Source organism: Amblyomma mixtum, chromosome 8 (assembly GCF_055824585.1).
Source record: "Amblyomma mixtum isolate Tamu chromosome 8, ASM5582458v1, whole genome shotgun sequence".
Lineage (NCBI taxonomy): Eukaryota > Metazoa > Arthropoda > Arachnida > Ixodida > Ixodidae > Amblyomma > Amblyomma mixtum.
Genome location: NC_143019.1, coordinates 101,129,620 through 101,190,567, shown reverse-complemented (window position 1 = coordinate 101,190,567; position 60,948 = coordinate 101,129,620). Strand labels below are relative to the sequence as shown.

Below are 60,948 nucleotides of genomic sequence, written 5' to 3'. Positions count from 1 at the left end.
CAGCACGCGCATTGCTTCATTTGTTTTTTGTTATTATGATCAATAATATAAAGTGGCTGTTTGTTTGGTGAGTTAACTTTCAAGTCCAGTGCTGCACATGTGTTATCATAGCCACCGTAGAGAGAGATTTGGATTCCAATACCCCGGGAGGTTCGTTAACGTATTTTGACACGCCCGCGAGCGCATTCTTAAAGGTGCACTGAAGAGGATTCTGAACATGTCTTTTTGCCGCGGGAACTTGATGTACACGTTCCCAGCATTCTTAGGAGCTGCGACTTATTGCCCTGTGTGGCCGATTTCCTCAATTAAATCTAATTAACGTCCGGCTCCCGCCTTTTTTTTTTGAATTCGGCCTCATACGATGGGCGGAGTCTACTAACGCGTCGAGTGCCTTTCAGCCAGTTCCGTGGAGGCTTGCCGCTCCGTGATCGGCGGAGTAATACGTAGTAATACGCGGAGTGACTTTTTGAAAATGCGCACGTTGTTGGCCGAACTACGTTCAGCCATTTGTGTTTTTGTAAGCCGATGAGATGGACATCGACGATCTCACAGAGCTTGAAAGAGAGATTCTTCGGCGGACGGCAGATTTAGGCGCCATCTCTTACGATAGTACGCCTTTGCGCGATACGGCCGAAGATAGCAGCAGTGGCCATCCGTCCGGCCGTACCACGGACGAAGACTCGGACGCCGATGGCTCCGAGGACGGCTGGCAACGAGTGGGAAACGTGGACTGGTGAGTGATATGAACTCTATTATGCTCGTGGCACGCATCGCTGACATCCGTTTTCTGCGAAGGTGCCAGTGCGACGGCTGCGCTGCCATGCCGACAGCCATCGAGAACGTCTGCTGCCGGGAATGCCCGGCCGCCGTTAAAAAGCAGCCGGGACACAACTGCATCACAGCGCACCCCGAGTTCGGGTATCTTTGCCTGGACGAGGGTGTGCTGCAGCTTGCATATTTAAACATGCGGCATTACCGGCAGCCAGGCATGGGCGACACCGCGAACGAGTAAGTACAACTGCAACCTTCACGGATTGCGTAATAACGCTACCGGTGCTAGCTCTTGCAACTACGTTTATTGACCACAGTGCGATCTAAAGCGCATACGCATGCGGTGCTGTTCTATTTAAAAAAAAACGACAGAGAATGCCTAAAACTTCGTATACAGTGCGGAATCACGGTGTGCTATGGCCATAACCACTGCAAAAGACTGCAGCTGTCCACTGCGCAAACAAATGGGATCAGGATAGTTTGCACTGACAAAGCCCATTACTGTGCAGGAGACAGACTCATTCTCCTTTCAGGAATTAGATTACGAGCTATATAGCATAAGAAGCATGGAACCTTTTTTTACCTTACATGCTGTCATTTTCAGAAAAAGGAACCTTATTTACAGTTTCAGGAACGGCTGAAAATAAGGCAGACCTTATTGACTGCTAGTCTAATACATGTCCGGGTTCAGGTACGTCGGGATTTTGGCTGGTTTAAATTTATCTTTATTGCAGTTGGCAGCAACTGCTGAGCCAATTCGAAATTTCAAAGGAGATTGTCCTATCAGAAGTGGGCTTCTGGCACCTATATATATAAATTTCCTTAGTTGCAGTGATAACATAAATACTAGTAAGTGTGATGAAAAGTGTGCTTTTGGAGCATTTAGCAGAGTTGTAGAACTTGGTTCCCATATATGGAATTGTACATAGTGTATATTGCCGCCCAACACCTATCCTTTCTTACTATCCTCCCCCCTTTCTTTTCCTCTCCCTGTCCTTTTATTCTCGCTAGCCGCAGCTCAGGTTTGGATGGCAGATGCCGCGGCTAGCAACATCGTTAGCTTCCATTGTTATTTTTTTTATTATCAATAAAGAGCCACTAGCAACAACAAGGGAGGTCAGCTTGAGACATCTAGAAAAGAGTGAACATTGGGCCTCAACCTTGGTGTGCATGCTTACTCAAGTCACCATTGTTTAGTGTAGTTACAGGAATGATTGTTTTTGGTTCAAATGAGTAAATATGCAGAACAGGCACTCTTCTGGCTGAATTTAAAAAATTAGGAGGCGGCTAGGGGTCAGAACATTCTGTCCCCTCCCGACTTGGATGCGCATCTGATCAACTTCATCCTGTGTACTGCTTGCTACATCTAATCATTGGCATTGTTTCAGGCACTACCGGTTTGCTGCCTACAGGCAGTGTGTGCTCTGGCTGTGGGGGCGGCTTGGGCGCCACAACAGAAGGCCCCTGCCCGCCTGCATGGTGAAGGCAATAAGGGCAAAATATCCTGGTGAAAACCATGTAGGTTTTCAGCTTGCAACTCCTTAAAGCGGGTAGACGACGACGACGACCAAGAGCGTGGGAAGAGTAGAAGACGACAACGAAGTTCGGACTGTGTTCTCGGTGCCGCTAGCAGCTGTTCTTTCCTATTTGTAAATATATTCTTTCCCGCAACATATTTGGTGGAGGTGCGGCTTTCCCCTACGTCTACCAACGGCGGAGCTCCGCAGCGGCCGCCAGTTGCCTTCCCTCATCATGACCCAAGACGCCTCCCAGCAAACCTCAGCCCCGGCCATGACATCACTCGTTCTTTCTCCCCCTTGTGACCCTGGGACATTTTCTGGTACCGACAACACTGACGTCGACGACTGGATCAACATGTACGAGCGAGTGAGTACCTACAACCGCTGGGATCCGACCCTTATGCTCGCAAATGTAATATTCTACCTAAAAGACACTGCCCGGGTCTGGTATGAGACCCACGAAGACCATCTAACCAGCTGGGACGTGTGCAAAGAGAAACTCCGCGAATTGTTTGGACCGCCGCTCGGCCGAACACTTGCTGCTAAGAAGGACCTCGCCTCCCGAGCTCAAACATCTACGGAGTCCTATGTGTCGTACATTCAAGATGTGCTGGCCCTCTGTCACAAAGTTGACGCCAACATGCCCGAGTCTGACAAAGTCGGCCACGTGTTGAAGGGAATCGCCGACGATGCCTTCAACTTGCTCGTATACAAGAACTGCACTACAGTCGACGGAATTATTAAGGAATGTCGACGCTTCGAGGAAGCCAAAAGCAGGCGTATTAGCCAGCCGTACACACGCCTCCCCAACACGGCTGCGACTTCTTCATGTGAAGACGTGCGACACAGGGAAACTTCAGCGCCCCCAGAAAATGTGACCCGCATCATCCGACGCGAGCTCGAAGCTATGTCCCCTGCCCCCCTGCATCTACATGATGGCGACAACCGCTTGCCTACCATCTCTCTGGTACAAGCTGTCGTCCGCCAAGAGTTTGCAAACCTTGGTTTCCAGCCCGTCAGCCCTGTACGGTCTTCACCACCACCCGAAATCACTGCGATTGCTCCTGGACGACCTTCGTACTTCACTCCACGTCGCCGAAACCCTAACGACTGGCGGACAACCGACGACAGGCCCATTTGTTTCCATTGCCACCGCATTGGCCACATCTCCCGCCACTGTCGAAATTATTGGTCCCGTCGCAGCACATACCGTCCTCTCAGCTCCCATCGCGACGACGAACAGCCCAGCCACTACACGCCCCCTCAAGCCCAGCACGGTGCTACAGTCGACGGCCAGATTCCCCGCTCCAGCCGCTCCCCGTCCCCCCTGCGTCGACAGTCTCGTTCGCCCCAATGCCGTCGCTCCTCTCCTGGCCCCTACGGACGCTCGCAAGCGGAAAACTAGACGCTGCAGTGTCTGGAGGTTATGCTGCAGTACAGCCCCAGTCCCAAAATCCTCGATTAGCCCTTCGTGCACACCATAATTTGCTCGCCATTCATGTCGATGGAGTGCCTGTGAGAGCCCTGATCGATACAGGCGCGCACGTATCCGTCATGAGTTCAGCCCTACGACGCCGCCTCCGAAAAGTACTGACCCCTGCACCCAAAGCCGTTCTCCGCGTTGCCGACGGCGGAACGCCTCATGTTGTTGGACTATGCACAGCCCGTGTGACCATATCCGGCCGTCATACATCCATTCTGTTCTCTGTTCTAGACCAGTGCCCTCATGAAGTCATTCTTGGCCTCGACTTCCTGTCTGAGCATTCAGCCCTCATTGACTGCGCCACTAATGTTGTTCAGCTTGACCTTCCTCTTTCTGCTGAGTCGCCGTCCCCAGTTATACAGTCTTTGTGCTGTCGACTTTGTTCGTCTACCGCCTCAAGCCGCAACTTACATTTCTTTCTCATCTGTTCCCCTGTACCTGATGGTCACTACGTAGTCACTGCGGAACTTGACGTCGCCCTGACGCGCAGCATTGCGCTTCCACACATTGTATTTACATTGTCGGCCAACCGCGCGTACCTTCCTGTCCTGAACTTTGGTTCATCCATCCAACCGCTCCCGCAAGGCATCTCACTCGCCACGCTGTGCCCTGCTGCCGAATGTGTGATATCAGTGGTGCACAGCTGCTTACCTTCCACTCAGCAATGCCGGTTGCCTGCGGCCCCATCAACAGTGAACCCAACGGACGACTACCCTGACATGATCGCTTCTGACCTACCGCCGATGCAAGCTCGCGATATTAGGTGCCTCTTATCATCTTTCCGCGACATCTTCGACTTTGATAGCCGTGTTTTGGCTCGGACCTCTGTGGTGACGCATCACATAAACACCGGTGATTCCGCTCCTCTCCGCAGACGTACGTACCGAGTGTCCAGCGCCGAACGCACCGTCATAAATCAAGAGGTGGACAAGATGCTCGCAAAAGACATCATCGAGCCCTCGTCAAGTCCTTGGGCTTCACCAGTCGTCCTGGTGAAAAAGGACGGCAGCTGGCGCTTCTGCGTTGATTATCGGCACCTCAACCGCATCACAAAAAAAGACGTATATCCACTCCCAAGGATCGATGAAGCCTTAGATTGCCTCCACGGCGCCAAATATTTCTCTTCAATTGATCTTCGATCGGGGTACTGGCAAATTGCCGTTGATGAAAAGGACCGCGAGAAGACCGCCTTCGTGATGCCTGATGGCTTATACCAGTTTAAAGTCATGCCGCTCGGCCTCTGTAACGCCCCGGCTACCTTCGAACGAATGATGGACTCCCTTCTTCATGGCTTTAAATGGTCCACCTGCCTCTGTTACCTAGACGATGTTGTGGTTTTCTCGCCTACTTTTTCCACGCACCTCGAGCGCCTCTCCAATATTCTGACAGTGTTTCGTAACGCCAGACTTCAGCTGAACTCATCGAAATGCAAGTTCGGTTGTCGCCAACTCTCTATTCTCGGACACCTCGTTGACGCTTCTGGTGTACGCCCAGATCCCATCAAAATTCAAGCTGTGAAGGACTTTCCTCTTCCAAGGTCGTCGAAAGATGTGCGCAGCTTTGTCGGCTTGTGCTCGTATTTTCACCATTTTATCAAAGATTTCGCCGGCATCGCTCGTCCCCTCACCGATCTTCTGAAGAACGACACCCCCTTTACCTGGGGCCCTGCTCAAGAGAACTCATTTTCATCCCTCGTCCATTTGCTGACCACTCCGCCAGTGATGTGATAGCTGCGCCAATTGCGCCGATGTGCGCCAAAAGGCAAAACCTGCTACATCCTGCTACATTTTTGTTATTGTGCGCCAAAGCTGCGCCAAACGCGTATTTTCACTTTGATGTTACGCCTGATGTTGGTAGAGCAGTGCGAGGGGCAAGCAAAAAGTACAGAGAACGTTTGGCAGCTGAAGAAGAGCAGGCTGCCAAACGGCAGCGTGCCAATGTGCCGAAGATGACACCAAGTGATGCTGACAAAACCCTCAAGCTGGAAGTAGAAACAGCAAAGAAAATGCTGGTGAATGCAGAGCTGCTCATCAACAATGGCATAAAGATGAAGAATTTTGGTGATATGGAAAGTGGGCAGGCCTTGCTTGCTGAAGGAAAAACAAGGCTTTCAGCTGCTGTTGACAAAATGTCGCCTAAGGCAGCCAACTGGGCAGTATTTTGCAGTTAAAGACTGAATGATGTTGCTCACAGAAAAAAGGCACAGAATAGGTCCACTGCTTTTTGATAGGCCAAGAAGCCGAAAAGTTGTGCTGTCGTGTACATAATTATTATTCAGTTCGAAACGTTGATAGTGTTATTTCATTGTTTTTCTGTAAGCTTGTGATCTGCATTCTAGTCATTTTTAAATAAAAGTTCCAGTGAATTCCTTGTTGTCCATTTATAACTGCTGTCCTATAGGTGCTTGGCGGCTATAACACAGGGCTGATCTATACTTGGTCGCATAAAAATTTACATGACACTGAAGTTCTAAAATTAGTTATTTGGGCCAACATATGATGTTTCACAATTGCCTCTAATTTAATTAAATTATTGCCAAAACCACGATCTGATTATGAGGCACGCCGTAGTGGGGGACTCCAGAATTGGACCACCTGGGGTTCTTTAATATGCACCTAAATCTTAGTACACGGGTGTTTTTGCATTTTGCTCGCATCGAAATGCCCCTAACATCTTATTGAACAGCACCTTTTTGTTCCCAAAGGTTTCCTCCTTATTTTACTATTTTACTTCTCGCAAAGTCAATTTTTTCACTTGCAATGAGCCTTGAGCTGCTCCAAAAGCTTGTTTCCCTGCTCCAAAATTCCCATTTGGCTGCTCCAAAAAGCTGCTCCAAAATGGCTTCAGCCAATCACATCACTGCTCCGCCCATCTTAGCACATTTTGACCCGTCGTCTCCCACAGAGGTTCGCACCGACGCCTCCGGATATGGCATCGGCGCCGTCCTAGCCCAACGTCAACAGGGTCAAGATCGAGTCATCGCTTATGCCAGCCGCCTACTTTCAGCCGCAGAGCAAAATTACACCATTACTGAGCGTGAGTGTCTTGCCCTTGTCTGGGCAGTAGCTAAATTCAGACCCTACCTGTTCGGCCCTTCATTCGCTGTTGTCACTGATCGCCATGCTCTCTGTTGGCTGTCTTCACTAAAAGATCCCACCGGTCGCCTTGGTCGCTGGGCATTGCGCCTCCAAGAATACTCATACTCCGTCGTGTACAAGTCAGGGCGCCATCACCAGGACGCTGAGTGTTTATCCCGATACCCTGTGGAACCACCTGACCTAGAGGACGCAGAGACCCTGCCCTGCCTCTTAGCTATCTCTGATCTTGCCGATATTGCCAACGAACAGCGCCACGACTCATCTTTACGACCTATCTTTGATGGCATCCGTTCTGCAAACCGATCTCCGTCTCTGAACCTTTATGTGCTCCAGAACGGCATTTTGTATCGCCGAAACCTACGCTCCGATGGCCCTCCGCTCCTGCTCGTGATACCCCAACGTCTACGCTCTTCTGTCCTGGAAGAACTGCACGATCTGCCGACAGCCGGTCACCTTGGCGTGTCCCACACGTACGCTCGGGTGCGGCATCGCTTCTTTTGGCCTGCTCTCTATCGTTCCGTCAAGCGTTACGTGGCCACTTGCGACCTGTGTCAACGTCGGAAAAGGCCCTCCACTTTGCCTGCCGGTCTTCTTCAACCCATCGACATACCTCCGGAACCTTTTCACCGTGTTGGCCTCGACCTTCTTGGCCCTTTTCCAACACGTCCCTCTCCGGCAACAAGTGGATCGCTGTCGCAACTGATTATACGACTCGGTACTCCATCACGCGTGCTTTGCCGTCCAGCTGCGCTACCGATGTCACCGATTTTCTTCTGCAGGACGTCACCCTTCACCACGGCGCCCCTCGTCAACTGCTCACCGACCGCGGTCATTTTCTATCCAGAGTAGTACACGACATTCTTCGTTCGTGTGACACGCAGCACCAGCTCGCGACAGCTTACCAATGGGCTTACGGAAAGGTTCAACCGCACGCTCACCGACATGTTAGCCATGTACATATCGCCAGACCACCGAGATTGGGACGCAGCCTTGCCTTATGTGACATTTGCATATAACTCTTCCCTTCATGACAGAACAGGCTATTCTCCTTTCTACCTTTTGTTTGGTAGGCATCCCACCTTGCCTTTGGACACACTCATGCCGCCTTCTTCAGCCCCCACCACTGCTTACGCTCGGGACGCCATCTCCCAGGCCACGCTGGCGCGCCAAATAGCACGTAGTAGGCTCCAAGCCTCTCAAGTTTCCCAGAAGTCAGCCTACGACCGCCGTCACCAGGCCGTCGAATTTACCCCAGGATCACTCGTCCTTCTCTGGACGCCCTCTCGCAGCGTCGGTCTCTCCGAGAAGCTCCTTTCGCACTACCGTGGCCCTTACCGTGTCGTGTGCCGTGTTACCGACGTGAAATATGAAATTGCTCCCCTTGAAACCTCGCCATCGTCCTCTGGCGCCACCACCGACATCGTCCACGTCTGTCGCCTTAAACCTTATCACGACGCTCACACGTCGCCGCCCTAACGCCGAGACGGCGTTTCAGCAGCCGGGGGTCCTGAAGTGGGTAGACGACGACCAAGAGCGTGGGAAGAGTAGAAGACGACAACGAAGTTCGGACTGTGTTCTCGGTGCCGCTCGCAGCTGTTCTTCCCTATTTGTAAATATATTGAACCATTGAAATATATTAAAAAATAGTGAACCATTTCGCACCTCATTTTTGCTTCCAATGCGTCACAGCATTTACAGATTGCATGCAGACCATTTTTGGGAATGTGCTTAGTTTATTCAGTGTCTGTGTAGTAGTATAGACAAAGTCTCTGCCTGACAGGCAAGGACAAGCTCGTCCTTGTCATACCTCAGCACCATGAGAGGTTGCTCAACTACACTCACACTCACGGCCACTTGCACTCACTTACACTCATGTCCACTCGCATTCACAAGCACTCATTCACGTCCTCTCACACACTCGCACTAATGTTCACTCACATTCACAACCCGTCACCCAAACTCATGACCACTCACTCAACCGCACAAGCTTCGCTTGTGTGGTTGAAGAGCTAGGCCAAGTAGATCAGGCTCATTGCATGGGTCTGGCCCAATAAAAAAATTATGGCCCGAGCAGAGCTCTACAGTGCACACGGCCGGCCATAGAAAAAAAAAAAACGAAGCGTCCACTGCAGTACTCGAGATCCCACCTTACGCTAGTTATTGCTGAGAAGTTGACAGTCGTGGTTTCAGCAGCAAGCATTGGAACTCTGTGTACAGAGCTCGAGCCGTGTAGGAGGCATGTCAACAGACATCTGCCTTTCTAGCTGTGGTAATGCGAAATTCGATAAAAGGATCGGACACAACTCGTATCGGTTCACTGCACCCGCGAACCTGCGCCCATGCCAACGGTGAACTAGTAAGGTGAACAACAACGAAATATTTCCATTCTCGCGCCAGCGTAATCCTCTGCGTCATTCGTAAATAGACACCGGTATGGTGCCTTATGCTACCTCGAGCGCCTTCGGCAGTGAATATGTAATTCCCTCAGCTATCAACAGAAAAAAAATAAGCACATGCAACAAACTTCACTGTCACGCGGCATTTGCCTCCAATCATGACCACTCATGCTCACAGACGCGAGTGAGGTGATAAGAGTGCACTCACGAGTGAGTGTGCCGACCCACAGTCCTTGTAAATCGTCCAAAGATAGGCATCCTACGCACCCGAACATGGGATTTCAGCTTTCCACTGGCAGGATAAAGAACTGGATCACCTCATACCACATTTTTGCTTGCAGTGCATCAGAGCTTTTGCACATTGTAATTCATCCAGACCACTTTTTTTTGGAATGTACTAAGCTTATTCAGTCTCCGTGTAGCAAAGACTTATTTGTAATTCAACTGCTCTATAAGAGTTGGTTTAAAAGGCTTACAGAACTGTGGTGGTGGACCAAAACTTTCAGACTTCAACTAACCTGCTGATACATGAACCAACAAGGTGTGAACCTTCCACATCTTCACAAAATTTTGTTCTGCAGCTCATCAAACTGCCATACACAACTGAATCGCAGGAAATGTATTTGCCTAGCAGCGTTTCAAAATCAGTAAGTTAGGTGGCTCCATTGCTCTTTTGCAGCATAATGTATAGCTCTGTATTTCAGCCATGCGGTAAAGTACGAAAAGATGCACAAAGCCACTCAGAATAGCAGTTGTAAAATAGTTTATTGACTTGCTTAGATGTATCTGCAGAATCCTTCCGGCACTTGGTAGGTGGCCGGGATCCTGCTCAAATCTGAATGCCTGTTGGTCCGCGGGTGCAAGCACCACTCTTATCACACTTGCCTCAATTGCTCCTCTGCCAGTCAAGGGGAATGTAACTGCAGGTGCACTGAATCAAAGTTTATTCCTGCTAACAGTGTCTTGCAAGTGACTGCACAAATTGCAGAGGAGAACGGCCAGACTGTGATAAGAGCATCCCTATCCGCCAACTGGGATACGCGCTCTCTAGCAGGCAGGTTCTGCCGAGAGAAAAATCTGTGTGATCTGGCTGAACCAGTCATTTTTCTGCAAAAGATGTTGGTTGCCAAGGTGACCATTCAACAAAGGATACGTGTCTTGGCATGTCCATACAATCTGGGGCCGGGTAGACAGGAACCTGGGAATCTGTAGCTGGTTGGACCTGCATGCAAGAAACTTGTAAAAGTATGTGCTGACAAGACGTTCATGTCGACCTCCGTTACAGTAAAGGGGAAACGCACATCTTGCTGCTCGTCAGACAGTTCAGACTTTCAAACACGCTGGATGTTGTCCCCCTCACCTTGGCGAAAGCCGATCGTTGGTGCTGGGAAAGCACTTATGCTGGCTTCTGATGCATCAGAGAAGGATCGCTGACTCTTGGCGCTGCTCATAACTTCCTTGTCAAACTTTCAGGTGTGCTCTGGAAAGGAAATTGGCGCATGATATTGTTCGAAAATACGCCCCGAATGTCATTCATGCAGAAGTTACACCTGTTACTCACTGAAAGTTGGAAGTGTTTGCATGGGACACAGTGTGAGTGATGTCATTGGCAGCCATTGGTCCTCATTACACTTGCAAAGTAGGATTCCGAGCCCTGCCACGAAGATGCTATGTCGGCCTCTGGTGCAGCAGAAGGGGGAACACGCATCTTGCAGCTCATCAGACAGTTCAGACTTTCAAACACGCTGGATGTTGTCACCCTCACCTTGGCGAAAGCCGATCTTTGGTGCTGGGAAAGCACTTATGCTGGCTTATGATGCATCAGAGAAGGATCGCTGACTCTTGGCGCTGCTCATAACTTCCTTCTCAAACTTTCAGGTGCGCTCTGGAAGGGAAATTGGAGCATGATATTGTTCGAAAATACGCCCCGAATGTCATTCATGCAGAAGTTACACATGTTACTCACTGAAACTTGGAAGTGTTTGCATGGGACACAGTGTGAGTGATGTCATTGGCAGCCATTGGTCCTCATTACACTTGCAAAGTAGGATTCCGAGCCCTGCCACGAAGATGCTATGTCGGCCTCTGGTGCAGCAGAAGGGGGAACACGCATCTTGCAGCTCATCAGACAGTTCAGACTTTCAAACACGCTGGATGTTGTCACCCTCACCTTGGCGAAAGCCGATCTTTGGTGCTGGGAAAGCACTTATGCTGGCTTATGATGCATCAGAGAAGGATCGCTGACTCTTGGCGCTGCTCATAACTTCCTTCTCAAACTTTCAGGTGCGCTCTGGAAGGGAAATTGGAGCATGATATTGTTCGAAAATACGCCCCGAATGTCATTCATGCAGAAGTTACACATGTTACTCACTGAAACTTGGAAGTGTTTGCATGGGACACAGTGTGAGTGATGTCATTGGCAGCCATTGGTCCTCATTACACTTGCAAAGTAGGATTCCGAGCCCTGCCACGAAGATGCTATGTCGGCCTCTGGTGCAGCAGAAGGGGGAACACGCATCTTGCAGCTCATCAGACAGTTCAGACTTTCAAACACGCTGGATGTTGTCACCCTCACCTTGGCGAAAGCCGATCGTTGGTGCTGGGAAAGCACTTATGCTGGCTTCTGATGCATCAGAGAAGGATCGCTGACTCTTGGCGCTGCTCATAACTTCCTTCTCAAACTTTCAGGTGCGCTCTGGAAAGGAAATTGGCGTATGATATTGTTCGAAAATACGCCCCGAATGTCATTCATGCAGAAGTTACACATGTTACTCACTGAAAGTTGGAAGTGTTTGCATGGGACACAGTGTGAGTGATGTCATTGGCAGCCATTGGTCCTCATTACACTTGCAAAGTAGGATTCCGAGCCCTGCCACGAAGATGCTATGTCGGCCTCTGGTGCAGCAGAAGGGGGAACACACATCTTGCAGCTCGTCTGACAGTTCAGACTTTCAAACACGCTGGATGTTGTCGCCCTCACCTTGTTTGGTCTAGCCTCACTGGGGACCCAGGCTGAAGCGGGACCTCCTTGCTTCCACAAGGTCCTGAAGAGAAGGCCTTGTGAAGGCCGAGGTCATTGGTGCTGGGAAAGTACTTGTGTTGGCCTCTGATGCATCAGAGAGAGATTGCCAGAGCTCGCTGCTGCTGATAACTTCTTTTACAAGCTTTCCGACATACTCTGGAAATGAAATCTTCACATTACTTCATTCCAAAAGGCTCCCCTCAAGTCACTCATTTGGGATGAAGCATAATACTTACTGTAAGTGGTAGCTGTTTTGATGGGGCACACTGTGTGATGGCCTTTTCGCGCCTTGGTAGTCTTCATCATCCAGCGTGAATTGCCTTCCTTTGTCTTCGCCTGGGACCGGTCTGCATTTTCATTGAAGTGGAGGATGGCAAGCTGCGTCCTGTAAGTTGAGGATATCGCATCGGATGGCAATGCTGCCTAATGATCTGGAGTACGTGGATGTGGTTACGTGCTGACTCTTGGAATAAACCAACTGCCTCTAGACAGAGGACAGAACTACAATATAATATTACCTTGCGAGCATCCCTGCTGGAGAAAATGCCATAGACTTTGGCGCGAAGTCAATCAAGATGCTGTGGAATGCCTCCAGAGCAAACGTTTGGCCATGGGGGGACATCTGTGTGATATCCTTGAGGAGACGCTTGTCCTCAGTGATGTGCTTGAATTGCTCGTATGCCTGGGACTCTTGAGGAAAAGGTATGCTTTAAAACAAGTTCTTTAGACAAGGGCAAAAACAACTCACTGGGGTCCATCCAAACTCTTGTCTCCTCTGGCATGTCGCTGTGGAGACACCTTGGGTACAGTCCACCATGTCCAGAGTGCTGGTTGATGACGTGATTTTTCATACTCCGCCAGACGTCGACGACCAGCTCTGCATTGCCCCCTCCAGCGCGGGCTGCCCAGTACATGTGGTTGGTAGTTGACTGAATCCAGAGGTCCAGCTCCTTGCATCCAGCCCGCTTGCTTGCCGCAGCTAGCTTTTTCTTGACACCTTAATTTTAAAAAGGCATATCAGGGAAGCCTGCAGCACATTCTGTGCAAGCAAGCATCTTTTCAATCATGCTCTCAACTTTCTTACCTTTTGAGATGTGCCAAATGTCAAAGTAGTGCTTGATCTTGGGTTCACGGGTCTGCATGTGCTTTCGTATGGCAGGGTGACGGTCAGTTGTGAGAGACCGGATCTTGATACCTGTGTTATGCATTGTCGGTGGGATAACGATAAATTGTCTACCATATAAACCTTTGTGGCATGCCATACATTTCTCCTTGAAGAATTCCAGCTGCTTGATTAGGCCTTCCTTCTCCATGTTCACGCTGGCCATTGCCTGCTCCGACTGCATGAAGACGGGTTTCAAACATTACATTCCTGTATTTCCACTCTACTTACCAACGGCTTACATAAATATTTATCACTGAATTACTGCAACAACTTTCCACAGACGTGTCTACTGACCTCCCCCAGCTGGACCTGGACCGAGTGAAGAATTCTGTTGATCTGCTCAACATGCGTGGTGTATGTCAGGAACTTGGCAGAAAACCCAGGGGAGTCAAATCGTCCATCACCGGTGACATCAACCTCTTGGTTGTTCAACTGGTCCATGAGTTCAGCTTGTTCTTGTAGCCAGATCTGTTCAAATGTTATTCCATTTCTTGACTAGCCCAGTGTAAAATTACAACTTAGTTTGATTGTGCACTACTGCAGCGGTAGTTACTACAAAACAACAAAAAAGTGATGTCAGGAGAAGTGTGTTCGTTTAATCTGAACTTCATTTCTGCCTTCTGGCTAACGAGAATTGAACTTTTTTGAAAACATCTGGTCAAGCTGGGGTAAATATATCAGTATGGTTTGTTGGTCACCTTTTCTATCGCAGGAAAAAGGAGGGCATCCTGATAGTTGTAGAAGGTCCGGTCACTTGGGACCTGCACATTCATGTGGCGCAGCATCCTCAGTGTGGAAGCTACATTTGCTCCTGAAAAGAGGAGGTGGCTGGACAGCAGAAGGTTTCCTGCTGCCCTTCCATTGATGACAGGCTGGCTGTTCCACGTCCGGACATGCTCCAGAGGACAGATGCTGATGACATTGATGAGGCTGCCTTTGGTGGTAATGGTGGTTTCACAAGGCCTCGAGCACTCTGGGCATGTCTGGAACAGCTCCCTCAGACAGCTCTCAAAGACCAAGAACTGCCGTTCTTCTTCTGGGGGGGCCGGTGTACTCTCTGCGGATGACTCACTGGAATCAGAATAGTGCCAACTGTTAGGCCCAAAACCCATGCAGCTGTGAAGAGCCCACCTTTCGGTATCGTCATGGTAGGTTGGAGAGTAGCTGGAGTCAGAGTCTAGCCTGTCACCCTGTGGAGATGTGCAGTCAAGTGGATCACTGCTGCATGTGGCCGGGACGAAGGGTGGAAGCAGCAAGGGCTCCTCTGTGACACGGCCAGGAGAAGTCGCAGCTGGCGTCACTGTAGGGAAACAAATATTCATCCACACAGAATGGACGAAATGCAATAAGGACTTACAGACAGCTTCAGATCTAGTGCTGTGTTCGACAGAACCATTGTCCTGGTACGGACCACTGCTGGCTGCAGCTGTTGAAAGCCTTGCCTCAGAGGGATCTGGTTGAAGATCCTTGCTCTGAAAGATGGTTGTACAAAGGCCGATCAGTCACTTCGGTTTACAAAGCTGGAGGTGGTGCAACATAGCATTTCAGGACTGCTCTACATTCCATGCCTTCACTATAAATACACCGATTTGGGAACTTGATTAGTTTCTATCGGGTGCACGGCATCGTGAATCACAGCATTTACAACCAAACGCCATGTCTGCGCGAAATTTGAGCGCGAACAATGCACCGTTTTAGCCGGCGGAAGCATTGTACGGCGCGCGTAAAATTGCCGAACAAGCTGTATATCAAAGTTTCTAAGCTTATTTAGCCGACCCCACACTTACGAACGCGAAGCACGGAACACTGTTACTTCTTTCGCTTCTGCAAATGATGACCATTCGCGTCATGATACAGCCACGTAACTTTTAGAACAAACTATATCTTCGGCCTGACGCATGTTCGAGTCAGCGATCCTACAGAACGACACTGTCGAGCCATGCTAAGAAAATTAATTCATAGAAATACTTACCAGTACTCTTTGGCGCTTCGGGGCTTGTTGCTCGGTTCCATCGACGACGGGAAGTCGAAGCGTGGGCATAGCGTTCCAACGCAGGCGAGAGTGACTCACGTCCGGCCGATGGAAAGCGCTTATCTCGAAGTGTTCAGAGCAGAAGCGGACACACTTTGGTAGCGTCTCGGTGTTATCGAGCCCCGCGCAACGTAGCCATGCACTACGTCGCGGTTCGTCCTTCGGCAAGGCGAACAAACGTAGGCCCTTGTGCCAATTTTTCTTAGTCCGATGAGGGCACAACCTCACCGCACAAACGTCCGGCATCGCGAAAATATCACTCGCGAACCGAACAACACTCGCAACAAAACGCGATGGCGTCCCACAGATCACACGAAAAAGTGTAGATCCAAGGATGTCGCAGGATAGCAAAAGTAGGAAGTGGGGCACACAGGACCTTCTGGGAGTAAGGACCGCGTGCACCAACAACCGACAAGTAAAAGAAGCGAGGCGAGCGCTTCCTCGGAGCAGGCCGAAGCCACCGCGGTAGGGCGCATCACTCCTATGGCAGCAGACGAGGAGAAAACATAGTCCGGCTGCTTCGGGCTTGTTTTTTTTTAGTGATACGCTCTATGAACCACAACTATGTCGCGGATTTATCAAATTATTGTATCCTGCGTGTCCAGAAAGAGTAATAGAAATTAGTTCGATTATTTTCGCGGTTTTCATTTCACTTCAGTCAAGTCATTGGCGAAAGCAAATAGTCCGCGCGTAATTTTATTTCTGTTGGCTTATTTTGCGGCTATATTATCTACGAATGCAACTACTTATTCACGGAAACTTAAAAAACAAAATAAAGCCAAAGCAAAGCCTCCACAGAGCTGACTGAAAGGCACTCGACGCGTTGGTAGACTCCGCCCATCGTATGAGGCTGAATTCAAAAAAAAAAGGCGGGAGCCGGACGTTAATTAGATTTAATTGAGGAAATCGGCCACACAGGGCAATAAGTCGCAGCTCCTAAGAATGCTGGGAACGTGTACATCAAGTTCCCGCGGCAAAAAGACATGTTCAGAATCCTCTTCAGTGCACCTTTAACATTTCCCATTTATTGCAGCGCTGTTCCCCAATGCATACCAAGTTGGCCAGAGTTCAGATTTACTCAGTGGGTTCCTATTTCGCGATAATCGCGACGAGGTCGACGCAGCCGCTACTGAATATCACCATCCTGTTCTCAGCAGTCGCATTCAATTGCGGTAAAACGGTACCAATTAGACAGGGATAAGTTCCACATTTGCATCCGAATCATGCATTAATGGAGAGCTCTCAATACAGTTATCGACATCGGCTCTCTGCCATAATATGACGTAGGTGACAAGATGCACCTTCTTCACCGATCCTCTTCACTTAGACTTTTCCAGAGCTAACGCGTGGCGATCTTATTCTCGGTAACAGTACCGTGAGACGTAGTGAATATTTTGACAAAATACGAACGAGCGAGTAGGAGGCTCCTTCACCCGCGTAGCGATTATTTTCATAAAGAGGCAACGCGTATCATTCACAGATTAAATTGTCCATTCGTGTCACATGGTTGCATGCTTCTCGCGCTCTTCTGATTCTTCCACTCCTTGATCCCTGTTCATTCTCTTTGAGTTACTTGGCAGTCACAGGAGCGCCAAGTGGAATACTGCTTTTGGCAACCTATATGTGTTAACACTTCTTCAGCTCTAAGACCCCTTATTCTCGTGAGGAGCAAAACCGCAAAACAGGGCGCGGCAGAGGCAGGCGCAACACAGGGTGGTACTGACAGTTGAACATTCATTGAAGAACAGCAGCGCTTACATGGATCAGTCGCGTGACTAATAAGGCAAACAACCGTAAAATGAAGATGAAGCACGAAAAAACAATTCAGTGGCAACCATGACAAAAACAACCAGTACGTCGAAGGCAAGGAACCGAGCAAAGGTGACAAAAGCTGCCTGCGCAAAACCAAACAAAATGAGCCTAGATATTGGTTTGGTTTATTGCTGTTTAGCGGCCCAAAGCGACACACGCTATGAGGGACGCCGTAGTGAAGGGCTCCGGAAGCGCTGATTCTTTCTGAAAAATGGACGCAGAAGGTGTACTTACACATTTATCTGGCTCCGATTTCAAGATGAGAACCGCCTCGACAGTTTCCCTTTCAAGCTGTCCCTTTATTCGCCTCATATTATGTGTGCAGTTCAGTTTAGGGTAGCAGTCTTTAAAACTTCGATAGTGAACGGGCAGGCAAGGTCCTCCGGGCCTTCTCAAGAAACGCGCATGCTCTTGAGAGCAAATGCTTAAACATCTATCAGCTCGGCCGACATATCTCACACATCAACTCGGTTGCGCATGAAGGACTCTTTTTTTCGAATGCCTCCTGCAACAGTTTGCAATGTTTTAAGTCTGCTTGCCCACAAAATTAGTACTTAGAAAGCTTACAGGGCGCTGACATGGCCACAACAACGTCATATCTGTCTTAAAAAGTACGGTAAGACTACATACTTAATTCGGATAGTTAGCTCATTGGAAAAGCTGTCTTTTTTCACAGTCTTGAGGAAATTTTTAAGCAGAGAATCGGCCACAGACCTTAACAGCGAGCTCGGAAAGCCTGCGTTCTCTAGTCGGTCAACATGAAAATGAAAACTAAGATGCACTCTATGATCTAATTATTTTAAAACCGCAGACGTAAAACATGAAGACGCCAAGGCTCGTTTGACAAGTTTTGAAATGAATGAGTCGAAAGGGAGCACACTTTTATTGCGAAAGAAACACTGCTCGCAGTTTCAGCCTTCAGCGTAGCGCGGCGGTGGACACGTTTGACCTTTGCCTTGCCCTCTGGTGTGACATCACACCGGCTGAGAAAACCAGGGCCCCAACTCGTGCCGTCGGCGGAGAGCGGCGGTAGACACGGCGGGCGGTGAGCCTCTCGCCTCTCTTGCTAGGAGCGCTGCGATCGGAGTGACGTCATACCAGTTGTATAGAGACAAGCTCCAGCTCGTGCCGTCGGCGCAGAGCGGCGGTAGACACGGCGGATGCGGGCTGAAGAAACGGATGAAGTTGCTTACGCAATTTCCGGGCTTAACCAAGCTTAGCCTCTTCCAATTTTTTTGTCACGTAAGCAATATTACGACAGGTTTCAGCCCTTCGCGTCGGGGCGGCCGCGAGGCACGTCTGACTATGAAGGGCGGTGCGAGGCGCGGCGACTACAGCCGTAGCCGCGCCGCTGCTGAGTGGAGGCGCTGCCGTCGCCGCGTTCTCGCCAGCTGCGGAGTGTGCAGAGGAGGCTGGAGAACGGGGGAAGGTGGTATAAAATGCGTTCGCTCGCTTTTTCTTTCCTTTCCTCTCTCTCCTTCCTGTGATCTTGTAACTCTCCTCTATCTGCACGTGGCAGCGGTGGTGGCTTGGCTCGAGCCAGTAGCAGGCCCGTGCAATTTCCTTTTCATCCTTCTCTCAGTCACAACAACAACAACAACAACTCCGTCGCATGGCCGGCTCCGTCGTATGGAGTATCTGTTCTCGCTTCGGCGAGCGCGGCTTCGGCCGCTTCTTTTTGAGCAGCGACCGCTCCGGCGGACGCAGTTGTTGCTGCGACGCGCGTCTTTTCTTTCCCTTTTCTCTTTCCTCTGATCTTATAACTCTCTTCTATCTGCACGTGGCAGCGGTGGTGGCTTGGCTCGAGCCAGTAGCAGGCCCGTGCAATTTCCTCTTCATCCTTCTCTCAGTCACAACAACAACAACAACAACAACGGCTCCGTCGTTATGCCGCCTGATAAACAGAAAAGGAGGCTACGTCGGCTTGACGAAGCCACGAAACGACAACGGGCTTCGGAGACAGATGAAGAACGCGGACAGCGCCTTGCTAAGCAGCGCGCTCAAGACGCTGCTAGACGGGCGCACCGCGCCTCTATAGAAACCGAATCGTCTACAACCGGTGATGATCCCGAATGGAACGCTGTGGATGCTTACGCAACCTGCGAGGTTTAACCAAAGATAAACACCAGCAAAGTTTCTTCGATCTCGGCTGAAAAGCCGAGGAAACATGATCATGTTGATAAAAATATAATCTTGTCTAAAAACTGGATGTGTTCATTTTGCGGAAGCTCAAGAGTAAAACTAAGACAACGTAAACAACTGAAAAACACAGCCAAAAGCTCATGTGACACCTAGGCTAGGACACTGTTAGACGAAAGTTTTAAAATGATAAAAAATATACATATCTAAAAACAGTAGAAACTAAGCCATGGGTGAATTTACGTTTCGGCGCTCGATCTAAATGGGCGGGAAAGATTTCTTACTGCAGTAGTGCCACGCTGAAGCCAATACGAATTACTTTCCATTGAACTAAAATTTTACCAACAAATTGAGAAAATGGTTGACTTTATACAAAACCTAAGTAGCTCCAAAAAGGAACCCGCAGGCACTCCGCAGGAGTTCCAGAAGTCGTCCACGTCCGTGATGGCATCCCTTACAGCATTGAAAAGTTCTCCACGGGGAACAGGATAAAGTAATTCTTCGACATCAACAGAGACCGTGCAGATATCGCAAAGAACTGCTGTTTTTAGCACTTCAACCAATTTGTTAGATCCATCAATTTTGAAAGGGTCTTCTGGCTTTAGCTTTTCAGGCCGCTTTGCAGAAACCTGCCAACTTGGCCACGCCAACTTCCTCTCTCTGTTACAATCTCCATGAACGAACAAGCATCTTTATGGGTCTTTGCTTTAAAGGTGACGTTCAGTACATCAAGCTTGCTTCCCGACACTTGCTTTTTCAGCGTGTGCAGTTTCAGTTCCTCTAAAAGTGGAATTGCCTTGCGCTTAAACTTAAATGGTGTTTGAGTGACGGCCTGTAAATTCCTCCTCAGCGTGTGTTTCGCACTTTTCAAAAAGGGTCTGTAGCAAATTGTAAAGCCCCCCTCCTTGTGCGACTGGACAAGAGCAAGGACATGCTCACAAACTACCAACTGGCCTACAAACCAGCCCTTCTAACCCCTTATTCATCATGCGCGCAGAGCACAGCGAATATATTGATGACGGATACTGACGAACTCATCCAAGTATAACACTTAGTCGCAGTTACAGCCTACGGTTTTATTGCTTCGCGTCCACTGGGATGCGTGGCGTTTAGGAAGCTGCGGCCAGACACGTGCTGTTTTGAGAAAAGCAAATGAACGGCTCACGTCACAGTGGCAGTGTGCGTCAGGGAGTGCGCGCCCTTACGTGTTTCTCGCCTTCTGAGGAGCGAACGCTAAAACAATTTTTAAACTGCATTCAAGCGCGTGATAATCTCTGGCCTTCACAATCGTGCTTCCTTTCATCAGAAGTTGGAAATTGACTCATTTTTGCCGCTTCTACGCAGAGTCCATTGTGGTACGATGAATGTAACAATGAAGGTTACCTTTTTGTTGATAATAATTTGAGATCTATCAAAGAAAAGGCAATGCAGCAGTTCAAACTACTAGAGCAAGCTGCCCTCTTCCTTCCCCCCCCCCCTTTCGCCCGTCCTGCGCTGGGTCGGATGAACATAAGCTGCTGAACACGGCCTACTGAAGAAACGCTTAGATGGACGCACACTATCGCTTTTCTGGAGCAATGTCTTTTTGCAAGAGGACGTCGAAATGTGTTTTAAAGCAACCCTTGTGAGTTTAATGTTTTCCAAAGAGGATTGGTATCAGGAGATTTTCGTGTTTGAGAAAAAACGCCTTTTAAAAGGCCGTGAGCTGTTCTTCGTTTAAGATCCTCAACAGTACTCTTGAAGGGGCACTGACAACTGCTTTCGCAAGAAATCAAAACACCAACGGATGATATTTTGAGCGTACAGAAGAATCCGTACGTGGACTTCGAAGAAAACTCTTATTTCAGTAGAGCACTAGAATGAAAGCTGCCCAAACTTTAGCTTTGCCGCTCCTAAAGATGAAGACGTCAAGCCAAACTGTGGGCAGACCAGCTGAAATATAAAATGGCGATCTGCTCTAAACCATCCCAAAGTGGATGAAATATTCTTGCTTTCCTTTGTTGGGACCGTGGTGGTGTCAACGGATACAGAAACTATCGAAAATTTAGGTCTTCAATTCTTACTTTAGCGGCCTGGTGAAAAATTATGAAAACACTTTGAAGCTCTCCGTCCTTTCGCATATGAGCTCTGTCTCGTATTTCCTGTCAGGCTTACACAAATTGGTGTTTCAACTACAGTTATCAAAGCCTTCGAATCATTTGAAGCTAAATAACTGTACTTCAGAAACAGGCACATATTTGTACCTGCTAATTTGTGTAGAACGTTTTGAAGGTTGAAAAAAGCAGCTAATAAATGGCAAAGAGGCTCGCGTAATGCACTGAGATCAGAACGCCTCCGATTACTGCACATAAACTATCCACGTCAAATTTTTGGCAGCGGTAATAAAAAATAAGCGAAATATTCATTGCTACCTCGAATATGTCATTTTCTGAAATATGTGCAGTGAGCACTACGGCCGTATGGCTCTTGTCTTATGCAAAAAGCTTTTTGCGCGCATAAAGCGTTACTGCTTGGACACCTTGTTGAGAAAAACTTCGTGAGGCTTGATTCCGCTAAGATTGCAGCTGTTGAGTCGTTCAAGCCACCCCAGTATATGAAAGAGCCTCGTAGTTTCTTCTGCTTATGCTCATACTTTCGCCACTTTATTCATCGCTTTGCGAGAATCGCATACCCCCTGACAGGCATCATTCAGAAACATGCGGCTTTCGAGTGGACCCCTGAGTGCGACTTCGCCTTTACTGAACTAAAATTCCTCTCATGTCGCACCCTCTTGTTCACCACTTCGATCCATCCGCCTTGTACAAAGGTTCACACCGACGCAAGTGGTATTAGAATGGGAGCTCTTCTCTTCCAGCGCTGTGAAAATAAAGCGCAAGTTTTGCGTACGTGAGACGCTTCCTCAGAACGCCGGAGAGCAATTATACGCAACCGAGCAGGAATGCCTCGCTGTCGTCTTCGCCACGCATCGTTTCCGTTCGTATCTCTACGCACACCCGTTCACCTTCATCACTGACCGTCATGCCTTCTGCTAGCTCATTGAACTTCGTTACCCGTGTGGGCTCATTGCATGGTGTACTCTCTAGCTACAACAGTATGACTACACCGTCGCCTTCAAGAGTGGTCGACGGCCCGCTGACGCGGACTGTGTTTCGAGCCTGCCCCTACCTGAGACGGAGTCGGACAACGATAATTTCGACCACTACGCCGCGACAGTGTCGTCAGCTTTTCCTGGCATCCCCGCGATCAAAGCGGAAGAACAAAAAGATTCATTTTCTTCACTCAACTGAGCATAAATTTGCAGAATTCCGAATTTTGGCACTAGACATAGAAAATTACATAGCCATATCCCACACCCTTCCAATATTGCCCACATACTGATGATCTGAAAAACATTTAGGTGCTTTGATGTTCAAACCAATTAATGTCTTCGTTAGCCTTCCGGTCAGTGAAATTTGAAATGAAGTGACTCCTCTTCCACGCTTCTTATTAAGCATTTTGTGGCAGTGTCCTGTCTTTATCCCTTTATCCCGCAACAGACATCATCTCTGCGTCTTTGCTGCAGATTGCTTTGCGCCGTCTGCACTGTCCGCTCAAGACTAGCCCAGCAGCCCAGCGGAGTACACGTGCTTGGCTGACCACCGACTTCGACCGGCTACAAGGGGCGTTTCCCGTCAGCGGTTTTCGCTATCTGCAGCATCCACCTGACGCCTGACGTCACACGCATTGGGTTACAAAAGGACCCATCCGCCGCCACGGTCCCCACTTGGCAGCAGCGACGACCGACTGAGTGCAGCAACTTATCGTGTCTCTGCGTCTTTGCTGCAGGTTAGTGCCAAAGCTGTTTGAAATCTGTTGGTCTTTTCCATATCGTCGCTGCTGCCAAATTGTGAGCTTCTTGGCGTTTTTTGTGCAATAGGCCTTGAACGTGACATGGCGAAAGAAGTTGCTAAGCTTAAAGAGGAGCTGAAGGCTGAGTTAGTGAAAATTAAAGAAGACTTCAAACAGGAAATAAAAACTTCGCGAGAGTGCATTGAAAGGGATCTTCGAAGCGAAATTAGAGAACTAAAGGCTAAACAACGTAACATGACAACGAGCCTTGAGTTTGCTCATGACTCTATGGAAGAGCTGAAACAAAAACTTGAGGCTGAAATCTCAAGGAACGCTAAACTCGAAAAAGAGAATGAAGCACTTAAGGTCAAGTGCATATCATTAGAAAAAAAACATGATGAAGCTATAAGACGCATTGTTCACACGGAGCAGTATTCTCGAAACATGAATATTGAAATCCAAGGTGTAGTAAAACAGGATGATGAGAATGTCCTGCAGATTGTTCAAGGGGTTGGAGAAGCAATCAAAGAGCCAATCAGTGAGGATGACATTGAATCCTGCCATCGAGTTCCAACAAGAGATGCTGACAAATCAAACATCATTGTCCAATTCAAATCTCGTTCAAAACGCGACAGCATACTTAGGAAAGGAAAAAAGGCCCGACTGACCAATGAGGATATTGGGATCAGTAATGCCGCCCCAGTATATATAAATGAGCACCTCTGCCCGGCCCTAAAGAGACTCCTGGGTATGACTGTAAAGCGGAAGTATGAGCACAAATGGAAGTCGGTGTGCACTCTGAATGGAAAAATTTTTGCTAAGCAAACAGAATCTTCTGATGTTGTTCAGATCACTTGTGAGGCTGACTTTGTGAAAATCGAGTGAGTCTTAGACAGCTTTAGCGCTTTAGTGCGTTATTGTTGCTTGTTAAATCGGTCAAGATGGATTGTCACAGCTTCGTCCTACCTGGGTGCATACGTCCTCAACCACCCTCTCTTCAAACAGTCTTGCACATCAATGCTCGTTCTGTACATGGTAAACAAGATGATATCACACATTTGTTAAGTCAATTTCCTTTTAAATATACCACTATAATGATCTCTGAGACCTGGTACTATGATGGCTGTGACATGCTCCATCTTGATGGGTATGACAGATTCTTTAACAATCGCAAAGATAGACGAGGTGGTGGTGTAGCGCTCCATGTCCAAAGATGTAAAGATTGTGAATTACTGCCTGAATTTTGTGAAATTACCAATGATTATGAATGTTTGACTGTGAAGGCTGGGCTAGAGGTTATCACGGTCATGTATCGTCCACCGAAGGGAAACATGAAATCTTTTATGAAATATTTTGACCTCCTCCTAGAATATGTTCGAAGCAATAATTTTCAGCTAACATGCGGAGGTGACTTCAATATAAATACCCTCGATAATACTTCAACTGTCATTGATTTCACTATTCAACTTCAGTCGTTGGGATTCATAAGTGTTATCAATACACCGACTCGTGTTACTGTGTCTACTTGATCTGCTTTAGATTTGTTTATAACAAACTCAGAAACTTCTGTTTTTAGTGCTGGTACTATAGCATCGGATGTTAGTGATCATTGTCCCATCTTTATGTTCTATGACTCATTACCAAAACCTAAAAAACGTTCTGAACAAATAACCGTACAATATATGCCTCAGTGTGCTTTAGAGGCTTTCGAAATAGACATTAGTTTCCAAGACTGGTCTTCTGTGTATGACAAGTTAAATGCAAACGATGCATATGTACAATTTCTCGAGATATTTTCCACAATCTATTCCAAACACTTTCCTATCAAAACTTTTACTCCATCAAAGAAGATAAGAAAGCCGTGGGTAACAACCGACCACTTAAAGACTATAAAGAGAAAAAATACACTTTTTCACACTTTTCTAACAACGCGAAATCCTGATGCTTTGAAAAATTTCAAAGTGGTCAGAAACAAGCTGAATTCTGAGCTTCGGCGGGCAAAAGTTGCTTACTTTGAAAATCTCTTTGCAAGTATTGGTAAACAACAGCCGGCCGCAGCCTGGAAAGTAATCAATAATGTTCTGGGTAGAGACAGGAAGGATTTATTACCTGATAAAATAACTCACGAAGACCAGATAATTACCGGTCGAGGTCTTGCAGACTTTTTCAATAAGCCCTTCATTGGAACTGCACTACAACACAAAAATTCCCAAATAAACGAAGATTTAAGTTGTTCATGCGCCGAAAGTATATTTCTTACACCAACAGATGAAGCAACATTTTTGTCACTAAAAAACAGCAAAGCCCTTGATATTGATAACCTCCAAATTAAGCCTATCAAGTATGTTATAGAATACCTAACACCAGTACTAACGTATATATTCAATCTTTCTCTTGAATCCGGGGAATTTCCAAATGCGATGAAAAAGTCCCGGGTGTCTGTTGTATACAAAGGAGGGGATAAAAACGTGCCCAAAAATTACCGCCCAATATCTATAACATTTACATTTGGAAAAGGATTTGAAAAGATATTATATGACCGCTTTAACAAATTCTTTGAAAAGTTCCACCTAATTTCTAATGCACAGTTTGGCTTCAGAAAAGGACGCTCTACTGAATTAGCATTATTAGAACTTAAGGAATACATAGTGAAAAATTTTGAAAAGAAACTAATAACTGTCAGCCTTTTCATCGACTTCAGTAAAGCTTTCGATTCTCTGGACCATGATTTTCTAACTCATAAGCTTTCAGCTTACGGTATCAGGGGTAAGCCTCTATCCTTATTACAGTCCTACTTAGCAAACAGGCAGCAATGCGTATATCTTGCCAACCATCAATCGTCCTTTTTACCAATCATCAGAGGTGTACCGCAGGGTAGCGTGCTGGGCCCTTTATTATTCAATGTGTATATCAACAGTATTGTAAACATTGATAAGACCTTAAAATTCATTATATATGCTGATGATTGCACAGTACTATTCTCTGGTGTAGATGTAACTAAACTAATGATCAAATGTAACCAATTGCTTGATACTCTTCAGAAGTGGTGTGGTGCTAATATACTCAAAATCAATCCTACAAAATCAAAAGTGATGGTATTTCGACCAAAAAACAAGGCTATCAGGTTTGAAGGTGTTATTACCTGTGCTGGTGAGAAAATTGAAATCGTTCATGAACACACCATATACTTGGGGTAACATTTTCTTCTAACCTTACTTGGAATTCACACGTTCAAAAGTTAACTAATAGTCTCTCGTCAGTGACAGGCGCAATCTGCCGCTGCCGCACTTTTCTTCCTTGTAAAATAAAACTTCAGATATATAATGCGCTATTTGCCTCACGCATCAATTACTGTTCTTTAGTTTGGCTCACAACTACTAAAACAAACATAGAGAAAATTTCACTGCTCCAAAAGAAAGTCATTCGTCATATTGCGAATCTTGATTACTTAGGTCATACTCGACAAGCTCTCCAGGCGCATAATGTTGTAAGGATTCAAAATATGTACGAATTGCGAATTATGTTGTCATACTATTTCCCTTCCAGCTTCAGATCAATGGTAGAAGGTACCACACTGCTAAAAGAAAATAGCCATCCAGTAAACACACGCAACACAGGCAAATGGCTAGTACCGTTTTTTCGAACAGACTACAGGCTACAGGCACTAGAATACAATCTTCCCACAATTCTCAACAAATACAAAGACACGAATAAATCTACCAAAGCTACACTACGTCATTATTTTGTAATGATGTAACCTGATGTTCTTTCTCTTAGTTGAAAATTTCTCTCCAATTTTCCTCAGTTTGTTTAACAAATTTCTCGTTTAAAGCGTTAATAAAGTGTGTAAGATTTGCTGTCATTTATTGAGCTGATTGTATGTATATTTCCTTGCAGTTAGTGTCATTTGCCGAATTGATATTTTTGGTGTCCTCTTAATATAACTATATGTTCACTGCCTTTACTGGAATCCATGATACTCTTTTGTTTCCTTGTTGCATCAACTATTTGCTTCTCTATGTATATGAATATTCTTTTAATGTGTGCTGTTATGCCTTGTAACGGCTGGCTGGGGCCTCGTCAAGCTGTTTACGCACAGCTTTTAGCCCAGTCAGCCGACCAGAACCTTCTGGGAAATAAATTGAAATTGAAATTGAAATTGAATGAAAGGACGTGCAGTTTAGAAGCAAATTTCATAAACGTCAAGAGACTCCCCTGATTTGGTAATAGTAACCATCTGTTAATAGCAGCGGTAGTGTGAATTGTTCTGGGACATCAGATAACCATAAACACGTAACAGAACGCTAACAAATTGTTCCCAGTTTTCAAAGAAAGTCACTTGTCCAAGTACACGTGGGTATCGACGGGTCAAGCACAACAATGAGTGAACACGAGTGCAGAACCTTTGAGGCAAACAAGAACTCATATGCTTCGTTCGAGGTAGGCAAAACGAGGGGTCCATCGCACCTCGTACCCAGCTTCATAAGCTCGGTTGTCTTGGTAACATCTTTTGTGGGCTTGTCTTTGTTCTTCGCTCTAACTCCGCCTTTGTTACACAATGGGCTCCATTGGCAATCAGTGAAGTGGAATCCAAGGTTGCGGGACTTATTAGTAACCTTAGAGCAGTGTTCCCACAATCTCTTTTTATACGATTAGGCTGTGCAACGTACAAGTCGCCACGATAAAAAAGGATCGAGTATACAAGTTGCTACTGACAAACCAAAAATTTTCAGCATTAATTTTTAGACCTGTCGGGAAAAAATTGTTTACTCCCGAACACAAGCATTCCACTAGTCAGCCGCCAGTTTCGTCTGCTTTAAACGTGCTGTCGTATCCGTTTTCATGGTTCCTGAGTATGCAGCAGATTTCACTGCTCTGCCTGAAGGCATGACGTTCCGATTCACAAAATAAGCGTCATCATAACGCGCCTATTCTAACAAATTCTCTTGTCGATTTTTCATAGGAAGATATAAATGACTACAGCCGGGCTCCGGGGATTTTTTGAGATAAACATGGGTTTTGCCTTGAGAGAATTCACGGCAACACATCACAACTGTTTGTAGTTTCTTAACACGACCACGAACAGCCCAGGTCAAACTGTGAATGGCCGCTGTGGTCCACGTCCTGCAAGCATGAACAGTGTTGGTCACGGATTGCACCCTGCATTTGGCGGGAGTCTGGATAGAATCATTCTGTAAAGTGTTCATCTCGGCCATGAGCTCCTGAAGCACTTCAAACTGTGGAGAGAACGAAGCTGAAGGTCCAAAGTGCCTCGCAGGGCTCCCACCGATCGACCAGCTGTTTGAGCAGCCTGGTTGCACATGATGTATGCTTGTTCTCCAGAAACGCCTGGTATTACTTGCAAGCGTCAAAAAACGCGAAGCAGAAATTATGAAACCGGCGCTTTCAGTTGTGTGGTCGAGGATTTATTTTTTAATTTGCAAGCTTACTCTTGAGAGTGGTAAAACAATAGTTTTAACGCAATACCATTAAAGCTCCAGACCTGCAGAAACTTAGTCACCACCGTCGGCATTATGAGCGAAAAATCTCCAGAGAGGCAACCTAGGTGCGCCATCTAGGCAACGTGGCATTTTAGCGTCATCACAACCTGCCGATCGGGTTGTGAGCAAACTTATAGCCGCGGCAGCTGCCAGTTAAATTAATGATAGGTCGTAAGAGGCTGCTAGGGAAGATCAACACGGATCCGGCCGCAGAGTTCCCATCGCCAGGCATTGGCGCAATGCTTAGCCAGGAGGGGTATGAGCACACACATGCATCTATAAATGTAAAGTTGAGGTTGACCAATTCAGTATATATGGGTTTAAACAATTGATATGACTACGTCATCCCCTTATTTGGGTGGCCCCTTCAAATTTACTCAGAAAAAAGCGAACTGCTGTTTTATCTGGGATCGTTTTTCCCAAACCGCCTTTACTATGCTCAAACACCAAAGTTGCGATTTTATTGTAATTAGATTGTATACAATGCACCCCTCATTGTATGATGAATATATTTTAAGAAAGAAACATTCGACAGAGCCCTGTCTGCTTAAAAAAGTGAATTTACTTTTATTTGAAAAAGGCTGTCAACACGCGAATAATAATTTTAATCATCATTACCAACCGTTTCCCTTCAAAAGTTATAAAGGAAACTTTCAAGTTAATAGCTCCCCTGTAAATGCCCTGACATCTTCTCGTACAGGCCACTGCATAAAAAAAAACAAATAGCAGGAAACGGAACACAGGCTCATTTTATTTCAGTTCCTCTCACTTATGTTAGCAGTGTACGCAGAATATAGGAACGCGGACAAAGCACCTGCAGTCTATATCCTATTCTTGGAGAAAATTCAGTCTCGAGGTCTCAGCGAACCTAGCATGAAATGAGTCCATTTGTTTTCTCTGTCAAATGCAGGACCAGTGCGGGGGCATATTCTAAAACTGAGACTAGCTGTAGCTCTGTTAGTGAAGGAACCGTATTAGTTCTCTACGTCCCATTGTGTTGCGGGGTCTGTCACTGACGGCTGGGCTAATCATTTCGTTTAGGCACCGCGAGCATTACGCTTGTGAGCATAAGAAAACATACTTCTCCACCAATGTGTTTCGCTTTCCAGCCTGTCAAGAAATGTTAACTCTTCTTAGAATTTGTATCGTTGGGCTTTGTACTTGAAACCAAACAAGGTATATGTAGCCTGATTTTGTTTAAACGGATTGCAAAGCCTGCGTTCAGGGCTCCTCAGCAACTCACAGTAGTGGATTTGTTCGTGTTTTCTTGCAAAGGAGTTGTCTGCTACTTTTATTAGGCATCAAAACAGTCGAAGGAAAAGGGATAAATATGTGTTGTGGCATCTTAGAACAATGATAGGTGAAGGATATCCGGCAAATATCTCGAAGATTACAGCGGTACTGTCGCTGGCGGTGAAGACAGGTAAATTGAATTTATCCTTCCAGTTAAAACGGCGGCCACGGCTATGAAATACTCGGCGGTAATTCCAAGTCGCGGCCAGTTAAGCTGTGTGTCAACCAGAACTGAACCTGGACCCGAAACCGGAACCGTACCCCAATTTCAGCCCCGCATTTTTTGAAACCGAGATTATCTTTTTTTCACACAAAGTGAAATGGTCTAGCGCGTAGATTTACTCATCCGAAGCTGTCTACGCTGGAAGGTGCGAAAATGGCGTCCAGTATATACAAGATCAAAATTTAATTAAATCTGGTTGGTTGGTTTATGGGGTTTAACGTCCCAAAGCGACTAAGGCTATGAGGGACGCCGTAGTGGAGGGCTCCGGAAATTTCGACCACCTGGGGTTCTTTAACGTGCACTGACATCGAACAGTACACGGGCCTCTAGAATTTCTCCTCCAAAGAAATTCAACCTCCACGTCCGGGATCGAACCCGCGTTGAATTAAATCTGGTGCCTGGTAAGTAACCTAACTGAGGCTTCTGTACGTACTAGCGCTAATTCCAAAGCATTGTACGTCAGGTATATGTGAATTTTTGCGTTATTACTCCTCCTCTTTTACATGTTTGTGTATGGTTTTAAAGAAATTGCTCGCACTGCTCTAATTCAATAAAGGATTACAGACACCAAATTTTCACTTGCGTGTGTTCATGATTCAAACGATGCTTTCGACATTGCATTACATGTAGCACCCCGTCGTATACGCCTACAAACAATAAATAACTTACATTCGAATTTCTTCTTGACGTTGCTGGGTGTCAATAGAACGAACGCTGTGACGTGCAGCTGAATTTAGGTTCCGTGAAGGACGATACAAACGGCAATATAACTGCTAATACGTCGTTTGTTGTAATTCTAGCTCCAGAAGCACACTTATGAATGGGCAGTAGTCAGTATCAACGCTTATAGCAGAGCCTTTCCGTGCCTCACATGACCTTAAGTCCAACTACATGTCACAATTGTCTTTCGGTTGATGAAACCGACATAGCATGGGAGAATATATTTTTTTTCCTATAATATTAAGCGGCCGTAGAGGAATACTACAAGGTAATCCATGCATTCTAATATCTAGGGCACCATTTGAAAGAAGAAAACACGCAACAAAATAAGTTGTGTTTTGTTTTTAATTCCCCGATTCAGAATACCTTCCCTTTGTTTGCGTCATTTGCCACAAATATATAAAAAATTAGCGCAACGACCCAACAAAGTTGTGGTGGTGCTTTTTCAGGAAAGGAAATCGCGCAGTAACAGTCAAACTTCTCGATGGACACCTCAACCACGCCGGTAAGGGAAGGGAGGAAGGTGGGAGTTAAAGAAGAAAGAGAGAAACAGGTGCCGTAGCGGAGGGCTCCTGCATAATCTGGACCCACTAGACATCTTTAACCTGCACTCACATCGCACAGCACACGGGTGCCCTTTCCGTTTCGCCTCCATCGAAACGCCACCGGATTCGAACCCGGATACACCGAATAAGTAGATGATCACCCTAAACACTTAGCCACCGCAGTTTGTAGTGCAAAATATACTTTTCTGTGTGCTCGTTGTCTCTGACAGCGTGTAGGGAGAAAACGTCTTCAAACAACTACTTTACGTGAAGTCGTTGTAAATCAAAGTGCAGCATTTAACAAATGAAAACACATTCCATACAACCAAAAGCCTTTTCTTAACCAGGAAAGCTAGCGGAACGCTCGGAGGTGAAGGTGGTTTATTCAGCACCAAAAGAAAACTGGTTGCGGTATGTGCACCAAAAAGACGTTGGGAGTGGAGAAATTGGCTGCCTGTAAAACGAAAAGGCGCCAAAACCTCCGTCAAGTGTGTCGAAAATGTTGCGTTTTATTTGCCTACTTCATCCCGTAAAGAAGACAAAGGAATAGCAGCTCGTTGTTTCACAGACAGGTTCTGTGTGCATGGAGAATGTGAAAGGTCGATGTCTTTCCGTACACTGCGGGAAGTGTAACTATAGTCTCCAGTCTGTAGCTGCTGAGCTATATATAAAAGCTATAGGCATCTGATTACACAACAATTGCGGCCGCAGAGTAAATTGAGCTATTGAGGGATGACTGCGTCAGTACCTCAGCGTCCCTGGATCGGAGTAACTGACGTACCTCAGCAACCTTTCATGTTAGCGGCTTTCATTACACCATGTGATGTTGAGACTGTTGATAAAACAGCCGGTTTCAATCCAATCTTGTTTCTAATAAGGCTTTTGTGACGTTAGAGCTTAGTCTGGGTGGATACTTTTCTTCCCAACGTCGTGCTGAGCTATATATTTCATGCTCGGAATGCACCGACCGGCCGACATTTCCAGGCTTGCAAATTATTTGCTGTAGTTTTGTATAACTGCCTATGTCTGCTCTCAGCAGCAGCCAACAAGTAATCTTGAACGCTTCCTGTTCTACGCCATGAAGCCGCATGACGGATTTAATCAAGGCTTCTTCTCTGAGTACGGAGTGGATGTACTCGTTTTTATTTATTGCAGGTTGACCAATAAACACTTTTTTTTACACAATCGGCTGTTATAGTTTAGGTGATGTTTCATGTAGTAGACTGCGCTCCTCGAGGTAGTTTAGAGGCCATTACTTTAATTCCCGCGGCTTTGGTATTGTTTCAAGTTTTATTACTCAAAAGGAGAGTTTTAGAGAATGGGTAATTCAAGACCGTGAATAAGTTTTAATTGAGCGCAAGACGAGCCCCGTTGCATTTAAGGGGCTGTATTGCATGAGGTTTGCAGTTTCAGGGACACATAAACGATATCTTACTCTTGCTGTAAAATCTAAGAATATACGTTTGTTTCACTGAAAAAAATACGCAATGGAAGGCCACAAGACCAATGCTTCCATTGAGAACTGACGCAAAAATCTCCCCAAAAGTGTTCCGTTGGAAATATCACGCAATTCCTTATATTTACAGCGTTGATAGGCGGACTACACAACTGCTTAGCAGTGTATCAACTTCACTGGGCTTTGATCACTTACGAAGTAACATTTATTCGGTGATTGGCTCGTGTTCCTCATTAGAGGAAACGGGGCTCTCTGGCATGTTTCTCAATTGCACGAGTGGCTAAGCTCAATAATCCATGTAAGTGAAAAAAAAATGGTTGCACCAAGCTGCTCTAAACCAAAGAACCTAGAGTGTCATTCTCTTCTGTTCAGATTAAAATGTCGTATAATACGTTATTGTCAGCTGCCTGCATTTATGTTCGGACATCACATAAGTGTAGTACTCATGCATAAATTGGCCAACGTTGTGATTTAGGGCATGTACGCGTGCTCAAAGCATTCACGAGTAAGGCTGCTCCAAATAACACGCAAAAAAGAAAACAGGCGTTTGCGTTCTTGTGCATTTCTGGACTAACGATACCTTACAATTTTCTCAGAGGAGCTAAGCATATCGCGTTGCATCAATCAAAATGAAAATATGGTTTTAAAAATCTGTCAATATGCGCCAACCTCCTGAACTGCTTTGCATATCCATTTCGAGCAGAGGCTTTAAACAGGAGACCGTCACGGTGCTCACTTCTGGTTCTTCCTCATAACATCTAACTACAGAGCGTGAGCAGGAAGGTGGGCCCCGAAGTGGAAGTCCACGATCTTGGCGGCACGTCCGTGGGCTCTCTTGGGGCGGTCACGTAGTGGAAACCGCCGAAAATTCATTTACGTCGCGAGCACCGCGACCGGGAAGGACTGGAATATCTTATTAGAAGAGTGTAAGTTACCAAACTTTCTCTGCCACTGGTGCAGCTCCTTTTTTAATTATTCTTGGTTTCGTCTGTTGTGAAGGGAATGGAAGAATATGAAAGTGACCAAGGTGATGTCCAAAGTTGAGCAGAATTACTCAAAAGGAGGGCACGTTGCGAACATGAGGAGCGTTGAACTTCGGTGCTTATATCAGCGTTGTCTTGCGTTCATTTAATAAATTAAAACGCGCCAAATAGCCTAGCCCGAACTTTTAACCATATAGCAAAAAGTGCAAAGCCGGCGATACAGACTAAATATAAAAATAGGTTTTGCCTTATGCCTCCTAGATCTACATAAATTAAAAAAAATTATGGGAAGAACGTCTTTCCGCTCATATTTATTGAAACGTCGTAAATAGAACAAGCGCTAGGAGCTTCACAACTCTTGCAAGATGGCGCACTGGAAAAAATGACGCTCGCAACAAATTGTCTCAAACTTGCTTTGGTCCAACTTATGCACTGCGCGGAAATGAGTTGGCGTTGCGTTTGCCTTTGGTTTTTTATTTCACCTAAATATCTGTGCCTCAGTTCATGATTTTAAATTTTTTTATCCCTTTTCGTTGATTTTAATTCGACCATGAAGGCCAATTACAGAGTAAATCCTCCAGTTCCTTGCATTTCTGTAAAGTATGGACAATTGTGACGAAACAGTGACCTGCAGGACTTCTCTCCCACGCCTTTATTGCTCGATGATTGAAGAATTACAATTAATTATCTAACCGCAAGACCATTGGCGTCATGGTCTACTTGCTGTGTTCAGCAGTTCTGCGCTAGTTAGTAGTAGGCAATGCGAACTTCCAATGAGGAAGTCGGCCAGAGCTAGACACCAAGCTCAGGAAAAAAAATTCTCTTCGCAAATTGTTGATGAGCGCTTTTTCTGTCGCTATAGGAGCCTATCTAGGAAGATTTGGCAGTTTAGCCCCACATACATGACTGTGGCTTTACAACGGCATGTTCCTCGCATGCTTTACATTTTTTTAAAGCTTATTCTGTTGCAGGCACTCGCTCACACTGCCAGCCATGCTAGCAAATTAATGGACAGACACGAATACTTCGCATTCCACCTTACTTTGTTTGGGCAGAAAGCATAAGACGTAGCTATCAAAATTGTCGCCTCGCGCCACCACTTCACTTTGGAATGAACAAGGAGAATGTATGTTCGATCGATCCAGAATTATTAAGGCTGTTTCTCCCGTCCTTAATTCGTCTGAACTATTTCATATCGTTGTATAGAACTAGCTTCTTGTAACTTCTTGGAAAATAGCCGTATGAGGGGCATGGGTACCAGAAAAGAAAATAATGAAATTGTGCATCTATAGCCGGCTGAAAAAGTTTGCCGAAGGCAGAAGCTGCGAAAAGACGGAAATTTTTTGTATTATCTAGCGAGCGGCAGTGGAGCGGTGCGATGCACTTAAATCATGGAGCGCCTGTCCCGTTTTCTCTCTTGCCCCTGTTGCTGCGCTGTTTTATTCAAGTATGTACGAACTCGCTCAACTCGCCGTTTTACTCAAATCGTGGAGGGCTACTACATCCATCGTCACTCAAAACTTGCATCCGCACTTTTGTCCAGCCTTGTGCGTGCATAGTTTGTCTCGTAAACCGCAGCACAAAAGAACGAGGAGAAAAGGGTACACTCTCTCCGGGACGGACGCTAACTACAAACTCCTTATATTTCACAAACCCAGCACGACAAATATTACTCGCACTGCGTGACATGGTGCGGTCCGTAAAATATAAAGCAATCATCACACTGAAAATGTTCCAAGATCAGCGAGCTATCATGAAAAACATCAAACAGGAACAATGCTACCTTTGCGGCTAAAAGGAAAAATAAATCAACAATAACAAAACCAGGGACTCGTGTGCCGACCACGTTCAGAAAGTGACGAATGGTAGCAAGCAACAAGGAAGTGCAGCTGACGAAGATTAAATGGCCAGACCGCCTAAAGAAAATAACCAAGTAGGAGATGTGAAAGACCGCCAAGATGGCGCGAAGCATATGTAAAAGAATTTATTCACAAAGGAAAATGAACACCTGAATGCCGTAGAGCCATCCATAAATTTCACTTTGGAAGAGGAAGCGAACGGCATGATACCGTTCTTGGATGTGCTCGTCAAACGTGATGCGCATCGCTTAGCCTTCAGCGTCTTCCGAAAAGCAACGCACACGGGAAGATACCTGGATTTTGACTCCGCTCATCCTACGGCTCACAAGCGTTCAGTGGTTGCGTCCCTTGTCAACCGTGCTAAAAACATCTGTTCCGACCCGGGGGGCCTTGGCAACGAGATGGCGCTTATTCAGAAGGATCTTGAGCGAAATGGCTACCCCAGAAATTTTATCAGCAAAGTGACCAAGAAAGTCACCTACACACGAGGAGCACAAGAGCTGACAAGAAAGATAAAACGTGCTGCGATTCCCTACGTGCGTCAGATCAGCGAGGCCCTTTCAAGGATTTTCCGTAAACACGGAGTGCACATCGCACACGTGCCAACCAGCAAGCTTCGAGCCGATGTGGTCAACGTGAAGGACCCGCTACCACGTCCCAAGTTCCCTGGCGTTGTTTATGGGATACCTTGCAGCGACTGCACCTCCGTCTACATCGGGGAAACCGGGAACTTCCAGCGGCGCATTAAGGAGCACCAGGCCGACGTCAGAAACAAGCGCGCTGCAAAAAATGCAGTTGCAGAGCACGTGCTGTCCACTGGCCACGAGATAGGCTGGGATGAGGTGGAAATCCTGGCGACGGAAAGAAACCTATCTGCAAGACTACATCTAGAATCCCTAATCATCCAGACAACGGCCAACACGCTAAACAAGAATCAGGGCACGCTACATCATATCTACGTGAAAAGTTTGCAGAAGATTCTGAAGCGTATATAACCATCCCTTCTTCTGTGACAGCCTTATTGTGAACAAGGGCCCCGTATGGGACCCGAAACGTCATTTTTCATTTTTTGACTTGGTCAGTGACCCAATTTTCCTTTGTGAATAAATAATGCTTCACCCTGACCAGACGGTGTTCCGTCGAACCTTGGACTATGTGTAAAAGAATTAAAAAGCCAGCGGTGCAGATGGCGGAGTAAGCATGCTACAAGAGAGCAGATCCGCCGACACACAGCGATTTACATGGCCAAAAATTTTAAAATAGACCGAAGCAAGCAGTTAGCACGGCATAATAACTAAAGCACTTAAAAACAATTACAATATCAAGCAGTAAACAGCACGGGCAACTAAGTAAACAAAAACAGAAACAAAACAGGCGGTAAACAAAGGCATAAGAAAAGCGCATTCAGTCAGGCGTCCAATCGGTGGCTGTAACTGAAACATGGAATGATTTCCATGAAAGACCGACCGCCATTTGTTATGCAGGAATTTTGAAGGGGTGCTAATGCACGCGTTCCCAGCCTTTGAATACAGAAACCGTAAATGAATTAAGTTTCTCTTTTGTTGTGTTCTGTCGCCAACAACATGGCATCCAAGATCAAGTGCCGACAGGCGCACTGGGGTTGACTGCAGTACCAGCACATATGTACCCCTGACTTTTACATTACGGAAGTGTTCAACCCGTCTCTCATTGAACCACCATCTAGTCTGGCCGATAAATGATTTTCCACACGTTAGAGGAATCTGGTATACAACTCCGCACCGGCATTGGATGGACTTGTTAGCATGTTTTGTTGTGCAGTCGGCTTGTTTCGTGTTCAACATCGAGCAAATTTTAGGCTGTTTGCATAGGGCCGTGGACACGACGTTCATGTCATACCATGCAGCTACCGTTTGATGTCATGCGAAAGTTTTTGGATCTACGTAACAACCGGCCCACGTTTGTGTTCCATCGGCTCATTTCTTATTTCTGCGTCCTACACTTTCTAGAGTAAGGCCCCGCACAGCCTGAAAATTAGGAAATATGAATAGCCAGCGGAGGTCAGGCATTGAACCTGGTTGTCAAAGCTGGAATCAGCAACATGTTCGCAACGCTTTTTTAGGGAGGCCTGAAGCGCAGCATTCACAATAGCCAATTTAACCAGTTTAGAATGCCCTCAGATGGCGGGTAGGAAACTTTACTTTGACCTCACTTTGCACGCCCAGCTGACGCGAGCTTCGTGAAACATGAGCATGAAATTCAAGAACTGCATCCTGGTGTCTTCGGACGTTTCCTAGTAGACCTTTAAGCCGTCAGAAGAGCCTTTAAACAATCCAACGGTGTTATCTATTGTTCCAAGGTTGTCTTTGGGTGCTTCACTGCTGAGTGAATTGAGGTAGTCGTACACGCACCTATGTATCTAGGCAATGAGGGTGTCATGAAGGCGTTGTTGCCCTGTTCTAACCACGGCGCTGAAATTGATATACGAAAACACAGGGGCAACTGATGATCCGATGCAGAGACCCCATTTTCGTACCAGGAACTTGTCACCGTACGACACAGCTGTGGACTGAAGATAAAACCCTACTACGCCCATAAAGCTGTCTCCGCTTATTGCTGCGTTGTTCAGGAATCTGGCGGTGCCGATCTCTTTAATTATTTGAGGCACAGCCTTGATTAGGCCTTCGCGAGGAAAGGAGTGAAAAAGGCAATTAAACGCACACGAAAGTGAAGGGCAGGCAAGGTGGCCGCACGCGTCGGCAAGTTTGGTAAGGATGCACAAGCGAGCTGGCATGTGGAACAGCGAAATGATGGAGACAGAATGATCCTCTTTTCCAGCAGGAAAAAGGAAACATTCTGCACGACGCAATGCGTAAATTAAAAACGATGACGCGCAAAAATTTTGCGCTAGGAGTTAAGCGACCTGTCGAGCTGAGAAAAAATGGCTCATTAGAGAGGCTCCTAAGCAGTGAAATAAACCAGGTAGACCATGCGCGTTGCTCAACTCGAAAATTCCCGAACGAGATTCCAGGTGTAGAACTTAACGTTCCCTGGACTGTAGTGGCGGGAATAGATATCCGGGCTATGCTAGTAAAATCATGCTCCAATATTGGATAGTGTCCCTGTCAGTTCTATAGCAATCGTCCTAAAATTCTTAGCAGCCAAAGAGCATGAAAGTCAAGCTTATGGCCTCACTTCTCCAGATGGGGGCGTCGGAAATGGGGAGAAGTATAATACAAGAACCCTGCTTTGCAACATTAATGTAGCCTTACATCTTCAAGCTTAAAACAGCCGAAATGAGCCGCCGCGGTGGCTCAGTGGCTATGGTGCTCGGCTGTTGTCCCAAAAGACGCGGGTTCGATTCCGGCCGCGGCGGTTGAATTTCTTTGGAGGAGAAATTCGAGGCCCGTGTACTGTGCGATGTCAGTGCACGTTAAAAACCCCAGGTGGTCGAAATTTCCGGAGCCCTCCACTCCGGCATCTCTCATAGCCTTAGTCGCTTTGGGACGTTAAACCCCATAAACCAACCAACCAAACAGCCGAAATTTGCCCAGAGCATAAAAGCAAGCGGTCCCCGATTCAACACCCATCGGAGAGCTGAGTCTGAGTAATCCAGCAAAAAACGCCGGTAAAATTAAATCTCACGACTTGCTTCACATGGCCTTTCTTTCGTGTTTCGTGTCGTACGATCAAATATATATAGGCGTTAATCCTCGAAAGGACCTGCCGTCGACCATGATTAACTGACAAAAAAACGACTAGAGGTACTTATTCTTGCTGCGTGCTTGTCTGCAGCAATCCACAAAGACACGAGTCAGGTCGTTTTCTGCACGCGCCGGCACCGAACGACCGCTGCTGCACAAAAACTAAACAGAGCCGTCTGGACCGCAGAGCGTAAGGCACGTGTCTACGCCTCTGGTTAAAGTACCAAGCATAGTGCAGTGTTGGCTAGGCTCTCAATGATGGGATCGTGAAAACACGCTTCTTGATCATAGACCTTCCAAACGACGTCATACGAGCTCCATGTCTTGCAGAGACACCTTAGCGGAAGTCGTACAAATTGTTGTCACAGCCCGCCGACCCTCTTTGGTGGGAGTGTAAAGAGGTTCTGATAACGATGTAGGAGTACTGCGTTTTTGATCCTTACAGCCCACTCATATGTCTTTGAGCCGTTTACGTGGAATTGGACTGCACGCTTCAATAAAGAAAATTGCCAGTACTGCATGCTCAAGCGAAGTGCAGTGCGAAGTACTGCATGGTGGACTAGTTGCGAATGCATCCTGAGAAAGATAACTAGGAGTGGCTTACCTGCCGCAGATAATTCTCAGTTGGGTCCCAATTTTTACTTTGGCCAAGTAACCCTCCTCAACATGCATTTAGAAAGAACGGAGCAGATGTCACGATGCGGATTATTTGCAGATACGGCCTGTGAAGCATGTTTTAGATATTCTAGCACCAATTTTAGCACATATTGCCACGCGCCTAACGCGCCGCGCGGCCTCCGCGCTGAGTCGAAGACGACGACGAAGCGGCGGTGGGCTCTCGTGGCGCGCTGTTCTGTTCTGTGTCGTGGAAGCTGGCTCGATAATTAAAAAGAAGGCTCCCGGTCTTGGGTTCTCCCCGACGTCTACCTTCACGGCTCCTCTGGTCGTGACACTGGTGGAGGTGCGGCCGATGCTCCCTACTCCTGAGGACGACTCGACGCGTCCGCCTCTTGTGACCACCCCTGTCTATCGTGCCAGCCGGAGGATCCGCGGCCTGTCCCCCGAGGCCCTTCCTATTGTCAGCGCGCCTTCAACTACCACTCCACTCATGGCGACGCCACTGCCCGCCCTGCCTACGACTGTCCCTGCAGCCAGCCCCACCTATCTCACCCTTCAGACTCCACGCACGCCTAAGCCCTTTCACGGCGACCTGTTTGAAGATGCCGAAGACTGGTTGGCTCACTACGAACGGGTCGCGACCTTTAACTGCTGGGACGACGCTACAAAGCTGCGTAACGTTTACTTCAGCCTTGAAGACTCTGCACGAACGTGGTTCGAAAACCATGAGACTACTTTCTCTACGTGGCCGGACTTTCGACGTCAGCTCCTGAGTACGTACGCCAACAGCGACCGCCGGGAGAGCGCAGAGCGTGCACTGTCCTCTCGAATTCAGCTTCCCAGTGAGGGTGTTGCCATGTACGTCGAGGATGTGAAGCGTCTTTGCCATCGCGCCGATCCGGCCATGCCTGAAGAAAAAAAGCTTCGGCACCTGATGCGCGGCGTAAAAGACCAGCTCTTTTCCGGCCTCGTGCGGAACCCGCCCAACACCGTCGCGGAATTCCTTGCCGATGCCGTGCACATGGAGAAATTGCTGCAGCAAAGATCCCATCAGTACGACCGGCAACTGCGCCAAACGTCGACTCTATCAACGTTGGACCGGTTCGACCATGAACCCAGGACGAATGCGGACTCCCTTCGCGAACTCATTCGTTCCGTGGTCCGCGAGGAGCTGCAGCACCTTCAAGCCACCTTTGCCCCTCGCGTCGATTCCGTCACCAGCGTCATCCGCGAGGAAGTCCGACAGGCACTCGGGGCACAAGACGCTGCAGCTGTGCCGGCGCCGCAACCGACCCCATACGATCCCGCGCCGTACCCGACTCCTGTCCAGCCAGTCACGTACGCGGACGTCGTGCGCCGCGCGGCCCCATCTCCTGGGCCTTCGCCTTACACCGCACCATTGGTCGCGGTGCACTCTGCCCAGCCGACTCCTTACTGGGCGGATCGGCGCCAGGCACCGCGGAAGACTGACCTCTGGCGCACTCCGGATCAACGCCCGCTCTGCTACCACTGTGGTGAGGCCGGCCATCTCTACCGGCGGTGCCCCTATCGCGAAATGGGTCTACGCGGTTTTTCTGTCGACAGCCCCCGTCCACGCCCTGGAGAGCGCCCTCAAGACATCGCCGAGTATGTCACCCGCCAGCATAGTTCACCTCACCCCCAGTCCTCCCCTCACTGTACATATCCCATTCCACATCGAGACGATGTTTGCTTTCGCGGGGGGGAATAATGCCACGCGCCTAACGCGCCGCGCGGCCTCCGCGCTGAGTCGAAGACGACGACGAAGCGGCGGTGGGCTCTCGTGGCGCGCTGTTCTGTTCTGTGTCGTGGAAGCTGGCTCGATAATTAAAAAGAAGGCTCCCGGTCTTGGGTTCTCCCCGACGTCTACCTTCACGGCTCCTCTGGTCGTGACAATATATTTAATTTAAGTTTGGAATACGGAGTGTTCCCAAAGCGCATTCAAATTGCTAAGGTGACAGCTTTGTATAAGAAAGGTGATAAGCTTTGCGTTTCAAATTATAGGCCAGTTTCCGTGCTGCCAATCTTTTCTAAAGGACTGGAAAAAATTATCCACACGCGAATATCATGCTTTTGTGACAAACACCAAATAATAACAAATTCGCAGTTTGGTTTTATCAAACATAAATCTACAGAGACAGCATTACTAAGCCAAAAAGAGTACCTCTTACAGTGTTTCGAGGAAAAGAAACTTGCCCTTGGCGTTTTCATAGATTTTTCGCAGGCTTTCGACTACATCAGCCACAACATACTTTTGACAAAACTGTTCGACTACGGCTTCAGGGGTCGTGTCCACGCGCTTCTTAAGTCATATCTTGCACATCGCTTTCAGTTTGTTAATATTAATAGCTGTCGATCCTCAGTAAAAAAAGCACCTGCTGGCGTACCTCAGGGAAGTATCCTTGGACCGCTTCTTTTTAACTTATATATCAATGATATCGTTAATCAATGCCTGCATTTGAAGTGCGTTATGTATGCAGATGACGTCTCACTGTTTTTCTCATCAAGCGCATGTGAAGATGTGATAAACGAGGCCAATATGACACTAAGTACACTCCATCAGTGGTCCCTTAATAATCTGTTGAAAATTGATGTAACTAAAACTAAGGCAATTATGTTCAAACCGAAAAATAAAAACGTTATTCTACCATGCGATCTTAAGCTAGGTTTGGAAATGATAGAGGTTGTAGATAATATTAAGATATTAGGGGTTCATTTCAACAGCCAGCTAAGCTGGGACAATCATGTTAACGCTCTCATCAGTAAGCTTTCTCGTGTCACAGGTATCATTAACCGGCATCGTCACTTACTTCCATGCAAAGTTAAACTTCTCCTATATAATTCGCTTTTTATGTCCCAAGTGAACTATGCGCATTTAGTTTGGGGAACAACTACAGGTACCAATAAAAATAAGATTTATGTTTTACAGAAGAAGGCTCCGCGTGCAGTACTTAACGTCGGTTCTCATATAAACACATGCGATTTATTCCACCAGTTCAATGCCATAAAAGTATCTGAAATGTATAATGTTAGGCTAGCTGAAAGATACAAGAAGGACATAAAACAAAATATGAATTACTTGCGTGACACGGCACACCTTTCACTAAATGCACAAGTTTATCCTATCAGACAGCGAACTGTGGCATATTCCAACCTGCCGCACAATATATGGTACACATAGTCTAGCAAACACGTTGCCCCGTCTTCTAAATAAGTTTCAAACTGCACAAGTTGATCTTTCACGTGCATGCCGCAAGTTATATACGATGTATGTGCCACTTTATAGATTCATTGCTTCTTTATCCCTTCACTGCTTCTTTATCTCTTTCGTTTCCGTATAGTGTTGACCTAATTTGAGTAACCGAATTCCTGTTGTTTCGATGACGTGTATTTTTCTGTTTCCTTTTTTGTTACCATTTTTTGTTGTACACTTCATTCCTTGTTATTTTTCTAATAATACGCAAAACCATTTTTTGATAACTATTGTTTGCATTTTGAGATGCTATTTGTTTAAAACATTTATGTTACCTGCTGCCCTGCAATGTAGGGGCCGAGGGGCACGTCAAGCCAAAATTTCTGGTTTTTTCCCTCGGCCCTCACCACGTGTTCATGGGAAATAAATTGGAATTGAAAAATTGAAAAATACATCTTCTAAGAGTTCTTAACTCATAAGGGTAAAATTTATCGTTCCTTTATCTAAACCCCATTTAAATCGACATCGGCTACTGGTTGATTTTCAGCAGTACTGTGCAAGTGTAGAAGTACCTAAGCAAAAATATTCGTGCCCCACACGTGAGGTTACCGTTGGGGCTTCTCGCGCTATTTTTTTGTGCAGTTTGCTTAATTATATCAGGGAGCATTTTCACTTCGTAGTTGCGAAGCTACTGCTGGGTACAAAGAGAATAGCGTTAACAATTTTTTTTTTTTTTGGGGGGGGGGGGGGTATGCGAAGGGGTGAATTACACTATACGTCCAAGTGAGCGCTGGATATTTTAACCGAGAGATCTTGAATGCCCCAAGGAGTAGTGTCAGCGTAGGCCGTCGAGCCAGTGCTGTGCATAATTTGGCTCCTATGTTAATGTCATCCGCATATCTGGCCGCATATCTGTAAAAATTCCGAAACACCAAACACCGAAACACCAAAATTCCGAAACTCCACAACCCCGAATCTCCAAAACTGCGAAACTCCGAAACTCAAAAACTTCAAACTCCGAAACTCCAAAACTCAAAAATTCCGAAACTCCACAACCCTGAACCTCGAAAACTCTCAAACTCCAAATCTCCGAAACTCCAAAACTCCAAAAATCCCAAACTCTGAAAATTCGAAACTCCAAAACTCCAAAACCGCAATACTCCAAAACTCCGAAACTCCAAAACTCCAAAACTCAAAAATTCCGAAACTGCACAACCCTGAATCTCCAAAACTCCGAAACAGGTCGAGTGAAAAGACAGCTTTTTTTTTTCCTTACCTGCCCGACAGGCAGGGATACGGCTCCTTCGACATGTGCGCGTACTGAGCAAAATGCAGTACATCACGCATTGTTCAACATCATAACTGAAAAAAAACCCTGGCTAGGTTTAAGCAGCGGAGCTCCCCCCCCCCCCCCCCCCCCGCCCCCCACAACACACACTCCATCTCGCTTTTTTTGCAACGACGATGCGGTCAGTGTGATCGCATTATTATTCCACTATTACTCTCGTCCTACAATATACATCTAGCAGGTCATTTTTCGATTGGCGATTTCAACAATGAAAGCTGCTGCCTATTTGTTTCCTTTCATAAAGCGAATATACGGAGCCCACGGAAGGGAAACGTTGGGCAGATGGTTCTTATAATCACAAGGTGAGCAAGGGAAGGAAAAGGGTGTTTTTCAACGTTTCGACAAGTGGACTTGGTGAAACGTGGGCAAGTACTCTGATGCTTTACCATCTTTTGTTCACTTTGTGATCAAGACGTATATGCGTAACTTAAAGAAATAACCGCTTTATTCAACCACAGAAGGCAGCTTTAAAAATGTTGAAAACTTAGCATAAAGGAAAAATAACCGTTGTAGAGTCATTTTTCTCTGAACTGTGCCAAGAAAGAAAAACTTTTCTATCAGAGAATTCTTAAGAGAGACATAATAATTAACACAGTGGAATATCAGAGACTTATCAAAGACTTATCAGACTCTTACCTAACGTGCGAAGACTCAGGTGTGCTCAGAAAGACGCTTCCAGCTCATGCAATGAAGACAAATATAAAAGTGGGGAGTTCTGTGGTTATTTCTTGTCCTAGGGATCGCTTGAGTGCATATGGTTGCTGAGATATGTTTCACGTATATTTAATTCATTACTGTCAACTCTCGTCTCTGTGCACGCGCCAACAGTAGTGGAGGAGTTAAAGATGGTTATTTTTTGAAGTGAGTATGGATGGACACTGAAATGACAGACGGATAAATATCGACAGAGAAAAGAAAGGTGAAAATATACCTGCTTAATACTTTCCTTCATAAATGAAACTTACCCGTCAACTTGAAAATCCTAGTTTCCAAGTATTAAAAAAAAACTTACTGGTGGCACTGCGCACTACTGCTAAGAAAAAAAGAGAGCGGGAGAGGTAATGAAGACCTCGACCGCCTTTGATGCTTGATACCCGCAGAGCCATATGATAGCTTTTCATAACTAAAAAAAGCGTCATTATCTTCTGTAAGAGAGCGAGGATAATAAAGAATATAAATTAAGTGAACAAGCCTCTAAGCAGAGGAAATAAAACAAGAAAGCGTAAAAGATTTGTTTGAAGGTCCTGTCAAAGCATCACCTTAGATTGTTACTAGGGCGCATCAATTGGTTTTCTGGAGGTGATCAAGTGCGCCACAACAACAGTCAGTTTAGAGAGAACAGAAAGGACATCCCAGATGTGTCATAGTGAGGAGTGAAAAACATGAAAACCCTAGCTCACGGCAGGATCTCCTTTCTTTCAGCTCCTGCGGAACCTATGCGCGAATGGCTATCGGAGTCTCTTCTTCAGTTCCAGTAGCAATTTTTGCTTTCCATGGTTCCATATATGACTTACAAAAAACGCAATCGTAGAATGGTGGCATATGATGAGAGATGAACTGTCAGCGCGCTGAGCTATACGGCACAGAAGAAGGCACAAGCACGCCTGGCGAGGTGTGATTTCGAAAAAATATGCCCCACTTTCCTTGACTTCACACAAAAACCAGCAAAGTTTTATGCCACAGCTTGTGCTGTGCTTCAGTCCTTCACGACAAAGTCGCTTAAGGCTCCACAGCGATAACTTTAGAAACTCCACGACGGCAGATTTAGTAAACATACATGTAGAAAAGCTCTCACAATGCAAATGTCATGCGACTTTTCAAATGCTTAATTTCCGCCTCCTGATGCTTCCAGTTCTCCATGGAGCCAAATGACCATAGGGAAGGCGCTGCTGCGGCTCAACGCAGAAAACTGTTTTCGCTTACGCGACGAAGACGCAATCCTGTGGTTTGCCGCAACAAAATTATCCTAAGAAAAATTCCCCACTGCCTCTTTGTTCTCTCATCGCTACTTGAAATAAAAGCGGACGCGCATGTCCACATCCATTGAATTGCCATGTGAACGAAGGCCACACTAACTGAAATCAAAGAAACCTTAATGGAATGCTTTATGTCGTACTGATCAATAAGAAATATATGACGTAACCATTTTAACCCTAACGTTAACTAATTGCAAATTAGATAAAAAGGCACCCATATGACGTCTGTAGAATGTGAATACGCAACCTCCGCATGAAGAGTGCAGTGCTTTTTAATGTTGCGGCAGCGACTGACGATCCTACCATCTACTTCTACGTCCCTCAGGTTGCATGTATCCTCAACTTAGCAGTCTTCGTAAGTGCCACAGTACACCAGAGCGGCGTACATGGAACGTCCTGTACTAGAGTAAACGCCACGCGGAAGTTTTTTTGATACACTGGAGTGATTCCCTTTCGTTATTACAAGCAGTTTGTTGTAGTGAGGCGGAGTGCTGTTAAGGTTTGGAAGAGTAAAGTTATAAGCCAGCCGGTGAGACATGGAGAGTATTGTCTCTGTTCTGTGGTTTTTAGTTATGCTATTAGGGTGTGCGTACCCATCTTCCAGAGGCCCCAAAATAGTGTTTCAGGCTGCACAGGAAGAATAAAATGAGGCGCGCACAAAGGGATGGATTTTTTACGATGTTTTTGAATTATCTTCAGATACTGGCACAGTGTATGCGTGGAGCGGCCGGTTACACTAAATAATACCTTCAAACATAACTCTTTTTCAAAGGAGAATAAATAATAGAATGAACTATCAAATTCAGTAGGCATATCTTCCTTCATCAGTGCTGTTACTACTGGTTTAGAGGCTATATTCAATGACATGAATGCGTCTTAAAATGTATTTCTGTTTCTGGTGCGCATGAAACGAGTGTAGTGTCTTTTGGTTCACCGCTGTTAGTTTTTATAGATATCGGCATTGTACGGCGTTCTGTTTTCTCTTTCGACATGTAGCGAAATTTTGTATCTTCCGTTTGTAGTATATTTTTTAATCCACTCCTGCAAAGGCCTTTACTTGTGCTGGCAAAAAAACTAAACAAGCAAAATCTAGGCTTAGAATACAGTGAAAATTTGCTAGCCGCCGCGGGTTGGATCCCGGCCGCGGCGGGTGCCATGGAGGCGAAATACTTGAATCCTGTGCACTGTGCAAAGTCAATGCTCGTTAAAGAACTCCAACTCTCCACGACGGCGCACATCATAGCCTGAGTAGCTTTGAAGCGTTAAACCGTAAATCAATGACATGCTGCGCGGTGCTCGAAGCAGTTTCATTTATTTCCTTATCTCAGATCAGAGCCCACTTACCGCGGACACTGCCAATGTCAATATCTTATCAAATGGGACATTTTTTTCCGTCCCAAATGTACAGGATAGCGGCGTCAACAAAGCTTTGCAACGGGGGTCGTCGACCGCTGCGCAATCACTGAAAGAAAAACGTCGTTGTATATTTCGCTGCTGTGATAACAAATGAAGATCTGCGCGAACAAAAGGCGACACGGACCAAAACACATATATCAGAAGGAAGCTGCTGGTGCGGCAGCTCACCATTCATTCTCGAGGGAAGGAATAGCCACCATAAATATTCCTCGAGTGTTGAAATGCACGGAGCGACCCCCAGCACAGCCTGCTGTGTGAAAAGCGGGGCTGAATTATTGGCACCGCGCCGGACTACATCGCTCCGTGCAAAGGCTTTTTGACACTTCATACTAAAGATAACTGCTCTTGAACTTCTCTCTGCTATTCGCAAAGCAAGCTGAAGAGTGATAGATAACGGAAAACTTTTTTGCGTGCTCTCTATTGCCGCCAGCCCAGTGTGCGTATCTGCTGTAGCGAGAAATAAGAGTTCTTTGTTTCTGGCGAACACCACTCAAGCTGCAGATGTGGATTAAGCCACACTGTCTAATCTGTAGGGGAAGAGTTTGCGTCTAGCTTTCCAATTAGGAGCCCTAACGTTAATCTAATCAAATCTGTGTATAGTACTGTCTGCCGTAACTGCAATTATATTTCAGCCAGTTGATGAAAGTGCATTCACATTAGTCGACCTTGCAGACACCAAACTGCTTCTCATAGATATAACAATTTACAAACAGTTAAGGGCAGTTCAGAGACCCGACAGCTTTGCGGCCTTTATTTCTCGCAATACGCCAACGTGCCTAACATTGTCACGCCGCATGAAGAAAACGTCATGTGCATTCCGGGTTTGTTTGCTTATTTATAATCAATTTAACTGTAAAGAATAATTTATGCTACCAAAAGTAGCAATGGGAGGCAAAGAGTGTGACAAGAAGTTTTCCTCGAAAACAAGAAAGGAAAGCACTTTTTTACGCTCTCAAGTTACAACAAATCGGAAAACGGGTGTGATCATATAATAACGCGTGAAAAATTGCTTCTCATACATTCGCTTTTTTATGTCCTGTCTGCCCGGCGCACATTATGTTTTTCTGTGCACTCTGAAACTTATATTACTTTTCATTTGCGAGACAAACGCAGTAGTTACACAAATTTTTCAATCGATCCCGAGAAACTTTTTTCACTCAGTCAAAATGAAGCCCCTTTGCTGCAGCAGATATTCGCGTATGCACGACACAGCAAAACTTTCTCACTCTGTGCAGCAGTATATAAAGAGGCCCTGCGCTGCTGGAACAGCGTAGAATAAATTCCAATGGAACACCGCACTCATAGCAAAGGAAAAAGTTATAGAATGCCCTGCAGTTAGCCTCATGGCAATCAGGCTGGCAAGGGCGAATGCGAAAATAAAGGCATGTCTGAGGACACAACAGGTACGTATGTCCTGTTTTCATGTCTTTTTTCCGTCCTTGTTATATTTCGCGACTGAGAGCTGAGACAGTAGGACCTAATGTGGGAGCCAACGTTGCCAGGATGACATTCAAGCCACCGTTCCACGCTTCTCGTGACACCATAAGTCCGGCGGCACACTACGCTGTTGAATGCAACTATATCAACTGGTATTCCTTTCCCTGCCCTCTGTGGAAATATGTAGAGAGCCATCTTTTAGCATTACCGCACGAAGGACATCACAGTGTAAGAGGGATAAAGACTCAATTCTCTTGAATAACGAACCGAGCACGTGAATACTAACTCTAAATGTAAGCGCGAATTTTAAAGAAGCGCTTTAAGAAATCTGCGACTCATACCGCTGTCAGGTAGTGGCAGCTTCATGCAGACAAGTACAGCAATGGCTCACGAGTCAATGTGGATGTGAATATATTGTTTGTATTGAATTATTGCTAACGCTCGCACTGATGAGGCGCAGTCCAACTGCAGAGAAACTCCACCTCACAAAAGTTCCTCCTGATAAAAAGGGAACCGAAAAGGAAACTTGTGATGTCGCATCCAGGTCCTCTCATTGTGGTCGACTGCATCTTTTATTTAGTTCCTCAGCGGTAAATGCACCAAACAACGATGGCGACAGCTCACGCTACAGCCGACAACTGTCAGTGTAGTTGTGGACCTTTCTTCAATGTATTTATCGTCAACAAAATTTAACCCCAGTTTGCAAGTTGCCATGCGGAATTAGTTGAAATAATTTTTCCCTCCAACCAGCAATTTCGTCGTTTTTCTTTCAATGTTATATTAATTTGTTTTTCAAGTCTTTGTTTAAACATTGTTGCTTTTACCACTTCTAACTGCGCCTTCGCCATCTCATACGTGCGCTTTTCGCCGACACAGATTAGTCATTTAGGCGTCAAACTAAACAAGTAATAGCACAAATGCAAATAACCACGCAATGTCACCAGAAAGCAATAAATTTGTTTTACCTGAGAACGTTCTCCACAAGAAGTACAGAGATGCGTTGCATCACATAAGACCTCCTTCCTGAAATCCATATGTCTGTTTTAGAAAGAACGAGAACCCAATGTTGAAAATAAGAGCTTCTTTCCCAGCCCATCATCCAATCAGCATAATCTTCTTTCAGAGCGAAACATGTGCACGTGTTCCGGGCAGGAATTAAGGTGGGGTGGGGGGGGGGGGGCGGTGCGAATTTGCGCACTGTCTGCACTCTTGTTTTTAACAGTTGCACTTAGACCAGAAGACTTCGGAAATCGCATCAGGGCAAGCAAAAGTTATGGCACTCAACGGCTAGAAGCCTCCATACGTGATCACCAGCGAACCACAAATTTTCCTGAGTGACAGGAATGCAACACATGCGGCTGCACTTTATCTATTATTGCAAACGGCGTCAAAGTGACGTGTGTGTGACCCTACCTCTCGACGTTTTGCGGTTAAATCCATCTTAAATCTTTTGCTTGCGCCAAGTTGAAAGTGATGTCAACAAATCTTGACGAGTGCGTTTTTCTTCTAGTTTCTTTAATAGGTGCATCGTTGGCCACGTGGCACATCTTTTCCGGGTGTTATGGCGCAAGGAAAATTACATGAATGCCGCACTTTCAGCCGTCTTCTGAGGCGATGACGCAGGTTCTGCATGCGTGGCACCAAAACTGGACGCGTGTGGGCCCCCGGTTTCTAAAGCTGGAAGTATTGCATCAACCGTTAAGCCAACATACGTGAGTGTATTTTTCGGAAAGCCAGCTCTGGGAAGTGAAAATGAAGGTATGTTATTGCATCGTCTTTGCCTTTCTTTGAAAGCGCTCTGACGAAGTCAGGTCCGACGCAGTCCCATATATAAACGCAAAAGCTTCTTACCTTGATATCTTGTTAAAAGCGAAATTGCAAGGAGGATAACATCATTCTCGTCCTTCTCGTAGCCTGCACAGCGGCGCCTGGCAGGGTTAATTTTGTAAGGAATTTTTCAGTGGTTTCCAAACCCTACCTTTTAGCCCATTACTTACGATGTAAGGACAAAAACCTATCTGGAAAGTGTTGAATTCCTTAAGAGAAGCGCAGCTTCTCTGTGTCCCACTTTCTTGTTATTAAGGCCCTAATAACTGTCAATTTATTTTATTTCGCTAGACAACATGTGTTCCAACAAGGCTGTTATATTGACGCAATATCCGCTGCGAAAGACCACTGCAGAAAAAGCCACATGCGTTCACTTGATCTCATTACATTTAGGTATTAAAAATATTTTGGGGACATCAGTGGTACTGTTCTGTAGGTATAAGTCTAATTCATGACGAATACATGGGGGAAACGATTAGAAAATGTAATCGAGGCCCTACAAGCACATTCATCGAACAGACTTTCCCGGCACCTCTCATAATCCAAATCCCAGTCTTAGCCACTATTATAACCGCTAATGCCTATGTGTCCGCGTTGTCGACAAGTACTAATAACACTGTAGCAGGCGCTAATCGCACAATGATCATAACTGAAGGCGGCGCTTTAGAGTAACTGTGCGAGGTATTTAGCGTTCATGGGCGGTCACTGCCAAGCTTCAAGGAGAGGGCAAACCAACGGTACTCTTATTTAATCCCACAGATTGTAGTCAGAACCTCTACTCGTACATTTCCGCAGTTAAAACTGACACAATGTTTCCTCAAAGTAATTAACCTTCTCTCAAAAGAGACATTCCAATTCCGGAACATGGTGGTATCCTTTGCTGCGCGAGTTCGTGAACAAACGTCATTATTGTGTTACTTACAATTGCTGCTTGCAAGAAGGTAAGCTCAAAACGTTCGCTTGGCTTTATTTCATGTTTCTTTAGTGGTGACGCACAGGTCCGACCATCCTGGCTCTCTTGCCCCCTGTCTGTCTTTCCATTCCTTGTTATCGTCCTGCATTTAATTGTGCGTAGATTCAAATTGGTGTTCGATATTCTATTTGTGTTCCCATGATTTTATAGAAGACTCTTATAGAAGACTCTTACACATGCTTCAGTCCCTGTAATGTATCTAAATATGACGACATATTTCGCACTTCACGCTGTTTTGGCTGAACGTGGTATTTTTTTAGCATTTAGCGAACTGTAGTAAGTAGAGCGTGGAATTTTGCTGTAGTTATTTGCAACATGCAGTTCTGTTGGCTTTGTTATGTGTTCATGTTGTTGTCGTAAAATCTCAGAGCTTTATTATGCTATTTATGTACGTATTTTCTGCGTATTTGGTCAACGCCGAAGTTGTGTCATCACTACATAAATAGGAAACATACGCGGCTGTTTTAAGCCGGCTGCGATGAATATACATTCGATATGGTTTATATGAGCCCTTCTGCGGCGATGCACACTCTTCATACATAAATTGTGCCCTTCTAGTTGGATATATAGAGTTTTGCAGGTGCACAAATACAGCGCAGGACTGCCCTACGTATTCCGCTTCATCTCTCAGCAGCCTCTAGAAAAAAAGAAAAAACTTTCTCCTTATTCAAACCTAATCCCTAACACTGCACTTATGAATACTCGCTTCCTTTCCCGGTTCTTCGCGGACGGCCCCGCCCTCCTCTTCCTTTGTCCATATAATGCAAAAGCGCTTCTGCATTATTATACAGGGAAGAAAATACAGAATGACAATATCAATCAGCGCACTGAGTTTTTCAATTGGACTACGATAAGACAAAAGTAGTCTGGGAACAGAATTAAAAAAGTTTATGCATTAGAACGTGCGAATACACGAGAAATCAAGAAAGAGTGGTCGTTTCATTCGTCTCTTACAGATAACACGTTGATATTGGAGATCAGTCTATGAATTCAGAAAAACAACAAAGAAGCACAGCTGCACAGAAGATTCTCTACATCTGCTCCAAGAGGTTCACTGGATATATTTCCCATGAGGCGTGCAGAGGCGCAGTCCGATGCATATGGCGCATCACTCTTGGAGAGGGTTACTGCTTTCTGGAAGGCATTGATTATCGCGCCTCAAACCGTTGGCATCGGAAACCTGATTTATGTTACCCGCTGAAATATAGGAGAGAAATATCTGTGTTAGAACAAAATATAAATATATTTAGGAGCTCCCTATTATCGATTTTTCCCAATGCAGAGCTTCCATATGAACAGAAATACGCCCTGTATGGAAGAAAAAAGGGAAAAGCCTGTCCTCTGGTGCACTCTCTTTTATAAGATGGACTGCGCTGGAGGACAGGTTGTCTTTTTATTCCTTTCTATCTATTTGAAGTGTTCTTCGCTGAACAAAAAAGAAGAATGTGGCTGTATAGACGCAAACAGCCTTAACTCTGCTAGTTCTCCTCTCTTTTATAACATGCAATGCCGCGTTTAATATCATAAGCGGTAATGACAGCCGTTAGCTGCGGTATGCGGCACTTTAAGCATCATTTAGAGCGCGAAACATCTAACATTTCTTTCAAGCAGCAAAACTATCGCATGATGTGCCCAGCTGTCATGAAGACAAGACACTCGTTCCTTCATTCCTTCTATTTAGCGCTCGCAACAACAAGGAAAGTTACTTTTAGCTGTGGAACTATTGTGCAGGAAGTTTGACTGATTTATTTACATTGATCACGGGTACCTTTTAGCCCACTGCTCCAAGGCTAGGATGAGCTACAAGTGATAGAAGCAGCAAGCGGTTAAGGGTACTTTTGGCAGCGGAACACAAAGCTTTATTGCCCTTTTAATATGCACACTCAAATATGCGCCGGCCAGCCATGCTTCGCTTTCCTTTTTTTTGCAATTAAAACGTGCGTGCGACTGCCGAAGCGCCAATTTCCAAACATCAAAGATGCGTGTGAACAAGGCTGTCACTGGCCCCGTCTTTCCAATATGCATGTGTTTCACGCTTTGTAATTTCCTGTGCTCAAGTTTTAATTGCAGAGTGGTCTTAGTGGGGCTCTGTCGGCACTACGCTAATGACTAAAGCTAGCGGTAAAATACGGTTCACCCGCCCATCACGTGTTAGGCCCCAGAGGGCGGTGCCGGAGATAATAAACGCTTCCATGAAATGCAAAAAGGAAGTTGGACAGTCAAGGCTTGGGCGCGAAATTAATGGTGCAAGTGACTGCTCTGGACCTTCTTCATAGATATTTTTTTCTTCTGCGCACTGAGAAATGAGGAGGAGAAGGTGTCCGCAGAACAATAGTACCGGTCAGCTATACAAAACTGTCTTTTTTTCAATACGCAGGTACTTAAGGCGCACGTATTTCATTTACTTGCTTCAGCAGTACAATGGTTTATATGTGTACTTTTGCCCTCAATTCGCATTTTATGAATGACGCAGACAGATAAGGTACAAATCCATTTAAAGCTATCGATTGATATGTCAAGTACTTTTACAAAACTTGTTGGTAGTGTTTGAATGTCTGGGTTTTCAAGTGAGGTTAAAATGTCTTAATGAAATAAAATGGCACCGATACTGTGATGTTTTAAAGTTATTTATCTACAAAAACCATAAGGAAGAGAAGTAAAAAAAACTTCTTTACATGCCAGCAAAAAGCTTGTAGCCATAAGACTAGTTATAAACGTTTTATTATCGTATTCGGTGATTCGTGTAATATGTGAATAAGCAGCTCATTTGTGTATTACAATTTGATTGCCATTGGCAGTTTACGCACTACGAAGTTGATTCGGACCTATGAGCAGAAACACTGCAGCCGTGAAAACGCTGCATCACAGAGCGTAGTTTAGGATCGTGCTCTCTTATTTTTAAGAGTTAACACTTCAGGCAAGAGTAAATGATCCTTAGCGTTCCCGTAATGAGCGCTTCTTCACTGTCAGACATAACGGAGGTTCTGTCAACTTATCTAGAGATTTTAATTAGCGAATTTGGTTAAGCTATCGGTCATCGGTGCTTAACTAATATTTACACTTCATAACACGGTCCTTTCGGATGTGTGATGTTTTAGATGGTACAGAAAACACACATGCTATAGCAATAGGAATGGGCGCTCATTGTGAGTAAACAGAATACTTGGACAAATAAGAATGTAGCAGATAAATACTGGGCACAGGGTCACATGAAGGCCAGCGCGTTCAAAATTTGAGGGCGAAATTCGAGGCTGATGATAGGAGCGCTTCCCAACAAGCAAGACTGTCATGAGATAAAAAAAAAAGATCTAAGCCATTTGGATACCTTGATAAACGAAGCGGCAGCATCAGCTGAGTCATCTTGAGCTCGCCTGACGGATATACCATCGTCATGGCCCCCGAAATGCACATGCTAGCATATACGCTTGTAGCAAGTGAGAGCAGCAGTGTTGAATTGCACAATGCTGCTTGCTGTTTAGTTGTCTCTTGATCTGCGGTGAAATCTTTTATATTTGTGGCTCTTCTTAGTGCACCTGTTCGTGACTTCTGCACAGCCGTGGTAAAATCAACGGGTCACCACGGGTAGTGCGAAGATATCGAAGCTCGCATTTAATTTTGTGGAAGAAGGTACCGAAATTAATTAGCTGATGTGATGTGCAAAGTGAGAAGTGCATGTGAATGAGCACGAAAAATCGCGCACTCTGCAGAAGAAAAAGAACTAAATGTCATCGCCAGATGTTTACTCAACAGCATGCTTGAAATCGACAACCACTCGCAGGTCCTTATTGTCCAAGTGCGTCATCAAGTTTGTTGCGTCCGCAGGCAGCTCAGCTATTGATTTACTTTTTAAAAAATTTTTTTCACTTGATACGTGCGTCCTCATGTCCTCCATGTATCACTATCATATTTGACGGCATAAAGCCCGCATCCAGTCTCTGAAAAAGCAGTTCTTCGTCTGCAGTGCTGCGAAGTGCTAACCCTCTCAAGGACTGAAAACGACAACGCTTTGTAGTTTGTTCGGGGCCACTGAAAGAAAATGAAAAGGAACAGAATACCACGACCGAAAATAGCTTCGTGCGATTTCTGTGACAGTTACGGTAAATTGATTTTTAATCCGACAGTTCTACACGGGTGGCCTCAAAGCAGCCGATTTGAGCGCAATCTCTGGAAAGCAGATCAGGTCTTTTGGCACATTTTGAACTGCAAGTGAAAATAAGTTTGACGCCAGTGTTGAAATACAACACAAACAGGCAGCCTTCTTTGCAAAAGATCTATTTCTACAATGCTCGGAAGGTTGAAATATTATACGGTTTTTAGGCTATGTGGTCTCTAAGATTTCTTCTTCTTACGGAAACCAAAATTCCCAGCAACATGCCTACGGGTTCAGTCAAATACCAACATTCAGGGCATAGCCATGAACTTCCTGTGGAACAGTTTCTGAGGTTCTGATCAAGTCACATGAACAAATCTCAGGCCCACAGTGATACGAAAGCACCTTCGTTGACGTCTAGCTTGTGGAGCCTTAAGCAGCAGCTTCGTGTCAAAAATAAAAAAAAAAACGACAAATACGGTGAAGCTTCGGTCAGTGGCGGTTTTCCGCTAGCATTTGATTCGTGCTTCTCCTGGATCTAAATTATCGTTGCTAATACGTATCTTGGAATGGCGCGTAATATAGTAAATATTGATGTTAAGGAGTCGCTGCCCGCTGCAGTCCCAAAAGCAGATGTTAAGTATACAAAGCTTAGTGAATTCGCGCGCGAGGCTAAATCTCGTTTCAGAGAGGCGCACCTATGGCAAAAAAAGCACTGCCGTGCATTCTTATGCGCATTTATAAACTATCATGCACCAGCATTCTCTTCAAGCGGTGTTTAGGAAGAAAAAAAATGCCATCATTAGATTTTTCTTGCGCACAGTGTAGCCTAGATGCGACTCCTGAAAGATACATGATGTAAGTACACGTTTTTGCGACAATAAGTGAAACCTGTACAGTGGCGAGTTCTCTGCAGAATCCAAGAAAGTGGAACTTAAAAATATAATATGTATAGGAATATTTTTGGGTGGTGACCCCAGTATTGTTCCAATGCATTTTCGGCTTTAAGCAGAGCAGTGTTGCGCACTGACAAAGAGCAACCTCTCAAAAAAAAAAAAACGGGAACTCAACCTCGTCAACTATACATGTATATTGCAGGGCAAAGCACTGTAAGCGGTAGATATGAAAGATGCGCTCGGTTTGTACGAGACGGCTGCCATCTCATATAATGACACGGTGCTACTAGCTCGGCGAATGCTCAGTCCTACTAGAAAAGTGAGAGAAATTTGAAACAGTACGCGGATTCTGCTCTCATCTTTACTCTGCTTTGAACAACTGATGGAGGTCAAGCAGCTTACGTCGCATTGTAAGATTTTAATCACCGTGATGCACTGCTACAAATAAACCTTTGCTAACGAAAACGGTCTTTGCGACACGAGTCTTCCATATTTGGACAAAAAAAAAAGAACTTAGCCCGCAATTCAACTACATGGCCTTGAGGGGTGCGATTTCGTGATGTTTTGCTGCATTTACCCTGAACCAATGACTATGGATATATAGCTGGAATCAGAGGCGCTGCCCCAGACAGCGAAAATTAGTGTCCCATTCCGCATAAGTGCGAGGTTTTAGTATGATGATGCCATCTTTTGCCGCTTCATGATAAGTGTCGCTGGAGGGCCTGGACTGTAGACCGGAACGCTCAAAAACGTACGACAGGCTTGGGTAGTACCAGAAAATGCCTGTTTCCCGCATCCGTGCGGAAAATTCTTTCTTTGTATCCGTTGATTCTTGTACGTCCAGGCTTTACAGGAGTCCTGGATTTTTCTCCCGCAAAAATTTAACAAAAAGTTCTCTTTTCTACATGTCATAAATAGGCATGGCTATTTCTTGTGCAGCACTCTGATGGGACACCTATCATACAAGCAGTATCTCCTTGCACTTGCTGGGATGCACATGAGGGGACATTTTAGCGGGTTGCATTCTGTATCCGGAGGATACTAGACGGGAATACACTGTTGAGCGAAGACTGTGTGCGCCTCAAACACAAAGTAAAGGCAAAGTGGTAAATAGTGCGACTACCTCAGTAAAAACAAAAAGAAGCAGTAAAAACAGGTGGATCACTGAGGTATAAAAAAGAACATTCACTGATGTTCCCATTGGCGGCTATAACGCAAACATAGACCGCTATCCAAGAAAGACTGTTCGTTGTGATGCAGGAATATTGACGGGGTGATGACGTACGCACCTCCACCCTTTCAGTCAGAGAAACCTTGAGTGATTTCTCTTTATGTTTTGATATTCGCTGCCGCCAAGAACTCTGTGTTTGAGAACAAGTGCCTACAGACACTGCGGGGTTGATTGCAGTCGTAGGTCATGTTGCGCTCTTTCCGTCTTCATCTTATTTCCAGTGTTCGTCTTTTATGTATGCGGAAGTCATTCTTCTCAATAGACTAAAGGTACCAAGCACTTGTATTTCACAACTATGATGTGCTCACCTCCTCCTCATCGAAGCAACGCCGAGTCTGGGCAATATACGCTTTTCCACATGTGAGAAGAATCGGTTATACTCTCCGGACCCGCATTCGGTGTACTTGCTAACATGTTTTACTGAGGACACCGACACTTTCTTCACGGTTCACCATCGAGCTGATTGCAGCCAGTTTTTATGGGGTCGAGAACACGACGTTCATATCACACCTTGCTGCTATCTTTTTATTGTTATGTGACAGTTTGTGGATGCATAGAAAAAAGTCAAACGTTTCAAATAGATTAGCTCATTTCTTCTTCCTCCGTCCTATACCTCCTGGAGTAATACCTTGCCAGGCCAGAAATAAGAGAAGGTGAGTAACCGGGTTCGATCCTGACCGCGCCGGCCGAATTTCGATGGAAGCGGAACGCGAAAGGCACCCGTGTGCTGTGCGATGTCAGTGCACGTTAGAGACCCACAGGTGGTCGAACTTATTCCGGGGTCCTCCACAACCGCACCTCTTTCTCCCTCCTCTTTCACTCCCATCTTCCTCCCTTCCCGTACGGCGGGGTGCAGATGTCTACGGAGATATGTGAAACAGATACTGCGTCATTTCCTTTCCTCAAAAACTAATTAATATTATAATTAGCCGGCGGCTTATAGACGTTGAACCTGGGTATCAAAGCTCTTAACAGCCAAATGTTCGCAGCTCTTTGCCAGGGAGACTTGAAGTGCAGCAGTCACAGCAGCCTGCTTAACCAATTGGAAATGCTCGCTGTCGGACGGTGGAACACCTTTCTTTTACCTTGCATTGGTTGTCATACCCAGATGCGCTTTGTGAAACGCAATCATTAAGTCCAAGAATTGTATCTTGGTATCTTTTGCCATTTCCCAGGCGAAGGTGCAGCCGTCAGAAGAGGCTTTAAGCAATCCAACGATGGCGCTGATTGTTTCAGGCATGTCTGTTGATGCTCTAGTAATAAAATTAGATAATGGGCCAAGTACGGCGATATACTCTGATGATGTGCACCCCGTCCATAATTCTGCACCACAAATAAAGGTATTTCTTGAATAGCTCTGGATGTTTGCATTGAAGCCGCCAATGTGCACGTCAGTGAGTGATGTTCGCTTGACGGCCCTGCGTTCCACTTATTTTTACTGTTAATTTTTTTCACAAAGGCAGCCACGCTGTTTTCTTCCTTCTTTTATTTTTATTTGTTTTTAAATGTTTAATGGTTCTACTTTGTTTACTGTTCGCCGCCGGTACATTTTTCTTTAATTTTTTTCCACCTTGTTAATTGTTAGCGGTTGGTGGATCTGTTCACTTTTAGCGTATTGACTTTGCCGTTTGCCTGGAAAGGTTTTAAATCCTTCTCATTTTCTTCGCGCCCACCTCACCTGTCTTTTACGTCTTCTACTTGTTTTACTTTCCGGCGTATTTTACATGCTGCGGCCATTTTCGGCTTTTTATTCGCCTTCATCTACGAACTTTTTCTGTTGTATACACTAGCCGTTGTTTCTATTTTTCTTTGCCTTTTTACTGTGACCTATATTCGTGCCACATAGTTGCTGATGTTTCTCTTCCTTGTTCGCACTTCGATTGCTGTCATATTTTTTCGAACGTTTTAAGCGCACTCTTTACGGTGTAATCCACCCGACCATATCCCGTGGTCCAGTGTGAGTGGTGTGTATCCTGCTGTTCTTACCTTTTTTTGAAAATTGAAGAGGTGTTATTCAGCGCCCGACCTGCATTGGGTGTCCCTTCATGTCACGATCTTCCGCAGTGTGCTTTCCGTCATTTCGTAGCTATGGTTTCTTGATACGGCTCTTCAAGGTAGACTCGAACACCGAAACGCTGCATGCCGTGGTAGGGGTCTAGTCGCTTTGGTCACCTACGGGCCTTTTTTAACGCGTCCTTAGACAGTCGACTCACCGTTTTTCTAGCCTAGTCGAGGGCGAACCCACCCGAACTTATTTCCATAGCTCGCGCGGGACCGCTGCCAAGGCTGAGTTTCCTTGGTTGAGTTCCCGGCTCATTCCACTCACTATATCCAAGGGCGTTTATGGAGTCTCATTGCAAACAGCAGCATCCAATAGCACGCCTGTAGGTGGCCGC

At 45.9% G+C, this 60,948-nt stretch overlaps 3 protein-coding genes and 1 long non-coding RNA gene across 7 annotated transcripts; 2 read left to right on the top strand and 2 right to left on the bottom strand.

Moving 5' to 3' along the window:
- The first annotated feature begins 207 nt into the window (after window positions 1–207).
- Window positions 208–2,318, top strand: LOC149333737 (uncharacterized). The gene is made up of 3 exons (XM_089558751.1): window positions 208–733; window positions 796–1,008; window positions 2,160–2,318. The coding sequence occupies exons 1-3, from the start codon at window positions 531–533 to the stop codon at window positions 2,314–2,316; spliced, it is 573 nt and encodes a 190-aa protein (XP_089414877.1). The 5' UTR covers window positions 208–530; the 3' UTR covers window positions 2,317–2,318.
- A 7,696-nt stretch (window positions 2,319–10,014) lies between these two features.
- On the bottom strand, window positions 10,015–11,153 carry LOC149333736 (uncharacterized). Of its 2 annotated transcripts, none has more exons than XR_016285316.1 (4): window positions 11,034–11,153; window positions 10,830–10,948; window positions 10,570–10,748; window positions 10,015–10,490 (listed from the first exon to the last, which is right to left on the bottom strand). It is a non-coding gene; the product is annotated as an uncharacterized LOC149333736 (long non-coding RNA). The 2 variants fall into 2 exon arrangements; XR_016285317.1 differs by having other exon boundaries at window positions 10,629–10,748.
- Window positions 11,154–11,632: 479 nt separating this feature from the next.
- Window positions 11,633–16,330, bottom strand: LOC149333735 (uncharacterized). Of its 3 annotated transcripts, XM_089558749.1 has the most exons (14): window positions 15,428–16,330; window positions 14,813–14,927; window positions 14,587–14,755; window positions 14,154–14,526; window positions 13,750–13,923; window positions 13,555–13,630; window positions 13,375–13,485; window positions 13,039–13,287; window positions 12,809–12,980; window positions 12,527–12,675; window positions 12,249–12,446; window positions 12,045–12,163; window positions 11,844–11,963; window positions 11,633–11,758 (listed from the first exon to the last, which is right to left on the bottom strand). In XM_089558749.1, exons 1-11 carry the CDS (start codon window positions 15,731–15,733, stop codon window positions 12,265–12,267), a joined length of 2,076 nt encoding a protein of 691 aa, XP_089414875.1. In that variant the 5' UTR covers window positions 15,734–16,330; the 3' UTR covers window positions 11,633–11,758; window positions 11,844–11,963; window positions 12,045–12,163; window positions 12,249–12,264. The 3 variants fall into 3 exon arrangements, with proteins under 3 accessions (XP_089414875.1, XP_089414874.1, XP_089414876.1); XM_089558748.1 differs by having other exon boundaries at window positions 11,635–11,758; window positions 13,375–13,630; XM_089558750.1 differs by lacking the exons at window positions 11,633–11,758; window positions 11,844–11,963; window positions 12,045–12,163 and having other exon boundaries at window positions 12,252–12,459; window positions 13,375–13,630.
- Window positions 16,331–23,257: 6,927 nt separating this feature from the next.
- LOC149333734 (uncharacterized) lies at window positions 23,258–24,194 on the top strand. The gene has a single exon (XM_089556107.1). The coding sequence runs from the start codon at window positions 23,369–23,371 to the stop codon at window positions 24,149–24,151; it is 783 nt and encodes a 260-aa protein (XP_089412233.1). The 5' UTR covers window positions 23,258–23,368; the 3' UTR covers window positions 24,152–24,194.
- Window positions 24,195–60,948: the final 36,754 nt, after the last annotated feature.

Coding starts and splice junctions, on each gene's coding strand:
- LOC149333737 (XM_089558751.1), top strand. CDS start 531: ATGGACATCGACGATCTCACAGAGCTTGAAAGAGAGATTCTTCGGCGG. Junction 734..795: donor CGAGTGGGAAACGTGGACTG/GTGAGTGATATG, acceptor TTTTCTGCGAAG/GTGCCAGTGCGACGGCTGCG. Junction 1,009..2,159: donor ATGGGCGACACCGCGAACGA/GTAAGTACAACT, acceptor GCATTGTTTCAG/GCACTACCGGTTTGCTGCCT.
- LOC149333735 (XM_089558748.1), bottom strand. CDS start 15,733: ATGCCGGACGTTTGTGCGGTGAGGTTGTGCCCTCATCGGACTAAGAAA. Junction 14,928..15,427: donor CGAAGCGCCAAAGAGTACTG/GTAAGTATTTCT, acceptor ACCATCTTTCAG/AGCAAGGATCTTCAACCAGA. Junction 12,676..12,808: donor CCAGCAGGGATGCTCGCAAG/GTAATATTATAT, acceptor CTCAACTTACAG/GACGCAGCTTGCCATCCTCC.
- LOC149333734 (XM_089556107.1), top strand. CDS start 23,369: ATGGCGAAAGAAGTTGCTAAGCTTAAAGAGGAGCTGAAGGCTGAGTTA.